The following is a 70,692-nucleotide window of genomic DNA, read 5'->3' on the forward strand; positions in this document are numbered from 1 at the left end:
AGCATGCCGCCGCTGCTTTTAGCCTCCGGCGTGCTTCTTCCGGATGCCTTCGCGGCGGCTGCGCGTTGCGGTTGGCGGATTCAAGTCCGTTCCGGTGGACCTCGCCTGTGCGATGCGATCTCCGATGAGACTATACTAGCGTCGTGGTTGCCGTTAGGCACTGCGGTCTCCGTCACCCCGCGCACCACGCCCGCCAACGACTAGGTCTTGTTTAGTCCTCTTTTTTCCTAACTTTGTTACTATGCAAAAATAAGATTTCCCATTATATCAAACTTACGGTATGTGCATGGAGTACTAAATGTAGACGAAATTAAAAACTAATTACACAATTTTGTTGTACTTGACGAGACAAATCTTTTGAACCTAATTAGTCAATATTTGGACAATAATTTACAAATACAAACAAAATATTACAATTGCGCATTTATGGCGGCGATTCATCGTCATATGACCCGCTGCGGGAGAAAAAAAATGAGAGACATGACGAGGATGGTGTACTATCGAAGAAGCGTAGAGACGCAAAGCGAATAGCTCTGAGCCTGCCACCGACACCCGATCAACCAATGCACGGGAAATGAACGGTTTGGATTAGCCGGTGACGTGGCTTAATGAGGGCGCGAGAAATACCTGAGAACCTGACCAGCTTTCGTATTATAGAGATGTCCCCTCTCGTCATGGTGTGTACATGACCAGCAACAAGTCAATTGTGAATTGTCAAATCTTCGTAGAGGGGCCACGCCATGACGACATGCCGAACTTCCAGCATCTATTTGTAATTTCTTTCTCCCTCCGTCTCTGTCAGCTTGGAATGATTCAACCACACGCCCCTATATAACGGGTTCCACGCTACCACTACTTCACCACCAAGCCAAAGCACGTACTACACATATCAGTCCTCTTAATAACCAGCTAAAGCATACCTGTACTCATCTCATCGTCGAGATCATTAAGCAAAATGGCGGCTAATCTCAAGTGGCCTCCTGTTCTGGCCCTTCTCCTCGTTGCCGGAATGGCTGGCATCGCCAGTGCTGGCAATATCGCCGTGTACTGGGGCCAGAACGGCGGCGAGGGCTCCCTGGCCGACACCTGCAACTCCGGAAACTACGCCTACGTCATGATCGCGTTCCTAAGCACCTTCGGCAATGGACAAACCCCCGTCCTTAACCTCGCCGGACACTGTGACCCCAGCTCCCCCGGCAGCTGCACCTTCCTCAGCTCCGAAATCCAGACGTGCAAGTCACAGGGCATCAAGGTGCTCCTCTCCCTCGGCGGCGGCGGCGGCAACTACGGCCTGTCCTCCACCGACGACGCCAACAGCGTGGCCAACTACCTGTGGGACTACTACCTGGGCGGCAGCGGCTCTCCCCGCCCGCTGGGCGACGCCGCGCTGGACGGCATCGACTTCGACATCGAGAACGGCAACTCGGCGCACTACGACGACCTGGCGAACGCGCTCAAGGCTAAGGGTAGTGTGATGCTGACGGCGGCGCCGCAGTGCCCCTACCCGGACGCGTCGCTGGGGCCGGCGCTGCAGACGGGGCAGTTCGACAACGTGTGGATCCAGTTCTACAACAACCCCGGGTGCTCGTACGCCAACGGAGACGACACCAACCTGGTGAACGCGTGGAGGACGTGGACAAGCAGCGTCACGGCCGGGAGCTTCTACCTTGGCCTGCCGGCATCCACCGACGCCGCGGGCAGCGGGTACATCGCGCCCGGCGACCTGACGGGGAAGGTGATCCCCGACATCCAGAGCATCGGCAGCTATGGCGGGATCATGCTGTGGAGCCGCTTCTACGACGTGCAGAACAACTACAGCGGCCAGGTGAAGGGCAGCGTCTGAGCAGATGCACGAAGCTTCGAGCTACTGCAGACGAACGTGTTACAGTGGTTATCCGTTATAAGCTATAACATCGGAATAAAAACAATAATAAGAGCGGATCATCAGATGACAGATGGAAGCTGCTATACACACCGCATAGTCTAGTAATGAACTGGCTAGTATGTAAGAGTAGTAGAGTTTGTGTTATACCGGATGAATAAAAGTTGAATGGCAATATGTTATATTACAAAATGACCACATGCATTTCTCGCATCATTGAAATGCATGTCTTGCATCATTGAAATGCATGTCGCTATATAACGGAGCGACGACGACGCGGTACAGCTAGAGCTGGTAGGGCCCGAACGTGCACTAGCTAGTATCAGTGCGATCATGCAGTAGAAAAATTCCCATTGCAACATAGGTCCTACGTACGTTGCGTGCAACATCCAAGAAGTATAAGCTCGGAACGCATGAAAAAAAGATCCTACCACAGTAATGTACGCGAACATTTCACGCAACATTTTAGCTGAATTTTCCACCGCAACAACTCATTCCAACAAGTCATTGCAACATCCAATCTGGCTAACTCTCTCTCTCTCTCTCTCTGCTTAACTTCATCTCCCTGAAAAAGCCACTGCACAAAGCTGGCAACCACCCAAAAGCGATGGATCACAACGTCTACAAGCACCAACTGCCATAGCTTTTAGCGCGGCGCCCCTGCTGCCACTCGTGAGTGCTGCGTGCACGCCGCGTACACGCCCAGCACGCTGCTCCTGCTGCCCTGCGTCGCGCATCGCGGTAAGAAGCCGGCCGGCCGCGCGCCGGCCGCGCGCGCTCTCGCCTTACCGCTGCCGACGGCTGCAGCGATGTGCCGCACGGCCGCGCCCTGCTGCCGACCTGCCGTGCGCTTGTGCGCCCGTGCCACTCTCTGCATGCTGTTGCCTGGCGTCGCTCGCCCGCCCCGCTGCGCGGCCGCCGGCCGGAAGGACAATAACTAGCCAGATCGGCACGCGATGCGTGCCTGTTAAAAAATTCAAAATAACGGTACAGTATCTTTGTACTATGCTCAACATCACATTAATGTATTGAATCAAATGAAAAAAATAAATAAAATAGAATTCAAAATTGAATACATGTTCCCAACAGTGATGCACCAAGAAATTGTCGATTTTTGGCCACTTTAGTATATTCAGCCTAATAATTAGAGTGAAATGCACCGGCGGCCCTCGAACTTGTCACGCTGTGCCAAATAGGTACATCAACTCTGAAAACGTATTTTTGGGTCCCCAAACTTGCTAATCGTGTCAACTAGGTCCAAATCCTAGCAATTTATATTAAAACGTTGATTACACTATAATTAGCCCCCCCTCTCTCTCCATATCTCCTCCCTCTCGTCCTCCTCGACGCTCTCCCCAAGCTCGACGCCGCCGTGCGCGCGGAGGTCTCCTACGGCGGTGGGAGCGGCACGGTCTCCTATGCTGGCATGGCGGGGGAGGAGGATGAGGTAGATGGTGTCGGGGGAGGAGGTCGGGTGGCGGCGAGCCGGTGCCGGAGCCACCCACTGCTCCTGATGCCACGACGGCGGAAGCAGAAGTGCCACTGCCGGCGGCCGACGATGCTGCAGCTACGGCTTCTGCGGATGAACCACCGAAGGCGGAGGAGCCGGTGGGCGCATCTCCAGCGCGCTCCTAAGCGCCAGCGAACCGGCAGCCGCGCCCCTCCTCAGCCCGCTGTGGGGCTTGATAGCCCGTCAGCCTTGCCACAACCTCCGGCCACCGTGGCTCGCCAGTGGTAGCGGCCTCCCAGCTCGCCCGCGCCGCCCCCCGCTCAGCGCCCACGCAGGCCGTCGGCTGCCGCCCCTCACCTTGCTCCGCTGCTCTGTGACCGCATCGGCCGCCGCCCTCCACCTTTCCCTGCGTCGGTGGCTCACTCCGTGTTGCCTCCCAGGCCCCAGCTCACTCGTGCCCGTGGCCTCACGCTAGCGGGGGCGTCCGCCTCACCCCGGGCCGCGGCCAAGCTCCACTCGCGGCGAAAGTCGCCAGGGACGAGCTACGCCGGCCGCCCGGGAAGAGCATCAGCAGGAGCCAGGGGAGGAGGCCGGGCGGCGGCACTGGCCAGGAAGTGGGAGGAGGCAGGCGAAGGTGCCGGGGAGAAAAAAAAAAGAAGAAGATAAAGGTGAGGTAAAAAAAAGAGAGAGGATGACAGGTAGGCCCCGCAGCTGACAGGTGGGGGTTTAAGTTAGGTAATGAGATTTGGACGTCGCGTGAACCGATTAGCAAGTTTGGGGATCAAAAATGCGTTTTCAGAGTTGATGTATCTATTTAGCACAACGTGACAAGTTCAAGGGCCGCCGGTGCATTTCACTCTAATAATTATTAGTAGTAGGTTTGCCAAGTTAGCACGCTATGCCGTGTGTCCGTTCGTGGAAAGTATGTGGCAGGAAAAAGTATATAAATTTGATGTTTGAAGAACTGTATAAAGCTTCAATAGATAATAGTATTCATTATGGATATAAGAACTCCTCAGAATTTTACTTCTTTTTCTTATGTAAGTACCGTGCATGTACATTATCTGTCTTTATTCTTATCCGGTGCCACAGTTGGCCTTGGCCTTGGCCCTTGGGGAGCGCGGAGGCACCTCAGGCACGCCGCACGCCTGCCTGCTGCTAGAGAGCAGTGCTGTCTGTCTGTGAGAGGCTACGATGTCTGGATGGCTCTGGATTCTGGAAGGCCGCAACCTGCATCAGCGGCGACGTAGGGCGGGTGCGTGTGAGAGAGCAAGCGAGAGGAGAGGTTCCGGAGTTTTTTCTCTTTTTTTAACGATTGAAGTCATGGGACCCGCGAACAGTACCATGGTGCCGGAGAGATCCCAGGCAAGTATAGGTAGTAGATATCCGGTGCACTGGGACCTGCCTCGTTTAGGACTGGGTGCGGCTGGCCGGCTGCGCAAAAAGGAGATCGATGGCGAGTGGTCGCAGCCTCGCAGGTCGCCAGGCCCGTACCAAAATTTTGGAGGCCTGGTGCGAAATACAAAATGAGATCCTATATTAAAAAATATGAATAACCAAAACATATTTAGATTTCATATTTCATTATATAACTCCATATGTTTTGCAATACTAAAAACTAGCATAAGCATTTCATGCTAAATGAGTAAAGAGTGAATCTTATCGACGTTCCTCTGTTGGCTCTGGGCTGTGGGCTTTGGAACATGGAAGAAGCGCATGTGGGCTTTGGAACATGGAAGAAGAACGTGGAAAGAGGTCAGCCAGCACTTAGGTGGTGATTAACTGCTCATTAGGCGGCCCTTCAATCTAGCAGGCCCGGCGCTGTCGCGCCGTTTGCACCGTATAATGTACGGGCCTGCAGGTCGGTCGACTCGAAGTCGAAGATGAGACTCCACGAGGGCGGCGCGCGGGACTCCTAACCATAGGTCCACGACGCATGATTACGACGGCACACACTCGCCGTCGCAAGTCAGATCGATCAGATCAGATAGGCCGAAACCCCGTCCAATAGTCCATGTGCCGTGCGTGCAAAACCGTCACGCACGTCCTTGTGTCACCTCATCACCACTGAGGTTTGCTCGTCGTAGTCGAGGATTGCTACCCGAGGGACCTCTCCTCCCTGGGTCGTCCATTTACGGAGGAGGAAATTTGGGAGGTTATTAAGGAACTCCCCCTTAACAAATCTCCGAAATCAGATGGCTCCACCGGTCGACTTGGTCGATTATCTCCCTGGGATTAGATGGCTCCACCGGTCGACTTGGTCGATTATCAAGGGTGACATCATTAGAGCTTTGGATGCTCTCTCTTCGATGAGAGCATAAGCTTCCATCATCTAAATGATGCCCTACTAACTCTGCTGCCGAAGAAATCTGAACCTACCACACTAGGTGACTACCGTCCAATCAGCCTAATTCACAGCTTCGGGAAGAATTTCTCCAAAGCGTTGGCTAACCGTTTTAATTGCCCCTCTCTTGCAATCGTTGATATCCCCGAATCAAAGCGCTTTCATTAAAGGTTGATAGATTCAAGATAACTTCCGCTACGTCCTAGGGACGGTGAAGGCGCTGGCGTCCAAAAAGATCCCAAGAGTCATGCTTAAAATTGACCTAGCAAAAGCCTTTGACTCGGTCGTGGAGCTACTATCGGCAATAAGTTGCTCGAGAACTTGGACTAACTGGATTTCGACGCTCCTTTCAACCGCAAGCACCAAAGCTCTCCTGAATGGAGTGATGGGTAAAAGGATATGTCATGGTCGCGGGCTCAGGCAGGGCAATCCTCTATCGCCGATGCTTTTCGTCCTAGTCATGGAATGCTGCAATGCCATGATCAACACGGCGGAGAACAGAGATATGTTTGAGCCTTTGGGAGGGTCGGCGATCAAACACCGGATTTCCCTCTATGCAGATGATGTGGTTGTTTTTTGTCACCAGAGGATTTGACTTTGATTAAGGAGACCCTGTCATTTTTTCACAAGGTGATGGGGCTGGCAGCAAACTATTCCAAAAGCCAAGCTTTCCCAATACATTGTTCGACTGATCACACTGACCTTATTAAAGCCATCCTGCGATGTACAATGTCTGAATTCCCATGTACATACCTGGGTCCCCTCTCCATCTGCAAACTCCTAAAGGATGCCATGCAACCACTGGTCAACAAGGTCGCTAGGAGACTCCCGACATGGAAAGGAGGATGCTTAACAGGAGTGGTCGTCTAATTCTCGCTAAGTCCACCCTTAGCGCTATTCCGGTCCACATCTCAATGGCCATAAAGGCCGCGCCTTGGGCGGTCAAAGCAATCGATACACTGGGGGCTTCCTTTGGTGTGGGACGAAAGTGGCCTCAGGTGGAAAATGTGTGGTTGCCTAGATTAACGCCTAAAGATCTAGGTGGCCTCAGCATCCCAAACCTGCAATTGATGGGAATGGTCCCGCGGATGCGTTGGATGTGGCTCGCCCGCACGGATCTAGCTAGAACTTGGTCAGGGTTCAAATTTCCTTATTGGATGCAATCATAGAGTTTCTTCAATATGTCGGTCTCTGTTGTGGTGGGTGACAGTCGCACCGCCTTATTCTGGTCGGACGACAAATGGATCAATGGATGTTCCATTCGGTCGTTGGCGCCCAACATATGGGCAGCGGTATCGGCTCGAGTTAGGAACTCACGCACGGTGAGGGATGGCCTCCTGCACAGACCCTGGGTCCGCGATATCTCCCAAGCACGGATAGTGCAGGTCGTAGTGCAATACATTAGAGCCTGGGACCTAATCCGAGATTGGGTATTAAATACAATCCCAAACTAGTTCATCTGGAAGTGGTCGGGCTCGAGTTAGTTCTCCTCGGCCTCTGCCTATTGTGCACTCTTCCTAGGTCGGTCGTCGTTGCTGGGTGCTAAGCAGTTTTGGAAGGTGCAGACGCTAGGCAAATGCCGCTTTTTTGGTTGGGTTGGTCCTTAATGGTCGTTGTTGGACCTCCAATCAACTATAGCGCCATGGTTTAAGGGACAGGGATGACTGTGCACTATATGCGCAGGAAGTGGAAACCCTTGACCACCTGTTGACCGATTGTGTGCATAGTCGCGGGACTTGGTTCCGCGTCCTCAGGCACGTTGGTCTGGTCGGTCTGACGTCGCAAATGGAGTCCCTACTAGCTGAATGGTGGATACAAGCACGGAAGGCGGCCGCAAAGATTCGGCGGAAGGGTTTTGACTCCCTTGTATGGTTGGACGCTTGTTGCTTTGGAAGGAATGAAACCGCAGGGTACACGAGCGCTCGACACTGCAGCTGGTGGCTTTGGCACCAGTGATCATGGAGGAGGCGAGGCTTTGGGCTCAGGTGAGTTTTGTTGGCCTCCAACACGTTTTGAGTCCTAGGTTGCTCTAGGTTTCGAGTTCCGGTGGTTGTTAGCCGTTTTGTTTTTGTTGGTAGTTTCATTTCCTTTTGCCTTTGCTATGTTTTTTATCCAGATTGTTTACCTCTGTATAACACTTTCTCTCTTCTTAATGAAAAACATGCTATGCACGTCTTAAAAAAAGATTGCTACCCGCAAATTAAACGAAGATGACCGGACAATAGACTCTACCATCCCCCCTCGGAGACGGTGTTGCAGGCAGACTGGCGCAGGCCCGCCCTTTTTTGCCCCATGGGCAATGGCTGCAAGCACTGGGACTACGGCCTGTCGTGGTAACGCAAGTCACCTATCGTTTAGATATGTATTCGGACTAAACGGTCAATTAAACAGGTTAAACAGCTATTAAACGTGCTAAACGGATGATGAAACGGACACGGGTAGCACTATGTAGCGTGTAAACGGGCTAAACAACCGTGTACGTGAACAATGCTTCGGAGAATTCTTTTCTACATTTTTCACAAAAATTAGTCTCTCAATTTTAAAAAATATATAATAGTCATGTGTCGCCAACCAATGGACGACTTCTGAAAATGCATCATAAGCTAGGCAACATTCTTTTTTTTAAAAAAAAATCATACATTCAGCGAGTAGTTTTCAGCCGACAAGTTGGGATGCACTTCTTCAGCTTTATAGGTGACTAAAAGTCGACCAACAATAGACATGTTGCGCTATAAATATAGCCTAGACGATGCACGTTCTTTGAAAAGTTTCCATTCATGAGTCACACATTGCTATTTTATATTTTTTAAATCAGCGAGTAGTTCTTAAAAAAAGGACTTCAGGATGTACTCGCTGAAGCTACTTAACGGGCTAGCTTGGTTATCCTACAAGTCAGCCCAGATTTCGCAATAAAAGAAGCCCGTAACTTCTTCAAGCAAGACGTATAAAGCAGTAGGCGAGCGGATTCGATCGAAGTGTGGGAGATCCACAAAGAATGCATTTCAATTTGCAAATATGTCGAGTTGTAGGTTCAGGTTATGCACTTATGCTGCCTACAATAATTCAGTCTTTTTAGATGATAAAATGCCCATGTTCACAACGAAGCCCTTCACATAGACACACAGGACAAACTGTATTACAACGAGAAGCCTACGGTGTTCCCAAGCTACAGTTAGAACCGGATGAACAAAAGGATTGGCCATACGCCATTTTACATGAAAATAAAAACAGAGAAGTACACAACAAATGACAAAAGAATCACAGGACCAGCTCTCAGTACATACCCTACACACAAGCTAACCAAGCTAATGGAAAACTAGCAATACCTGCGTGGTATTATTATAATCAGGCCTTCAACTTTGCCACAAGACATCAATTTCTTGGTTGATGTCCGTGACAATCAGAATACTGCAATGCGCTCAGCATCAAACCTTCCTGACCTGAATGTTGTGTGTTGATTGTGATCTCCAGATGGGCTGTTTGCCACTTTGAACCAGTGCAACCTCCTCGCCGTCCCTAACCATACCATGTTTCTGTAAACAAGGCATCATATTAGGAGGTCTATCTTTGATCCTTGGTGAAATAAATTCATAAATTGTATAAAAATGGGCGGGAAGCAGATCTTAAAGGCGCAATTCCTTTATTATGTGGATAGATGAATTCTACCAACAGCTGTGCAGGCGCAATTCGTAATGTCTCATTCTGCTACCAACAGCTGTTCAGGTCAGACTGCCTTATTATGTGGATAGCTGAATTCTACCTTAATTTACCTCAGCAACATTACTTTGGTGCAGCATTGCACCACACAATAAGGATGTGAAATCAATGCATCAGATATTCCAGCCCCAAAAACTTTGGTTAGAAATAGTCAATGGTACACTGACAGCAACTACATTCAAGCCATCGTTGCTATTCTCATTCTGCCAATTGTTGTTAACAAGATATAGGGCTGCTGTTCTCAGCACACCCGTTCTTTTGGTTGTTTGTATATTCTTAAAGGTTTTCTGTAACTCTAGTCGCTGGGGAAAGGGTTGCACTTGCTGCTTCAAACATATTTACTCCCATTTTGTTTATGAATTATAGGACTGGCTGGCCTCTCAGTCTGTGAATGGTAATGCCTCAGATTTGGCCATGTTGTACATCAAGATGCGAATGTCATGACACGCACTGTTTAGTGTTTGCCCAAGTTGCAGCTGTAGGTAAACCTACTTTACAGTTTTAACAATGTTAAGTTCCTGTGAGATTGTTCTCGATGTTAAGATGCGGTATGGATACTGTTACTAACATAATGATCTGATAATGAATTGGTATCATGAGGATATCAAATTAAAGTTGTTATTAATATATAATAAAAATAATCAACCAGGTGACCAAAAATAACTACAAAAGATGTATGAGTCATTACCAGCAAATAGGACAAAGCATCACCAAATGTCTTCTCAGCATCATCAGAAAATTCCATTTGAACTGGACATACACCTTGGTACAAAGCCAATCGTTGTCTAACTCTCTCCCTGTAAATAGACCAGCAACAAAAATTATTTGATAAGATATGTGAGGATTGTAAATAAAAAAATAAACAAAAGGCGAAAACATAAACCAAAAACAAACTCATCTCAGACAATCTGTTTCAGATCAGTTGCCCCTGTGCAACAGGAGTATATCACTTTTTTCCAAGGAAATGCTAATGGTGGATAGTTTACCATTAAAACTATAGATTTCTTGCAGCAATTTCATAAGAAACTCTATGTCCAGCAACAACCAAATGTCCCCTTTCCTAAATATGTATCAGCATAACACACAGCCTGATGAAGCGTTTTGGGTGTCAACTCTTCACACTTAGTATTCAACCAATTGTAGAGGGGCTACACATAGCTGGGTTCCAGGCTTCCAGGACTACTTGATAATAAATCACAAAGCCCAACATCTAGGGTTCATTTTCGATAGGCTAAGAATCCATAGTCTTGAGATGTCCTCAGGACACTATTTTGGTTATCTAGAATTCATATCTTGCATGTGAACCACAAAATCACATATATGATTCAAAGGAAATGGGTACTTGGTTTCATCCGTCATCATTAAAACAACACTAGTACATGCCCACACTTTCAATGGCCATGATTGTTCCAAAGGTTATTAACAAATTATTGGGTCGGACAAGGCAGCCTAATTGGTTCGTATTCCAAAATTATGATAGATTACAAGAAAACAGAAACGTATTGTTCAATTTTCATTGTGCTCAAATAGTTAGCAGCATCTCTTCAATAGGCCATCGTCAGTATGATTATATAAAATATGCCCTTGGAGACATTACAGGATATATAAATAGGACAGTAGCAGATTTTGTATTGTAGGCTGCATCCCTATGAACAAAAGTAGAAAACTTACTGATCTGTAAAGGCAAAAATAGTGCCAGAGGGACGATAGTGACTAAGCAGGATAGCCATAAATCCTGTCCTGGTGAAAACCACTATTGATGTTCGGAGAGTATTTGACATCATTGTTGCATGGTACGCGAACATTTCACTCATGTGGTTCTACAGAACGACAAGTGGTTAGAAAATGGAAGTGGCTAATCAGCGTGATGGAGAAAGACTGAAGTTGTCGAACCTTGAAAACCTGACCAAGGTCAGCAGGTGTTTCTCCACCAGGAATAGTTGCTTCAGTTCTCAGGGCAACTGTGTGCATGACCTTAACAGCTTTCAAGGGAAATCTGTCAAAATCCATAAGCTTAGTGTCATATCTACTCTTATATTCATTATAAATTAGGGGACGAAAATATATAAGACTTGCAAATTATACAAACCAAGGAGGAGAGACCAGAGCTTCCAAACCAAAAATAGAGATACCCTTATCTATATAAATCTATTTGTTTGCAACAATATTGTTCAGGGAGCTATTGTACCTAAGTTATTTCTTTGAATAACCAAGATGCCATCAAACCAGGCAGTCCATTGTAAGTTCAATTGAATTATCCCAAATGCCTAAAACATCAAAGGAAACTGAAAGAATCTATGACATTAAAGAGTTCAGATTTGATATGCTGGGAACACAAATTAAACAGTATATTCCATATTCCATAGAAGCAAACAGAAGGGGCAAGCAATTCAGTCTGCAACAGTATGTTTTTTCACTTTTTGTATTAATTCGCACTCTCAGTTATGATAGTATCTAGAACATTTGAAGAATGCAATCGCCAGATAACATGATGTAGCAGCGCAAAAGTATTGGTAAAACAGCTAATTGTTCATGGAACAAAAAAAAGGTAATTATGCACTAGTAACATTAGGTGAGATATGTTTGTTCATATAGTTAGCTAATTAGACCAGTAGAAAATATCTTGTTATGAACAAAAAGCAAAACACACATACTTTCCATGTGCAGTTTCTCCAGAAAGCATAACTGCATCAGCACCCTCTCGAACAGCGATAGCAATGTCTGAAACTTCTGCCCGGGTCGGAGTTGGATGAACAATCATACTTTCCAGCATATTAGTAGCAACAATTACAGCCTTTCCCATGCTCCTGCACATTCTAATAATTTCTTCCTGCAAGAAGGAACATGGCATTTGAGGAAGATACAAATTTCTGTCATCTTTTTAGGATAAAAAGGAGATAAATTTCACTCATGAGCAAGCATTGGTATGGCAGCTTTCAAATGGGACTGTAACATATAGGCTACATTACCATGTATAAACAAGCTATACAAAGTAATCCAAACAACTGGATAGGCATATCTGTGTGCACTTTAGCATTGCAGTGCTATAGTTTATAAGAGACATGATCGAGTGACATCATACCTGCAACAGTGGGACCTCCTCAATAGGTAGTTCAGCTCCCAGGTCACCCCTCGCAACCATAGCCTATACAGTTCAATATTAAATTAGTTAGTTCCTTCGAAATGTCAAGTGAGAGCTTCCAGTGGTGAAATCAATAGGGCATGCCCTTAAAACTAAAATCAGAACGAGGAAAATAGATCAGAGAAATATTCATGATTTCTCATACAAGTCAAGACCATTCATACAAAGATAAATCTTTTGATGGCATTTCACTAAACCCATGCATAATTATGACCAGTTCCTACCCCATCAGATGCTGAGATGATTGAATGTAGGTTAGGAATGGAGTCTGCACTTTCGATTTTCACAGTTACATGTATGTCAGCATTGCGGCCTGAAAATAGAATAAAATGAACTCAATGAATTATGGAACAAGTGCATGATATGATTGTTTGTAAAGTAGGATTGATAATTACTTCTTAGATAATCCTTCAGCTCGTGGACAACTTGAGCATCTTTCACAAAAGAAACAGCATAGTAATCAACCTGATTATCCACACCAAATTTAATGTCATCCCAGTCCTTGTCTGCACATTTGAAATAGGTGTATGAAACAAGAGCACATACATTAGATGCATTACACAAAGGAAAAAATGCTGACTATTACCAGTTATTGATGGCAAGGTTGCACTCTTTCCGCGAACGTTCAGGTGGCGCCTAGATTTCAATTCACCTCCGTCAAAAACTTCACATTTCACAGAATCTTCAGTTTTTGACTTGACCAGAAATGACATCATTCCTCCTAAAAATTTAAAACAACAATTCAATAAGAACATGAAGCACAATCACTGAAAACCAAAGATGCATTAGATAAGAGTCAAAACTGAACAGGTATCTGACACCAATATAATTGAAGGGTTATACAGTTATGTGGAACTAAGCCAGAAGAAAGTTAATGTTTGTGAATTTCATCTCAGAAAATTTGGAGCAGTACTGAATTAGTGATGTACACCAATACTCTGACAATTTCTTATGTAAAGATTACAGTCGAGCATGTCTTGAACCCTGGTCTGAACATTCAAAAAAATTTGATGAATAATTTGTGCTAGTTCAGATCCAAATGCTCTAGCAAAGACCCACATCATGTGTAAGTGGAGAAACTAAAGAATATCATTATGATGAGCAAAACTAGGAAAAGTTTTATTGCAATTATGGACAGCAGTTGACAAGCAAGCCAAAAAAAAATAGTACTGGAACTATTTTAGATAAAAGTGATTTTTTTGGGGTTTTCAGATTTCACAGACGATGTGTGCAATCATGTGACACTTGGCCAAAAGAAAAGAAGAAAAGAGAGACAAAACATAGAATATTAGATAAGGAATATAATATCATCATACCATCTACAAGGAGCATGTCACCCACTTCAACATCGTTAACAAAGTCGTCATAGTTAACACTGACACATGTATCAGTCCCAACTCCCCTTTTAATTGTAAAAGTGAACTCTTGGCCACTTTCCAGAAAAATCGGTTGAGGCAAATCTCCACTCCGAACTTCTGGTCCCTGATTTGTAAATCAAGATGAATCAAATGCAGAAGAAATGTTTAATCCTATTCATCACTAATATAGAGAATCAACTACTAGCAGCCTAGCAGGAGGATCTAAGACTACTAGTAATAAGAACTAAAAATACTGCAGGAAAGTGACTTCTTTTTCTGCCCTTTATTGAAACCAAAAGAAAGCAGCTTCCAAGGATAGGAACTACCTATCTTTTTTACATTTAGTGTAGATGCCCTGAAAGAAGTAATACCAACCTTCGTGTCTAGCATGATAGCAATCACATTATCTGTATGTGACGCATTATATTCCTTCACCAGATCAATAACTTTCTGGTGTGACGCATGGTCTCCATGTGACATATTAAGCCGGGCAACATTCATGCCAGTCTCAGCGAGTTTCCATATCATCTCTCTAGTGTTGGTTGAGGGACCGATGGTGCACACAATCTTTGTCTTGCGCCTCACATTTGGTTTAGACCACACACCATTTGCTGCAGTTGCAAGTTGCTGGATAGCCTTAAGATGCTGGAAGTTTGCTTCTTCCTGCCAAAATAAAGATATTATTAGTAATGAGGTTTCAAATTTCAAATCAAAAGGTGCCATTCCAAGGATACATTAGCACAAGTCTATGCGGTTCCCTTCTTGGTGGAAGCGGGTTCCGCAACAAATTTGACAGTGCCTGGTGCCATTTTGGCAAACAGGAAAACAAAAAACTACGTCCAGGCAACCAGCAAGCAATAGGTTGCAACAAATCAAAAAGGTAAATGTGCACATTTGCAGGGTTGCACCATAATTTAGACTTGTGTTCGTGTTACTCAATAAAACAAGCGGAACAAAACAGCTTCAGTATCACGTCCTAGGAATGCATGGAACATGGAATAGCGAGGAAAATACTCGCCAAAGTCTAATTGATTTCATGTGCAAATATATATATTGATAAAAAGCGATAACGACATCCCCCGGACGATTCCGCCCTCCGAATTTCGCCGCGACAAGGGCGAAAGCGACCTCGAATCCAATTTCACCATCAGGAACAGCCAATTTTCACGCCCAATCGGCTCGACAGCAACTTGAGACATCAAAATCCCATCCCCATCCCAAATCCACCCAGGTACGCGCGACCCCCTAGCCCAGTCCCCCCACCACCAGCGCGGCGCAACTGCACAGCCAGTACGAGGAGGAGGAGGTGACGCGCTACCTTGACGGCCGCGTCGTCGTCGGGCGACACCGGCAGCACCTCGGGCTCGGTGCGCGGGGCGCGGCTTATGACGGATACCACCTGCGACTCGCGGCGGCCCCTCGCGGCCACGGCGCCGCCGCTCCACCTCTCCCTGGAGGCGCACGCCCCGAGCTGCAGCCTCGGGGACGGCCGGAGCCCGTCCGCCCCAGATCCGCCGCCCAGGGGCCTGGCCGCTGCCGCCGCCGCGGTGCCCGACGCTGCCACCACCTGCGCCGCCATCCTCGAGCTCGGCGAGAGATTTGGGATTGGACGAAGTGGTAGGGAGGAGGCCGGATGGGGGTGGTGCCGTGCGCGCCGCGCGGTGGAGGGGTGGTGGGTTTAAGGTAGGACGAGGGTGGCTGGCTGGATTGCTGTGGATGCGGCGGCTTTGTTTGTATCGAACGCGGGTGGGGAAGAGGAGCGGGACCCGCGCGGCAGCCACGGCTGAGCTGGCGGCGTCACTCGGCCGTGCTCCGCGCCCGCTGCCTCCTCGGCGTGGCGCGCGCCTCATCCACGAACAGTGCTCTTACCTTGGAGTCTCCGCCGTGGCTTTTGGCTTGGGATTCGGAACATGCGGCGTGGTTCTGTTGGGTCCGGTCACGAGGCGGGGGCGTGACCTCGGAAGCGCCAGCGCGAGGCAGCTTGCGAACAAGAAACGTCCGATGGTTTGGCACGAGCGAGCCAGCGAGGCATGGGGCCTGGTTGCCTGGAGAGTGCTCGCACCAGCCAGCCAGCCTCCTTAGAGCGAGGTCCAGGAGTATGGTGTTTGGATGGTGTTTGGTTGCCTATTCGTATGAGTTAGGTTCTTCCGAGAATCTGTTTGGTTGCTCGTATAAGGACAGGTTGTATGAGATGAAAATATATAAATAATCATCGTAATGACATTTATTACGGGAAAACTATTATCTTATAGCTCTTAGTTTATCTTATTACTCCTTAATATTAATCGAAATATATTAATATCATTTAATATGTGCTTAATAATGCATTAATACCGTCATTAGATGGCTAATTACCCGCACCACGTGAGCCTAGCCCGGCAGAAACGGTCAATTTCTGCGTATCTCCAGAACCTGGCTGCGGGGGAATCTTGAACGCGTGGAGCCTGACCGAGCAGATGCGTAAACCAAACAAACGGAAAATCTTGCACCGGTAGAGCTGGCTGGACTGATGCAGGCAACCAAACGCCCCATGGTAAACGTGAGGATGTGTTTGCCAAAAAAAAAACCTATGAGGATGTGTTTGTTTAGTCTGCGTCGATGCGACAGGTTAATGCAAATATTAACCCGCCCCATCGTTCGTTCGCGGTGATGCTAGCGAAAGGGAAATCGAGATTATTTTGTTGGCGACGACGGTGATGCCGTGATGGCGATGTGGCCGCAGTACGTCGTCGACACGGCGCGAAGAGTCAGTTTCAGGAACCACGTGGTGTGCTAGCATGCAGCTTGGGTAAAAACATGTGGAATGACCTCCCGCTCTCTCCGGTTTCTGGCTGCGTCTAATAACACGTTTCCGCAAGTAGCGGGGACGATGGAGTCAACTAACGATCGCTGATGTAGTGATGTACGTAACAGCGTTTCTGATGCAAAGGTTCCGGAATGGTATAGGCACCGCATGGACGCGCGGCGCGCTGGGTGTTTTATTCTTCGCCGAAGGTAGCTTGTGTGTACGTAGCAGCGCTGGTACCAGCTTCGTTTCTTCCGTCGTGCGAGAACAGAAACAAGGCGTGGTCCGAAGAAGACTAGAATGTTGTTCAACTGCATCACCGACCCAAGAGGAGTCTTTTACCCTGTTCAAAGTTCTACCTTCTACGCTGCCACCTTGCGTGCGTCCCATCATCATGAGGGTTACTGCACAGTCTGCACCTCATGGGTTAGCTATGTTTTTTTTTAGGAAATACTGGGTTAGCTATGTGTAGTAATAAGGTAATAGTTTTTTTTTAAAAAAAATATTAAGGTAATAGTTCGGCGAGCACGATCATTCACCACCACATGCATCGGTTGGATGGTTGAGATGTCGTGACTAGACATGATTTCAGGTTGTTGTCCATCAGCATCGAAAGTATTGCAGGCATTTATGTCGTGTAAATCGATGGGTGCTGTCGCTTTTTTTGGTTGTCATGACAGAGTGTTCTCTCATTTCGCAGGATGCGCGTGTACAAGCAAAGGACTGAAGGAGCACTTCACTTGAGTTTGTCAGTTTACTGGGCTTTGCCGTACGTTCAGTTCAGCCCACCCAAGTAGGCCCAGTTAGTCCAACGGAATCGTGAATGACGAGCTTTTGTTGGTTGTTGCGTAAGGGCCTGACTACAACACGTTAAAGTTTAACACCCATCAAAGTTTAACACCCATCACATCAGATATCTGAATGCTAATTAGAAGTATTAAATATAGACTAATTATAAAACTAATTGTATAGATGGAGTGTAATTCACGAGACGAATCTATTAAGCTTAATTAGTCTTTGACAATGTGGTGCTACAGTAACCATTTGCTAATGATGGATTAATTAGGCTTAATAGATTCATCTTGCGAATTAGCATAAGGTTCTGCAATTAATTTTATAATTAGCTCATGTTTAGTTCTCCTAATTATCATCCGAATATCCAATGTAATATTGTTAAAGTTTAACACCTCGTATTCAAACACCATGTAAACGCTACAATACTAACGAGTGATGAGCTCCCCTGTCTCATCACCCGCTTGGCTACTGTCTCTTGGCCCTTGTTTACTTCACCCCCAACTCCCACCTTTGACACTATGCAAAAAGAAGATTCCCCGTCACATCAAACTTGCAGTACATGCATAGAGTACTAAATGAAGACGAAATTAAAAAACTAATTGCACAGTTTTGTTGTACTTTGCGAGACGAATCTTTTGAGCCTAATTAGTCAATGTTTGGACAATAATTTACAAATACAAACGAAACGCTACAGTATTGCTACATGAATTTGGGTTGCTCAAAGTTAGGCAACTCAACAAGGCCGATGTCGATGACGCCAATCTTACTTCGCCAGCCACGCCACACTTTCACCCTGTTGGCGTGCGCCCCTATCTCCACACTGGCCCACAGATTGTCTCGCCGCGCTACGCTATCTTCGTCGGGCCGGCCTGGCCTGCCGCCACACTGACCCCTATCAGCCTCCCCTCCAAATTAACCATGGGCACGTTGACATGAAGAAGATGAACTGCAGCACAACGCGAGATCACCTATAGTAATATCACGTTCCTTTTGCGACGCCGTGACTCCCAGTCCCGCATGCGATCGATCTGAAGACCCTGGTACGGTCCAGCAGGCCTACGTGGAAGAAAATTAGGTGCGCACCGGATGTAAACCGCATCCGGTGCACACCCGTGCGCTCGCGTGACGTGTGGACGCCAATTCAAATCCGACGGGAGCGCTCGCGATACTCGTCCAGCGGCTCTCGCTCGCTCCGGGAACCGCGTGCGCCAGCGGCTCGCTCGCTCGCTCGGCTGTATGGCTCGCGAATCGCACGGCTGCATGGATGCGTTTTCTCTGCCTGGAAGGAATTAACGCCAGCTAATCGCGCAGCAGTCGCGCGTGTCCTCCTCCTCGGTGCTGCCGCTGTCAGTCCAGCTCAGCCGTCGTCTTCTTCGTCAGGTGGTAGTATCATTTCGACATGAGCTTGGCTCTCAAGGATGAATTGGCGCGGTAATTGGAATCAAATTAATCCATTGATTAGTAATTAACAGCAGTGTGCTAATGGAGTACGGAGGACTACTAGAGTAATTAGCTAGTCAACACAGGCTTTGCATCTGGCTACCCCAGCTGGATGGTTAGTCCGGGCCTTGGCTATGCATCGATCAACAACAAAATGCTTTGCTTGATTTGATTTGGTTTGTTTTGGGGGGCTCGCTGAATGGGCGAGGAGCCGAGGATGACATCAGAACACTTCTGATTCAGCGAGCGAGCCGTGCGATTAGCTGGCGTTAATTCCTTCCAGGCGGAGAAAACGCATCCATGCAGCCGAGCGAGCGAGCGAGCCGCTGGCGCACGCGGTTCCCGGAGCGAGCGAGCCGCTGGACGAGTATCGTGAGTGCTTCCGTCGGATTGGAATTGGCGTCCACGCGTCACGCGAGCGCACGGGTGTGCACCGGATGGGGTTTGCATCCGGTGTGCACCTAATTTTCTTCCTACTAACGGGGGCTGTACCCGCCCCTACCTACAACTAATGACCCACCCCACCTCATATATTTAACTAGTCTACCCACCCTGCCCTGCCCCACCGAGCACGGGTGCAATGGGTTGCAGCTGCCTGGTGCCCTTTTACTTGCAGCACCTACACTAGCACTGTTAAGAAACTTTGCGATTTTCATATCTCACCTTGTTACATCTCAGGACTCGGAATATGCAGAAGATACATACAACTAGTGCAAGTGCACATTGCGAACATGTGAATATAAGAGAACACATGTACAAAGATGATCCCATCAGTTTAACATGCATGGAAGACGCATGACAGTACGACATGACATGGCACACGCATAAGTAAATATCCAAATTAAACTCAATGTCTAGTGTACATAAACAAAAATATTTATAATCCAAGTTCCCCAATTTTGCTGTTGGAACATTTGCAGAGACAGAGGCAAAGTTTCTTCAATCAGCGATGTAAAAAAATAAAAGGAAAAGATTCAGTACGGAACACAATGTGCTGTATGATAGTTTCATATTGGATTGTTCGTGAAACAGAAAACAATAGCATACTGCTAACTAAGCAACTCCACACAGGACATTGTTTGTGCCATTTGAGCTTCTTCGAACTCCCCCTTCTGGAATGCACACAATGATAGATAGAAACATAATTATGTCAGGTGGCTGCAGATGCAAAGGCAAACACAGAAAAATCTAGCATATTATTTAGAAAAACTCACAACAATGACATGCAGACAGATATATGCAAGATGCAGAAAATATTGTCAACTCTTTTGGATTACTGGAGATGTATAACATGTGTACCAGGTCAGTGCACTACTGCAGTAAATATTCAGAGGTGAATGAAATGTTGCAAAAAAATTCAGAGATGGAACTGAAACACCATGTCAGTGAACTGAAACTACTAGCCAGGATCACTGCACTTGTATTTCCGGACAGCATCCTAGTAGCGGTTCATGTAAGACAAGACAAATATTTCTTTAGACAGCCAAATCCTCCTTATCCGAACACAAAAACAAATGCCAAGCGACAGTCTTGTAGATTGGTAGTCCTGTACACATCTTTTCCGAAAACAAAAACAAATGCCATCGACATCCAAAAATAATAGACATGATCAGCCAAATCCTCCTTTTCCGAACACAAAAACAAATGCCAAACGACAATCTTGTAGATTGGTAGTCCTGCGCACATCTTTTCCGAAAACAAAGACAAATGCCATCGACATCCAAAAATAATAGACATGACCATTAACTGAGAAACTTCACAAGAATATAGGCCTGCTAATGGGGGCTTAACAGGCACTTTTTTAAGCTGCAGAAGCTGATCCTAGCTACATGATTAGTTCATCAGACTATACAGATTAGTTCAGAAATTAACCAGCGATGATCCTAGCTACATGATTAGTTTATCAGACTTTCAGTCAACATAACACCCGATGATAGAATATCATATTAGTTGAGTACCTTTAGGATCCATTTGAGCTTCTCAAAGTTCCTAACTTGCTCCTGGACTACACAGATAAGGATAATTATGTCAGGTTGTGCTATTCTGTTTCTATACTAATCCTATTTATACAAACCAATAATTTAGAGAGAACACGCCGATTTACTGCTGTAAACTACTGACTATTTGACAATGTATATCCATAATCTTTCATTGAGACTAACACTAACAGTAACAACAACCTAAACCTTTTGAGAAGTGTAAATCAGATGAGCAGATACACATATTTTGCAAGATTGTCGGATGCACAGTATCCAATTTTCTTCATTAACTTGCATTTGACCATTCGTAGTGAATTGGAAACAGAACATATACACATATATTTTGCATTCCGTTGGAGAGAGACAGATCGTAGTGAATTGTAGAGAAAAGGGAAGGAGGCGCACCTTGACTTCTCGAAGGGACCTGGTGCCGGTGTGGTTCCTGGGACGGGATCTGTTGGTGCAACCTTGATTGTTGCCGGTGTGGTTCCGAGAGAAAAAGGAACATGCTGGGTTGGAGGCCGACGAATCCGGCGTCAGCGCGGTACTCGGCGACTTGGCCGGCGGCGCTCAGTATGGAGGCCTCCCCCATAGATCTAGCAAGAAGGGGAAGGGAGTGAGCCGTTGAGGAGAACAGGAAGGGGTGATGCGGAGGAGGAGATGGAGAGGGAAGATGGGAGAGAAATACCTCGATCCGTGGCCGTCGGACGAGGATCTTGCACGGGAGGGGCGGCGGTGTCACCTTCTACTTGCGGGCGCAAGGACGCGCCGACGCGAGGTGCCCCGTGCCCCATGAGCCGCTGCGCGAGGTCAACAAAATCCGTACTAACCCGCTCCCGACCCGCAAATGCAGCAGACCCACCCTGCCCCGACCCACTGGCCTCTAAACCCACAACTACCCATGCAAACGAACCCCACGCAACAACCCGATCTGAAATCCCCATTTGTCCCCGCCCCACTAGCAGGCCTACTGTCTAGCTAGTCGAGATATGGTACTGGACTCTGGAGAGACTTTTGCCTTTGGCAATCAGGTCAGAATTATGGCGCCCAAACATAACCAAACTGTTAAGCCCATAATGTCGCACGGTCGCCGGGTGGCCGCTTGGTAGAGTCGCATCGCACGCACGGTCGGCTGCTAGCTGCCGTTTCCGATCCGCTGCCTGGTGGAGAGCAGCACGGGCGCACGGCTGCAAACTGCACGCTCGCCGACGTCCAAGTTGCCCGAGAGTGCTCGACTGCTCGCCTTGCCAGCTGGTGCTCGTCGTGATCGGCAGGCCAGCAGTAGCTCACGGAGTCACTGTATTCGTCCGCGCCGGAGTACATGAGGGCCCAAGAGATGACGTGCTTGTGACGAGTCAGCGTCGTTAAACAAAACACCACCATGCCATTTTTAACCGAGACTGACGACAACACGTGACGTACGTTTATTCTGCTACTCCACATAATAGTAGCAACGACGAGTGGCATGTTAACTGATAACCGTTCTACACCGAGCTAAGAACGGCTACCGCCTACACATACGGACGCTCCACGTAACAAGGGTCTAGAACAACGATCTCGCGCCAGCTCCAGGCGTCATCAGACGTCGTCGGACCAGGTGACGGGCACCTCGCCGACGTTGGTATCGAGCCCGAGCGCCTTCCACACGGCGGGCGACGTGACGACGACGTTGCACCCGCACCCGCGCCGGGAGTCGCACTCGTCCACCACCTCGGCCTCCACGGCGCGCCTCGTGCGCGCGCTCGCGAAGCGGATCCGCCTATGGCATCGCCGCCCGCCCGCGTACCACCCCGTGGAGAGCGCCGCCAGCATGTCGCGGTCGCTGTGGTAGCGCCCGTCGCACGCCGCGGGCAAGCCGCCGTCCTCGTCCTGCTGGAACTGGAAGCCGCTCACCGTCATCGCCGCCGGGGTGCCGCCGCGCTCCGGCACGGCCGGCGACGAGCAGTTGCTGGGGTGGTGGTGGGGGTGCCCCTTCTCGTGGCGCATGCCCGGCACCGACAACGCGACGTCGGCGCCTCGTCGTTGTCACCAGAGCCGCACGGCGGGTCCGGCTTGTCGGCGTGGTGCCGGGCCGCGGCGCACGACGCGAGCATATGCAGGGAGCGCGGCCAGTACCGGAGCAAGCTTTGTGCTCGCCATTGCTGAGCTCTCGTGCTCGCTCGCTTATCGCTCAAAGATAGCTAGCCGGCCTAGCGCAACACTTGCCGTGGCCCGTAGGGGGCTTGGGTTGCTGGCGGGCTGGTACGAGATGTGCTCGCTTAAATATGTGCGTGCTGCAGGCGAAGCAACGGATATATAAATACTCCTACTTGCACAGTTACACGCGTGCTCGCTAGTCGCTAGCTTGGCTTAGCCTTGTGTAGGCGTGTGTGCTTTGTTGACGAACAAAGATACGAAATTCCATTTCAGGAGATAAGTACGACGTCGTTTCGTGAGCCCAGTTTTGCATAGTTATTAAGATTGAGAATTAGGTAACTGTGCCAGTGGAGTATCGTAGGGATGAAACTCCTCTCACATATGATGAAATTCTCCTCATAAATAACCTTGCCAAGTCAGCAAAATTGCTGATGTAGTATAAAATTTATTGTCCATAAAACTCTTCATAAAACTTCATTGAGACTGGCCTTATGCTCGATGCACCACACGGGATTAATGTCTCTTTTGGAGGCAGAAACAAATTACGTTTGTAAAAACGATGTTCTTGAATTTCATGGTGTCGCTAATCTTACAGCGGTAATAACTGAGATGAATTGGCGGCCCATACGAGTGGAACAAATGGCAGAGTTTGTCATCCTGTATATGGGACTGGTACAGAATGTTCAACTCACTAACCAGGAGGACAAAATCAAATAGAGGTGGACTGCTAATGGATCATACACCTCTAAGATCAGCTTACCAAGCACAGCTAAGGGGAACTTACAGTACCTTTGAATGCAAAGCCATTTGGCAAGCTCATGCTGAGGCCAAGCATAAGTTTTTTGCGTGGTTGTTGATACAAAGCAAGCTTTTAACAGCTGATTAGATGGTGGCTAGAAATTGAGAATGTGAAACGGAATGCCCATTATGTGATCAAGCAATAGAAGCAACAGTGCATCTGTGCCTCCAATGCACCTACGCTAAAGAGGTATGGATGCTAGTATCTAACTGGACGGGGGAATAATCAGCATACCGGAAGATGAAGATGTAGAAGTGGAACAATGGTGGCAGCGATCACTTGCGGCATTCAACAGGAAGCAAGGCCGATCGGTAGCAGCGTACCTCATCCTCACTGCATGGAACATATAGAAGGAGCGCAACCGGCGAATATTTGAAGGAAAATCTCTACGACCAATGCAAGTATTCGACATGATACAAGATGATCACTAGTAGAGAACTGACTCTCGATGCGTCCCGTTTTTGTTGGCGCTAGAAATCGGCCGACCGAATCCCCAGCGCCTTAACACACGACCCGGGAGAATCTGCTTAACTCCTGTTCGGGTGATTGCCCTGGTGCGGTTCGCGCGGCGTGCCAGCCAATCTGACCTATTGATTGGCAAGGAAGAGAACGTGTCAGATCCAGAAGTCGCGATCGGCTAAATTTCCGATCTCGAGAGAGCTTATCAGCGAATCGGCCGATTTGCCGTAATAAAGAAATCGGCTATGAAGCAGCCGATTACCAGGCAGCGTGAATGAGAACTATTGGAATAATCAGTACAACGCTACAGTAGCAACACTAGGAACAGATCTAGTCGGCTATGCGTAAAATAAGTAAATTAAACGGCAAAATATGAGAAAAGCCGAAATTGCCGATTCCTAGCTGGATAACTGGTGATAGAACTAGAAAAACAGGTAAAACCTACAATTCTAGTAAATATCGATAACTAGTGAATAAATCTAAATGAAACAACAGCGATGCGCCCGAAGTTAAAGCTTAGAATTTACTCGGTAAACGGAACTTACAAGATCGGCCGGAGGTCAAGTTGATGCAGCCCCGCCAACCCGTACGAACTCGTGAAAAATAAGAAAGTATTTGGCGAAGTTGCCTGCTTGAAAGTAAGTACGAGGAAATAGTAGTTTGTTGTATTGAGTTGTTGATAATTACAGATCTACAAAAGTGGCTATTTATAGCCCCGTACAGACGACTTCTTATCTGACTAGAACTCTATCCCTAATTCAAATGGAAACGAATATTTACAAGTACGACTCGTACTAGGTCGGTTATTATACGCTTCATGGGCTGATTCCCTTTTCATCTTTATAATCCTTTCCAAGCCCATACCGGTCCAATTATTCCAACCTCCCAATCGGCCGATTTCCTCATCGGCAAGGGGTAACCGATCGGGAACCGGGTGCGTCCGATCCAAACCCCAGGGGTCAAGTGAGGCGGAATTCTAAAGATCTATCGGCCGATCCTGGACTGTAGCATCAACCAACCGATCTTTAACTGTAGCGCCACTCGGCCGATTTCCAACTGTCACCCCTGTATCCTGCTGTATCTTCCCATTTCTTCTTTCCCTGACGCCAATTTTACTCGTGTCGAAATCTGGCGTCAACACATGCCCCCCAGTTTCGGAGTAAAACATAGTCTTTACTTCGAAATTCTTTTCAACTTCCTTTCCGAAACAACCGCAATGAAAATATCCTTCCGTTTCGCGGTCTTCAACCTGATGATTGCAATCTTTTCGAAACGGGCGCCCACGACAACCACTACTCCCGAAAAACTCGAAACGCCGGCGTGGTAAAAATTCCATTTTTACCCTTCCTCAGGCCCCCTTTAAATATCAGCACATCCCGCACTTCCTTTCGAGCTCACGTCCTTCTTCCTCAGCGCACGAGCCTTCTTCTTTCCCCAGCACTTTTCCTTAGTTCCACAGTATTCCGGCATCGTCTTCCTGTCACCTTTCTTCCTCCCCTCCAATGGCGGCACCTTCAGGCACCTCACCCGCGCGCGATGCTCCAGAAATAGCGCCTCCGGCGGAGGTAGCGACAGTGGTGGCCCCGTCGTCGGAAGAAGGAGCTCCATTAGCGAAAGTCGAAGCTTCTTCCGAGATCCCAATGGCGATCCCAATGGCGGCCTCATCCTCCGCAGCTGCACCGGCGATCCCGCCGACTACAAGGAACTTCATCCCCGAGGTCATCACCGAATCTTTCCTTTATCGGTAATACATTTACTTTAGATCTATTTCTTACTTTCGCACCCCCTTTCCTTTCTTAGGCGGTTAGACATCGCATCACCATTCATCTTACGGGAAATCCCGGCCTTGTTTGCCTCGGACCCATGGGGAACCCAGATCCAACTGAGCTAATCAATTTGGAAACCCATAGGATCACTTCAAACAATCCACCATGAACCTGGATCACTGGTTGGGCACCTTTAGGTCTTGGCCAAATGAAACCCCCGGTTGGAGGGAATGGTACCAGCGAATAGCCGCACCCAAGAGGGTCCAATGGGACGAACTCAAAATCGGCCAATGCATCAACCTATCGTTGTCCCAAATGGAGAGAAATGAACCATTAGTGATGGCAGCCTCTTACTTTTGGTCTGATGCCCTCAATGCATTCTTGTTCGGACATGGACCTATGACCCCCACACTGGCCGATGTGGTTCTGCTGACTGGCCTGGACATTTCCTCCCCGGACACCCCTTTCCGCCTTTTAACCGCAACATCGCATCGACTGGACATGAGGGGAAACGGCGGGTGGAAAGGCTTTATTAGATGCAACAAAAGGGCCGGATCTGTTGAGAACAGAGAGCACACAACCTTCCTAATGATGTGGTTGGAGAAACACTTCTTTTGCGGGAGAGCAGCTGGCCCATCAACCAACACCCAAGCTTTAGCCAAAGCATTATTAGTAGGGACTCCTGTCCCTCTTGGAAAACACTTGCTAGGAGCGGCATACCACATGCTTCACCAAATTAGCATCAAACTATCCAAAGGGGAGCCGATTGGAAATCCAGGCGGACCCTGGTGGTTCATTAACTTGTGGCTGAACCTGTATATGAGCAAGATTTCTGAGCAGAGGGTGGAACACATGACGTTCCCCAGCATCGAATCGGTAGAGGATCCCACTGTCCGACGCCGATGCACATCTTTCGGCGAAGCGGCATCGGCCTTCCCCGGTTGTCTGTACTCTGCTACCAAAGTGGCCGAGTACTTCCGGTTTTTTACAACGGTTTTAATGAAGATGCAACCGTCTGGTTTCCTTATCGGCGAGATGACCCCATCTTTGAGCTCCCTTCTTGCTTTGACTCAACTACCGGCCGATTCGACAAAGACCTTGCAGATGATTTAATCAAACCGGGAATCCTGCCGGCCAACTTCTTCTCAGGGAAAGATGCTCCTACGTATGAGTTGTACAATCCCTCTGCTGCAGCACGTCAATTCGGCATGGGTCAGCTGCCGATTCAAGCGTACTTCGCCGGACGAGCTAAGTTCAGAGATGAGCTCACAAAAGGTCTTGATTATAGTCGGCTGCGGGATCGGGTCCCAGACTCCAGCACCATTGACCTGAAGGACTGGATAGTAGCTCCCTTCGCTGTCCAACCATTCAAGCTCTGGTGGGCCGAATGGAAACAATACCTGTTCTGCAACTCTGCGTCGACATACTGCAATCTCCTGGATCCGACCAACATCGACCCGAACGCCGAGGTATTTTTTCCTAATCAATTTTCACTCCTTTACCAACGCGGTTGAATACGTATACTAACATTTTGCTATTGCTTCAGTCTGAGAACCGTGTTCCCCCAACACGCAGCCGGAGTGGTCGGCCGATAGAAGACCATCATCCATACACCATCTTTCCCCTTATCGGCTTCGACGCCCCTTCCGTGGATGTAATCGCCGGCTGATCGAAGCAGGCACAGAAGAAAGTTACCAAGAAGACCAGTCGCCGAGTTCGAGCTTGTATAGAATCGGCTGACCCCCCTGCGATCATATCGGCAGAAACTTCGGCCGCACTGCCTCTTCAAGCTGCCAGAGCAGTAGATACTCAAGTTGTCTCACAAGCTGGGGCAGCCGCTGCATCATTACTGTTGGAGGCTATGCAGGTAAACTCATTACCCAACCCTTCCGATTGATGTCCCTGCACTGACTCTTCTTATCTTAGACTGCACAGATCACTTCCATGGACCCACCACAATCAGCAGCAACCCAATCGGTTATCGACGCACCTTCGCTTCCATCCGCCGAGGTATAACACTCTTTGACCGATTTTCCTAGTATTTGGATAATGTTCTCATTCAATCCTTTGACACAGGTCACTGGTGCGTTGAACGCCCCTCTTAACCAACCAACGGTCATCTCCCTGGAAGCTGGTCCAAGCACAGCACCAATCATCATAGAGTCTTCTTCTTCTGATGAACCAATGGCACCAGCCCCTGAATCGAGGATAACGGCTCCCCAAATGCAGCTTGAGGAAATCCGATTCAAGGAGGTAAGAGACTTTTCACCCTTACTTAGCCGATTTGCTACCACCATCGGCTGATTTGTTTTTCTTCTTGACTTATTATTTCCAGGAACAGGATACCCCCAACAACAGTCTCTTCTCATTTGCGGTCGCACTCTCTGATGACGAGGAAGTCGCCTCTCGCCAAGTCACTTTGAGCTCCATCCCTGATGACGTCCGCACCAAACTCACCAGCATCCGATCCCTTCTTCAAGAAGACATCGGCCGATTAGTAGAAGACACCTCGCCGATTCGACAGCTCTTTGGTGACGTCAGCGGGCGGGTACCAGAAGAAGCGGAGGAAGCCTTGGCGCCGGCCGCGTATATCGAGTCGATGAGGATCCCGGTTTTCAGGGCCCTGCGTCACATGGCCGATCGCGCCAAGTTGGCCAAGACTCGTGAAGAGGAAGATGCGTACAAGCGTCAGGCCCAAGAGGTGCACCAACGAATTCATTTTGTGGAGGACTCTCGCCCAGGGATTGTCGGCACGATAGATCGCCTCAAACGCCGGAGGGCAGAGCTTGCCAAGGAGATGGAACAGGTGACCAAAGCAATAGATGCCGAAGAGAAGAGGCTCCAAGAACTCCCTTCCATCATCGCCGATCTAAAACAGGAGAGGCAGCATTTGGCCCACGAAGCACTAAAACTCCACCGCAATGTGTCAGAGGTCCCCGGATCGGCGGATGATGACCAACGGGTCTTGGACTCTGCCGATTAGATCCGGCGTCGAGCGATTGCGGCTATCGATGCCCTTCTGGGTAACCTGTAAAAGTACTGACCATTTTGTACGAACTTTTAATGGCTGCTTTGACCGTCCTTCGTGACGCCTCTTTTATTTATTGCCTTTCTCACTTCCGACGGGACGCGTCTTACCAAATACCTACGCCTCCTTTTCTTATAAATGCCGGCCTAGACCCCCGTTCCGAGAGTACCAGTTTAGCTCGGCTTTATTTTCCCAACCTGCTCTCGTCGGCGCGATCTTCAGTCATGTCTTCATCGTCTTCTTCCTCTTCCTCTGTTAACCAGGTGAAAGTTTTGCCCTGACCCTCCTTCTCAGTTTAGCTTTTCTGAAGGAAATCACTTTTTTGATCGTCATTTCCTTCAGCCACGGCGCCTTAGCCCCGAACTCGAACGCGCCATCGAACTCATGCACTCCGATGAACCGTTGTCGCAAGAGGACAAGGACTTAATCTGGGCTCATCGTGACGAACTCCAAGAGCATGTTCCTGCCGACATCCGACGGATCTGGGATTCTCTGGACGGCAACGTCTGCCGGCGACCTCAAGCCGACAGAAGCCATCTGCTTCCCTGACAAGTTGTCCTTGAAGATGCAGCAGCAGGAACATCGCACCCGTCAATGGATCGGAGCCACCCTCTCCCTCGTCAGGTTGAAGCGGAAGTTGCGATGAAAGAGATAGAAGAAGAATATATCCGTCTTATGATAGCACTCGGTCGGGCTGAGAGAGAGCGTAAGAAAAAGAGTAGTTAATTAGTTTTTGTTCTAAGGGCGACTTGTACCTTGTCGGCCATGTAACCCACCATCCGTACCGAATGAATACATCGGCCGATTGGGACGATTACATGTTTTCTCTAGACGAACCTTTTGTATCGGCTGTGTGCTGTTTATCATGGTTGATTTTCTTTTATGCTCCGACCCATATACTAGGGTAGTACCTTTTCAAGTACCTTCCATTCAGAGCCCTAGTAAACTCCTCTCCTTCGGTTGTTTCCAGAATATAAGCGTTTCCTGGAGCACATCTTCCGATTTTATACGGCCCTTCCCACGTAGGGGACCACTTTCCGAATTTAGGATCTTTCGTCCCAATCGGCAACACTAACTTCCAAACCAGGTCCCCTGGAGAGAATTGTTTGACTTTGACCTTCTTATCATACCACCTAGCCACTTTCTTCTTGTTTTCCTCAATGCTTATCAAAGCTCTCAATCGTTGGCCGGCCAAGTCATCAAGTTCCCTTTTCATGAGTGATGAGTAGTCATCGGCCGTTAACTGGTCTTGGAGTGAAATGCGTCTCGACCCCACCCTTGATTCCCACGGTAGTACTGCATCGTGACCGTACACCAACTGATAAGGGGATAACTTGGTAGCCCCATAGCAAGCCATCCTGTATGCCCATAGAGCCTCAGTCAAACATAGATGCCACTTTTTCGGCTGCTCCTCTATCTTGCTCTTGATTAACTTTATTATTCCCTTGTTGGAGGATTCGGCCTGGCCGTTAGCCTGGGCATAATATGGAGAGGAGTTTAACAATTTGATCCCCATATCGGCCGTGAACTCCTCGAATTCTTCTGATGTGAACATTGTCCCCTGATCGGTTATGATAGTCTAGGGAATGCCGAATCGGTAGACGATATGATCCCTTACGAAGTCGACCATGGTAGCCGATGTCACGACTCTTAACGGAATTGCTTCCACCCATTTGGTAAAGTAATCAGTGGCCATCAGAATAAATTTGTGCCCTTTGCTTGATGGAGGATAAATTTGGCCGATAAGGTCTATTCCCCATCCTCTGAACGGCCATTGTTTGATAATGGGATTCATGGCCGACGCGGGCGCACGTTGAACATTCCCGAATTTCTGACAATCCTGGCATCCCTTATAATATTTGAAGCAATCTTCGAGGATCGTTGGTCAGTAATACCCATTATTCGTGATCATCCACTTCATCTTATGGGCCGACTGGTGGGCTCCACACACCCCCTCATGGATTTCTCCCATCAGAGTCTTAGCCTCTTCTGTTCCCAGACACTTGAGTAGGACGCCGTCAATTGTTCGGTAGAACAAGTCGTCTTCCAGCAGTACGTATTTGGTAGCATGGAAACGCACCCGCCGATCCACTTTCTTGGACGGATCTTTCAGGTAGTCGGCAATTTCTTTTCGCTAGTCATCGGCCGCGAGTTCCAGAGCCATAGCGCGTAAAATTGGCCGATATCCAGATGCGTGCTAGGCGAGTTTGTTGGCATCCTCGTTGTGATTCCTTGGGATGTGTTCGATTACTGCCGATTTGAATTCTTTTAAGAGCTGCAGGCAATCTTCGTAATAAATTCTCAATACGTCGTCCTTGCATTCGGACTTCCCTGTTAATTGATCCACAATAAGCATGGAATCCCCGAAGACTTCGACAGAATCGGCCTTGACTTCTCTTAGTAATTGTAATCCCTTCAATACAGCTCGGTACTCTGCTTGATTGTTAGTGGCGGTGGCTTCTATCGGCAGAGAAAAGTCATAATTTACCCCCCGAGGCGATATGAGGACGATGCCGATTCCTGATCCAACCCCACATGATGATCCATCGAAGTATAAAGTCCAAGGTACCGGTTCCACGAAGGTAGCCTCTGGTCCGCAGTGTTGGGCGACGAAATCGGCCATGACCTGTCCCTTGACGGCTTTCGCCGATTCATACCGAAGGTCAAACTCTGACAAAGCTAAGATCCATTTGCCGATTCGCCCTTTCAAAATTGGCAACGACAGCATGTATTTTACCACGTCGTCTTTGCATACGACCACACATTCCGTCGATAGCAAATAGTGCCTGAGTTTGGTACATGAGAAGTAAAGACATAGGCACAACCTTTCCACTGGAGGATACCTTGTTTCAGCGTCCAGAAGTCTTCTACTAACATAATAAATTACTCGTTCCTTTCCTTCGAACTCTTGGACTAGTGCCGACCCAATAGCCTTTTCTTCAGCTGATAAATATAATTTAAATGGCTTACCAGTTTGAGGAGGGACCAATACCGGTGGTGAGACCAAGTACTGCTTGATATCTTCCAGTGCCTTACGTTGCTCTTCCCCCCATATAAACTCCTGGTCGGGCTTCAACTTTAATAGTGGTGTAAAAGCTTGGATTCGCCCAGATAGATTAGATATGAATCTTCTGATGAAATTCACCTTGCCAATTAGAGATTGCAACTCAGTTTTATTCTGTGGGGCCACGACTTTGTTGATGGCCGCTATGGTCTTCCGATTGATTTCTATTCCCCGCTCATGCACCATGAATCCTAAGAACTATCCGGTGGACACGCCGAAGGCACATTTATTCGGGTTCATCTTCAGCCCATGTTTCTTAGTGCATTCCAGCACTTTTCGCAAATCGGCCAGATGCTCTTCGTGTCCTTTGGACTTGACTACGACGTCGTCGATGTAGATTTCTACCAGTATGCCGATGAGTTTGTGAAATATGTAGTTCATGGCTCTCTGATACGTGGCGCCGGCGTTTTTTAAGCCAAAAGTCATTACCACCCACTCGAATAAACCAAGGTGGCCTGGGCATCTGAAGGCCGTTTTGGGTATGTCTTCTTCGGCCATAAGTATTTGATTGTACCCAGCGTTTCCGTCCATGAAGCTAATAATCTTGTGTCCCGCGGCAGCGTCTATCAGCACATCGGTCGTTGGCATGGGGTATCCGTCCATTGGCGTGGCCTGATTAAGATTCCTGAAATCAACGCACACGCGTAGGTTTCCGTTCTTCTTGTATACTGGTACAATGTTGGAGATCCACTCGGCATAACGGCATTGCCGAATAAATCTTGCTTCGATTAGCCGAGTTATTTCGGCTTTTATGTCTGGTAGAATTTTAGGATTGCACCGCCGTGCAGGCTGTTGATACGGCCGATATCCTGGTTTTATGGGTAGCCGATGTTCAACAATAGATCGATCTAATCCGGGCATCTCATGATACTCCCAAGCAAAACAATCCTTAAATTCTCTTAACAAACTTGTCAGTTTACATTTGTATTCTGGGTCTAAATTTGCACTAATATAAGTCGGCCTTGGTTTGGTGCCATCGCCTAAGTCTATCATCTCCAACGAATCGGCCGACGTGAACCCGTGCCCTAGCTTCCCATCTTCTCGGGCGAACTGATCCATTTAATCTGAGTCTTCGGAGCCGACTGCTCGGATCGGTTGTAGGCCAAAATCGGACACCTTCAAGAAGTCAGTATCCCATATTCTACCAGATATGCACTTGACGGTTTTGCAGCTCCACTGCTGCGTGTCGGCTGCCGCAATGCTGTATGCGGAGTCGGCGTTGACCACCTCGATGTTGTCGCCGACCCATTGTACAAGACATTGATGCATTGTCGACGGGATGCAGCAATTTGCGTGTATCCAGTCTCGGCCGAGTAGCATGTTGTAGGATCCCTTGCCATTAATAATAAAGAAGGTAGTGGGAAGGGTCTTACTGCCGATGGTGAGGTCGACGCAGAGGGCGCCGCGAGCGGGGGCATACGTTGCCCTCGAAGTCCTTGAGCATCATGTCTGTCTTGGTCAAGTCATCATCGCTTTTCCCAAGCTTCCGGAGCACGGCATATGGCATGATGTTGACTGCAGCTCCTCCGTCTACCATTTAATCTGGTGAGGGGTCGGCCGTTGACATGCCCTTTAAGGAACAACGCTTTTAGGTGTTGCCGTTTGTCATCTTCGGGCTTCTCGAATGTGGCTGTCATTGGCTCCAAAGCCAATTGTGCCATCTGTTCTTCTATCACCGATATATCCTGTCGGTCGGCAGGAGTCATAAATTCCATCGGCAGTATGAAAACCATGCCGATGTCGGCTGCCGATTCATCGCCTGCCGATTCGTCGCCTCCTCTGTCGTTTCTTTTGGGGCGCCATACCTAAGACCTGCCTTCCCTCTTGTCCGTCGTGTACTGTTGTTCTTCCTCCTGCTATTCCCACTGGCGGAGACGCTGGATTCTTTGTTTTTGAGACTTGGTCAATCCATCGGGACACCACCTGGGGTTCACTGGTTTGGTTCGCGGCCTGGCGCGTTCCCATTCCGGTTCGTGTCCTAAAGGGTTCTCGTCTGACACTCTAGCATCGGCCACCTCTTCAAGCGGACTGTGAATGCTGGCCCTATTTTCCGACCGGTCATGTCGATCAAATCTGCCCCCCGGCCTATCATGGCGCTTGCCTTCCGACCGGTCATATCGGTCACTTCTGCCCCCCAGCCGATCACGCACGGGAGGGCACCGGTCGTCTTGGTCGCGCCAGTTCCTATGGATCGGCTCTGGTCTCCCATCTCTGGAGCGAGACCTATGCAACGGCCGATTGTTACGATACAGACCGTTGCACTCTGGACAATTATCGGCCGACGGTAACCTGAGGTTGCTTTCCCAACAGTGGATGAAGAACGGGCATCTCCAGTGATCTTCATGTCGCCGCATCGCTTCTTCCCGGGATCTTGAGCGCTCATGTTGCCGCTGATATTTGTGGAGCAGGAATTGGGAAGTGATGCGTGGCTCACCTGATCCGCCGTCGTCGTCTTCCATCCGTCGCTTCCCCTTGATGTCTTCAGGCGCCGCTTGATTTCTGGGATCCACGGCACCACTCTTTTTAGCCGATTCGGACGTAAGCACCCTTGTTTGGAGCGGATTCTTTCCCGTGTCAACCATGTTGGTGGGGAAGGGGTGCTGATCGATCTTCATCGGCTTGGCTGGTTTTGTTGATACTTCAAATTTAAGTCTGCCCTGCTCAATAGCCGTTTGTATCTGTTGCGGAAGATTTTGCACTCGTTAGTGTCATGGGAGGTAGTGTTGTGCCATTTGCAATATTTCATCTTCTTCAGCTGTTCGGTAGAAGGTATCGTATGGTATGGCGAGAGCTTAATCTGTCCTTCCTGGAGTAGGAGGTCGAAGATTTTATCGGCCTTCGACGTGTCAAAGCCGAACGTTTCTGGCTCCTTCTTGCCGAACGGGCATGATATCGGCTTTTTTCCCTTAACCCATTCCGCAAGACCGACCTCTGCATCTTCTTCGGCTTCAACCTCTTCTAAGTATGCCACCTTCTTCTGGAAGTTCCTCTGTGGAACGAAAGAACGTACCTCCTGTCCAGACAATCGGTGGACGATTTGTCTTAAGCTCTCAAACTCCTGTGAGGCGTATTTTTCTTTGATGTGAGGTAGGAGACCTTGAAAGGCTATATCAGCCAGCTGTGCGTCGTTTTGAGCCAAAGAATAGCATTTGTTCCTGATTTCCCGAAACCTCTGTACATATGAGGATATCGGCTCGTCGCTTCTCTGCTTGAGGCTGGTCAAATCGGACAGCTTCATCTCATGTACCCCGGCGTAGAAGTATTTATAAAACTGCCTCTCCAAATCGGCCCATGTAATAATCGAGTTGGGCGGTAATGTCGTGAACCACTGGAAGGCCGACCCAGACAAGGACGATGAGAATAGCCGCACCCATAGAGCGTCTTGCGTCGCTGCCTCTCCGCATTGGATGATGAATCTGTTCACGTGTTCTACGGTTGAAGTGTCATCCATCCCCGAGAACTTGGTGAAGTCAGGAACTTTATACCGATGGGGAAACGGCAGTAGGTCGTACGTAGACGCGTACGGTGTCCTGTAAGTGTAAGTCTGTACCTTCGGCTTCAAGCTGAATTGTTCCTGAATCACTTCTGCTATACGTGCCGACCAGTCCGGCTGTTGCTGGTAAACTGTTGGCTGAGGGACTGGCACGTGCTGGTATATCGGAGGCGGGATGGCTTGATGCTGAGTAAAAGTATGTGGCATCTGATGTGTTATAGCCGGCTGTGTATTCAGGGTCGGCTGTTTGAATGAGCCACTCGTTTCATCGTATAGTACGAGCTCTGCTGCTTTGCTCATCTCTGGTGCGATAGGCTGGTACGGCGGCACAGTTGGTCGAGTGGTTGCCTGGAAAGACGCCTGGAATTGGGGACTTCCCTGACTGGCTGATTGATCCTGAACGGCCGTAGCTGATGGTGCCCCCCAAGGCGCTGGATTAACCGGAGGGAACTGCACAGAGGACAGCTGAACGGGGTGTAGCTGGAGGTGTTGTGTGCCATTATACCTCATAGGAATTGATGATGAGGAAGCGCCTGAACCCCCAACTGGAAATTGGATCGGCTGAGAAGCCGAATTCAGATAACCCTTGTTTGGTGGAATCGGCGGAGCATATGCCGGTCCCTTGTACCCTTGAGATACCCCGCTAGCCAAGGAGCTGATGACGGCATTGTACACCGTATTTGCAAGCACCGGGGATTGATCAATGAAGGCTTGATAAACGGACTGCTGGACCATCTCGGACATCTTGTTCGAGTCCTCGGTGATTGTGATCTGGCGGGGAGTTGGAAACGGAGACTTTTTGATAGTCTCCCCGCTTCGGGTGCGACTGAAGGACTGCAGGCAAGCCTTCCGGTAGTATGCAGTCTGCTTCTCTAGTTCTTCCTTCTGGTCGTCCCTGAGATCTACCTCTGCCACTTCGATGATGTTATCTTCGGAGACTTCAGCAGCTTTCGACATGGTGGCGGTTGTATTGGTCCCACCAGGCGTGCCAAAAGTGTGTTGGCGCTAGAAATTGGCCGACCGAATCCCTAGCGTCTTAACACACGACCCGGGAGAATCTGCTTAACTCCTGTTCGGGTGATTGCCCTGGTGCGGTTCGCGCGGCGTGCCAGCCAATCTGACCTGTTGATTGGCAAGGAAGAGGACGTGTCAGATCCAGAAGTCGCGATCGGCTAAATTTTCGATCTCGAGAGAGCTTATCAGCGAATCGGCCGATTTGCCGTAATAAAGAAATCGGCTATGAAGCAGCCGATTACCAGGCAGCGTGAATGAGAACTATTGGAATAATCAGTACAACACTACAGTAGCAACACTAGGAACAGATCTAGTCGGCTATGCGTAAAATAAGTAAATTAAATGGAAAAATATGAGAAAAGCCGAAATTGCCGATTCCTAGCTGGATAACTGGTGATAGAACTAGAAAAACAGGTAAAACCTACAATTCTAGTAAATATCGATAACTAGTGAATAAATCTAAACGAAACGACAGCGATGCGCCCGAAGTTAAAGCTTAGAATTTACTCGGTAAACGGAATTTACAAGATCGGCCGGAGGTCAAGTTGATGCAGCCCCGCCAACCCGTACGAACTCGTGAAAAATAAGAAAGTATTTGGCGAAGTCGCCTGCTTGAAAGTAAGTACGAGGAAATAGTAGTTTGTTGTATTGAGTTGTTGATAATTACAGATCTACAAAAGTGGCTATTTATAGCCCCGTACAGATGACTTCTTATCTGACTAGAACTCTATCCCTAATTCAAATGGAAAACGAATATTTACAAGTACGACTCGTACTAGGTCGGTTATTATACGCTTCATGGGCTGATTCCCTCTTCATCTTTATAATCCTTTCCAAGCCCATACCGGCCCAATTATTCCAACCTCCCAATCGGCCGATTTCCTCATCGGCAAGGGGTAACCGATCGAGAACCGGGTGCGTCCGATCCAAACCCCAGGGGTCAAGTGAGGCGGAATTCTAAAGATCTATCGGCCGATCCTGGACTAACCGATCTTTAACTATAGCGCCACTCGGCCGATTTCCAACTGTCACCCCTGTATCCTGCTGTATCTTCCCATTTCTTCTTTCCCTGACGCCAATTTTACTCGTGTCGAAATCTGGCGTCAACAGTTTTAATCCCGGTTTAAAGTAGGCCCGGTACAAAAGGGGGTGCGCGGTGCTTTACTCCCGGTTGGTATTTGCAACCGGAACTAAAAGTCACCTTTTGTCCCGGTTCAAAAATCAGCCACCCGTGGGGGACCCTTAGTCCCGGGTGAAAAAATCAGCTACCCGTGGGAACCCTTTTGTCCCGGGTGGTAAGAATAACCGGACTAAAGGTCACCCTTTTAATCTCGGTTGGTGTTACCACCTGGGACTAAAGCTTACAACACTGCCTTTTATCCCGGTTGGAAACACCAATCGGAATAAAAGGGTCCCTCATGGGTGGCTGAAAAAGAAATAAGACCCTCGGACCCTGTTATCCCGGTTGGGCAAGGAAAGAAACGTGTCAGATCCCAGAGGTTGCGATCGGCTAAGGTTCCGATCTCGAGAAAGCTTATCAGCGAATCGGCCGATTTGCTGTAATAAAGAAATCGGCTATAATACAGCCGATTACCAGGCAACGTTGATAAAGAAAACTACTAGAGCAATCTAAACAACGCTACAGTAGCAATACTGGAAATAGATCTAAATCGGCTATGTGAAAAGTGGTAGATTAAGTAACAAGATATAAGAAAGCCAAAAGTTCTAATTCCAAGCTGGATAACTGGTGATAAAACTAGAACAACAGGTAAAACCTAGAATTCTAGTGAATATCGATAACTGGTGAATAAATCTAAACGAAACAACAGTGATGCGTCCGAAGTTAAAGCTTAGATATTACTCGATAAGCGGAACTTACAGAATCGACCGGAGATCAAGTTGCTGCAGCCCCGCCAACCCGTACGAACTCGTGAAAAGAAGAAATGTATTGGCGAAGTCGCCTGCTTGAAAGTAAGTACGAGGAAATAGTAGGTTGTTGTATTGATTTGATGATGATTACAGATCTATGAAGGCGGCTATTTATAGCCTGTTGCAACCAATCTCTTAACCGACTAGGACTCTATCTCTAATTTTAAATGAAAATGAATATTTACAAGTACGACTCGCATCGGAGTTGACTGCTACGTTCCGTGGGCCGACCCCTTTCAATCCTCGCGATCTATTCTGAGCCCATATCGGCCCAACTACTCCAGCCTCTCAATCGGCTGATTTCCATCAACCCTTTTCGCCGAAACACTGCAGCGCCAATCGGCCGATCCTCAACTGTAGCATTAATCAGCTGATTCCCAATCGTGACTTCCGTGTTTCGCCGCATCACCTGATTCCTTCTCTTCTCGACGCCGATTTCATATGTGTCAAAATCTGGCGTCAACACATGCCCCCCAGTTTTGGAATAAAACATAATCTTTACTTCGAAATTCCTTTCAACTTCTCTTCCGAAACAAACGCATTGAAACTATCCTTCCGTTTCGCGGTCCTCAGCCTGATGATTGCAATCTTTTCGAAACGGGCGCCCACAACAACCACTCCCGAAAAAATCGAAATGCCGGCACGGTAAAAATCCCGCTTTAACCCCTTCTCAGACCACCCTTAGATACCAGCACGTCCCGTACTTCTTTTCACGAGCTCACGTCTTCCTTCTTTGGCATACTGATCTTCTTCTTCCTCCGGCGTCTTCCTTAGCCTCCAATCTTTCTCTCCGGCATCTTCTTTCATCCACATCCCATCCTACTTTTCCAATGGCGGCACCCTCAGGCACCTCACCAACATCCGAAGCCCCAGAGATGGCTCCATCAGTAGCAGCCCCAGCGGCAATGGCGGCGGCTCCATCGGCGGGAGCGGGAGCTCCATCGGCGGAAGTTGGAGCTTCGACTGAAGTCCCATCAATGGCTTCAGCACCCGTAGCTCCGCCGGCGATCCCGCCAACCACGATGAGCTTCATCCCGGAGGTTGTTACCGAAACTTCTCTGTTTTTTTTAATGTCAATGTATTTACCTTAGATCCGTCCTTACTTCTGCCCCCTTTTTCCTTTTTTAGGCGGTTAGGCACGAGATTACCATTCGCCTCACCGAAACTCCCGGCCTTATCTATCTTGGTCCCATGGGAAACCCAGATCCAACCAACCTAATCAATTTGGAAACCCATAGGATCCCTTTCAAGCAATCAACCATGGACCTGGATCACTGGTCAGGTACCTTTAGATCATGGCCGAATGAAACCCCCGGCTGGAGGGAATGGTACCAACGGATAGCCATCTCAAAAAGAGTCCAATGGGACGAGCACAAAATCGGCCAGTGCATCGATTTATCTTTGTCCCAAATGGAAAGGAACGAGCCCTTAGTAATAGCAGCCTCCTACTTTTGGTCCAATACCCTTAACGCATTCCTCTTCGGACACGGACCTATGACCCCCACCCTGGCCGATGTGGTCATGTTGACCGGCCTTGATATTTCCTCCCCTGATACCCCTTTTCGTTACCTGGCCAAAACGTCTCATCGGCTGGATACGAAAGGAATCGGCGGATAGAAAGGATTCATCAGGTGCAACAGAAGAGCCGGGACAGTCCAAGAAAGAGAGCATGCAGCCTTCTTGATGATGTGGCTAGAGAAACACCTTTTTTGCGGGAGGGCAGCTGGTCCATCTACTAACACACAGGCTGTGGCCGAAGTGCTATCGATAGGGGCCTCTGTTCCTCTTGGAAAGCATCTACTAGGATCGGTTTACCATATGCTACACCAGGTCGGTGTCAAACTATCCAAAGGAGAGCCGATCGGAAACCCTGGTGGTTCATCAACTTGTGGCTTAATCTGTACATGAGCAAGATCTCTCAGCAGCGAGTGGAGTATATGATGTTCCCCAATATCGAATCGACAGAGAACCCCACTGCACGGCGCCGGTGCACTTCCTTTGGTGAAGCAGCATCGGCCTTCTCTGGTTGCTCATATTCTGCTACCAAGGTGGCTGAATACTTCAGATGCTTCTACAATGGCTTCAGTGAAGACGCAACCAGCTGGTTTCCTTATCAAAGGGAGGAACCACTCTTCGAGCTCCCTTCCTGTTTTGACTCGGCCACCAGCAAATTCGATGAAGACATTACAGACGAGTTGATCAAGCCGGGAATCCTGCCGGCGAATTTCTTTTCGGGGAAGGACACCCCCACTTATGAGTTCTATAACCCCTCTGTTGCAGCACGGCAATTTGGCTTAGGTCAACTGCCGATTTATGCATACTTCGCCGGTCGAGCAAAATTCAGAGACGAGCTCACCAAGGGTCTTGACTACAGTCGGCTGTATGATCGGATCCTAGATTCCAGCAGCATAGATCTGACCGATTGGATAGTGGCCCCTTTCGCCGTTTAGCAGTTCAAGCTATGGTGGGCCGAATGGAAACAGTACCTGTGCTGTGCTTCTGCGGCAATATATTGCAATCTTCTGGATCCCAACAACATCGACCCGAATGCCGAGGTATCGCTCTCCTTTCAGCCGATTTTCAACTCCCCCTTTTTTTTACACCGACTCTTATTGTTTTTTCAGTTTGAGAGCCTTGCTCCCCCAAAACGCAGTCGGAGTGGCCGGCTGATAGAGGATCGTTATCCATACACAGAATTCCCCCTCATCGGCTATCACGCCCCCTCCGTCGATGACATAGCTGGCCGGGCGAAGCAAGCGCAGAAGAAGGTTATCAAGAAGACAAGTCGCCGAGTGTGCGCCCGCACAGAATCGGCCGATCCACCCGCGATTGCATCGGCGGAAATCTTGGCTGCGCTGACCCTTCCGGTTGCTGAAGAAGTTGACCTCCAAGGCGCTACAGAGGCCGGAGCAGCCGCCACGTCATTATTGGTGGAAGCTATATAGGTAAACTCACCATCCGATTTTCCTGGTCGTCATTTCAATACTGACCTTTCTCATATTAGGCCGCACAGAACGCCCCAGTAAATCCTCAGCCATCGGTGGCACCCCAAGCAGATGTTGAAATGCCAGTGCCCCCTCCGTTGAGGTACATGATCTCCCAACTCATTTCCTTAATATTTGAATGATGATCTCACCAACTTTGATGTAGGTCACCGGCAGGTTAACTACGCTACCCTACCAGCCATATGTCAAAGAAACCCCTCAAGAAGCCGGCCCGAGCAGAACGCCGATTGCTGTCGAGTCCTCTTCTTCCGATGAGCCAATGGCGCCAGTCCTCGAGTCGAGAGTGGTGGTCCCGCAAACGCAGATGAAAGAAATCCGCTTTAAAGAAGTAAGAAATCACCCAATCCTTATCGGCCGATTTGCTACCACCATCGGCTGACTTATTTTCTTTTTATTTATCATTTTGTAGGAACAGGATACTCCCAATAATAGCCTCTTCTCCTTTGCGGTCGCGCTCTCTGATGACGAGAAAGTTGCTTCTCGTCAAGTTACTTTGAGCTCCGTCCCTGATGACGTCCGTGCTAAGCTCGAAAGTATACGGTCCCTTCTTCAAGAGGACATCGGCCAATTTGTGGAGGATGCTTCGCCGATTCGGCAGCTCTTCGGTGACATCAGCGGGCGGGTCCCAGAGGAAGCAGAAGAAGCCTTGGCGCCGGCCGCTTATATTGAGTCGATGCGGATCCCGGTCTTCAGGGCTCTGCGTCACATGGCCGATCGTGCCAAGCTGGCCAAGACTCGTGAGGAAGAGGATTCGTACAAGCATCGGGCCCAGGAGGTACATCATCGGATTCATTTCCTCGAGAATTCCCGACCCGGACTCGTCGGCATGATAGATCGCCTCAAGCGCCGAAGAGCGGAACTTGCCAAGGAGATAGAGCAGGTAACCAAAGAAATAGCTATTGAAGAGAAGAAGCTTTAAGAACTCCCCTCTGTTATCACCGATTTAAAGCAGGAGAGGCAGCATCTGGCCCACGAGGCTCTTAGACTCCATCGCCACATGTCAGAAGTTCCAGGGTCGGCAGAGGATGACCAACGAGTCTAAGGGCGACTTGTACTGCGTCGATCGTGTAATTCATCGTCCGTACCGAATGACAAATCGACCGATTTGAACGATTATTTTTCTCCTTTAGGCGATTTCTTCTCCCGTATCGGCTGTGTGATCATTCATGGAGCAATCTTTCTGCCCTGTCATGCCCTGCGATCGATTCTTATGCTCCGACCCATATACTGGGGTAATACCTTTTCAAGTACCTCCCGTTTAAGGCCCTAGTAAATTCTTCTCCTTCGATCGTTTCCAGAATGTAAGCGTTTCCCGGGGCACATCGGCCGATTCTATATGGCCCTTCCCAAGTGGGAGACCATTTACCGAACTTAGGATCTTTTGATCCAATCGGCAAATACTAACTTCCATACCAAATCCCCTTGGGAGAACTGCTTGACTTTGACCTTCTTGTCGTACCATCTGGCTACTTTCTTTTTGTTTTCCTCGATACTGATCAAGGCTCTCAAACGTTGACCTGCCAAGTCATCGAGTTTCCTTTTCATGAGCGAGGAGTAATCATCGGCCGTCAGCTGATCTTGAAGCAACGTGTGTCTTGACCCTGTTCTCAACTCCCATGGCAATACCGCCTCATGACCGTATACCAATTGATAAGGAGACACCTTGGTAGCCCCGTGGCAGGCCATCCTGTACGCCCATAGAGCTTCGGTTAGACATAAGTGCCATTTTTTGGGTTGTTCTTCGATCTTCCTCTTGATCAACTTAATTATTCCTTTATTGGAAGATTCGGCCTGGCCGTTAGCCTGAGCATAGTACGGGGAGGAATTTAGCAGCTTGATCCCCATATCGGCCGTGAACTCCTCGAACTCTCCCGACGTGAACATTGTCCCTTGATCAGTTGTGATAGTCTGAGGGATGCCGAAATGGTAGACAATATGGTCTCTCACGAAGTCGACCATGGCGACCGATGTTACGGCCTTTAATGGAATCGCCTCCATCCATTTGGTGAAATAGTCTATAGCTACCAGAATGAATTTATGTCCTTTACTTGACAGAGGATAAATTTGTCCGATGAGGTCTATTCCTCAACCTCTGAACGGCCACGGCTTGATAATTGGATTCATAGCCGATGCGGGCGCGCGTTGCACATTCCTATATTTCTGACAATCTTGGCATCCTTTATAATACTTGAAACAGTCCTCAAGGATTGTCGGCCAGTAATATCCATTATTTCTAATCATCCACTTCATCTTATGCGCCGATTGGTGGGCTCCACACACCCCTTCGTGGATTTCTCCCATCAGGGTCTTTGCCTCCTCCGTCCCTAGACATTTGAGTAGAACACCATCAATCGTCTGGTAGAACAAGTCATTTTCCAGTAGCACATATTTGGTAGCCTGAAATCGTATTCGCCGATCCACTTTCTTAGACGGGTCTTTTAAATAATCGGCGATCTCTTTTCGCCAGTCGTCGGCCGCGAGCTCCAGAACCATGGTGCCCTGAATCGGCCGATACCCGGACGCGTGCTGGGCAAGCCTGTTGGCCTCTTTATTATAATCCCTGGGGATATGCTCAATAACCGCGGATTTGAATTCCTTCAGAAGCTGGAGGCAATCTTCGTAATAAATCCTTAATATGTCATCCTTGCACTCGGATCTTCCTGTCAATTGGTCCACGATGAGCATGGAATCTCCAAAAATCTTGACGGCGTCAGCCTTAATCTCTCTCAGCAATTGTAATTCTTTTAACACGGCTCGGTACTCTGCCTGGTTATTGGTGGCGGATGCTTCTATTGGCAGAGAGAAATCATACCTTGCCCCCCGAGGCGATATGAGAACGATGCCGATTCCTGATCCGGCCCATATGACGAACCATCAAAATATAAGGTCCACGGTACTGGTTCCCCAACGGTGATTTCTGGTCCGCAGTGCTGGGCGACAAAATCAGCCATAACCTGACCCTTGATGGCTTTTGCCGATTCGTATCGTAGATCGAACTCTGATAAAGCCAAGATCCATTTTTCGATCCGTCTTTTCAAAATCGGCAATGACAGCATGTATTTTACTACGTCGTCTTTGCATACAACTACACATTCTGCCGATAATAAGTAGTGTCTGAGTTTGGTGCATGAGAAGTAAAGGCATAGGCATAGCCGCTCTACCGGGGGATATCTTGTTTCGGCGTCCAGAAGTCTTCTGCTAATATAATATATTACCCATTCCTTTCCTTCAAACTCCTGGACTAGAGCCGACCTGATAGCTCGCTCATCGGCTGATAAATACAGCTTGAATGGCTTACCAGTTTGAGGTAGGACCAATACTGGTGGCGAGACCAAGTACTGCTTGATGTCTTCTAGTGCCTTGCGTTGCTCTTCTCCCCATACGAACTCTTGGTTGGGTTTTAATGTCAATAACGGTGTGAAGACCTGGATACGTCCGGATAGATTGGATATGATTCTTCTGATGAAATTGACCTTGCCGATCAAGGATTGTAATTCAGTTTTATTCTGTGGAGCCACGACTTTATTGATGGCCGCTATGGTCTTCCGGTTGATCTCTATCCCACACTCGTGAACCATGAATCCCAAGAATTGTCCGGCGGATATGCCGAAAGCACACTTGTTCGGGTTCATCTTCAACCCATGCTTTCTCGTGCATTCCAATACCTACCGCAAATCGGTCAGATGTTCCTGGTGTCCTTTTGATTTAACCACGACGTCGTCGATGTAAATTTCCACCAGAATGCCGATAAGTTTGTGAAATATGTAATTCATGGCTCGTTGATACGTAGCGCCGGCGTTCTTCAAACCGAAAGTCGTTACCACCCACTCGAACAAACCGAGGTGACTCGGGCACCTGAAAACTGTTTTTGATATGTCCTCCTCGGCCATTAGTATTTGATTATATCCGGCGTTTCCATCCATGAAACTAATGACTTTGTGACCCGCGGCGGCATCTATTAGTACATCGGCCGTCGGCATTGGGTATCCGTCCATCGGCGTGGCCTGATTCAGGTTCCTGAAATCGATGCACACGTGCAGCTTCCCGTTCTTCTTGTACACGGGCACAATGTTGGAGATCCACTTGGCATAACAACATTGCCGAATAAATTTTTCTTCAATTAGTCTCATGATTTCGGCCTTTATATCGGGTAGGATTTTAGGATTACATCGCCGTGCTGGTTGCTGGTATGGCCGATATCCCGGCTTTATGGGCAACCGGTGTTCAACAATGGATCGGTCTAATCCGGGCATTTCATGGTATTCCCAAGCAAAGCAATCTTTAAACTCTTTCAATAAATCTGTCAATTTACATTTGTATTCCGGATCCAAATTAGCACTAATGTACGTCGGCCTTGGCTTGGTGCCATCGCCTAAGTCTATCATCTCTAATGAATCGGCCGACGTGAACCCGTGCCCTAGCTTCCCGGACGAACTGATCCATTTAATCTGAATCTTCAGAGCCGACTGCTCGAATCGACTGTAGACCAAAATCGGACACCTTCAGGAAATCAGTGTCCCACATCCTCCCGGATATGCATTTGATATTCTCGTAGCTCCATCGCTGTGTATCGGCCGCTACGACGCTGTATGCGGAATCGGCGGTGACCACTTCAATGTTGTCGCCGACCCATTGCACGAGGCATTGGTGCATTGTGGACGGGATGCAACAATTTGCATGTATCCAGTCTCGGCCGAGTAGCATGTTGTAGGACCCTTTGCCATTAATAATAAAGAAAGTAGTGGGAAGAGTCTTACTGCCGATGGTGAGGTCAACGCAGAGCGCGCCGCGGGCAGGAGACACGTTGCCTTCGAAGTCTTTGAGCATCATGTCCGTCTTGGTCAGATTGTCATCACTTTTTCCTAGCTTCCGGAACATGGCGTACGGCATGATGTTGACAGCAGCTCCTCCGTCTACTAGTAATCTGGTGATGGGTCGGCCGTTCACATGTCCCTTGAGGAATAATGCCTTGAGGTGTTGCTGTTTGTCGTCCTCAGGTTTCTCGAATGTGGCTGTCATTGGCTCCAAAGCCAATTGCGCCATCTGTTCTTCTATCGCCGACATGTTATGTCGGTCGGCAGGAGTCATGAACTCCATCGGCAGAATGAAAACCATGCTGATATCGGCTGCCGATTCTTGGTTGTCATCGTCTTCCCTGTTGTTTCTTTTGGGGCGCCAAATCCGAGGCCTATCGTTTTTCTTGTCCATCATCTGTTGTTGCTCTTCCTCCTGTTGTTCCCATTGGCAGAGACGTTGGATTCTTCATTTTTCAGATTTAGTCAATCCGTCAGGGCACCACCTGGGGTTTACAGGTTTAGTCGAAGGTTTGGTGCGTTCCCATTCTGGTTCGCACCCCAAGGGGTTCTCGTCTGATACCCGAGCATCGGCCATCTCCTCTAGCCGATCGTGAGCGCTGACTCTGTCTTCTGGTTGGTTGTACCGATTGGTCCTACCTTCTGGTTGGTCGCGCCGATCGAATCTGCCCCCCGGCCTATCGTTTCGCTCACGCCTGTCTTCCGACCGGTCATATCGGTCACTTCTGCCCCCCAGCTGATCACGCACTGAAGGGCGCCGATCCTCTTGCTCGCGCCAGTTTCTGCTGATCGGCTCTGATCTTCCATCTCTGGAGCAAGACCTTCTGAACGGCCGATTGTTGCGATATGGGCCGTTGCACTCAGAGCAATTATTGGCTGACGGCAACCTCAGGTTACTCTCCCAGCAGTTGATGAAGAACGGGCATCGCCAGTGATTTTCATGTTGTCGCATCATCTCTTCCCAGAATCTTGAACTTTCCTGTTGCCGTTGATACTTGTTGAGCAGAAATTGGGAGGTGATGGGCCTGCGTGGTTCTCCCGATCCCTCGCCTTCACCCTCCATCCGTCGTTTCCCCTTGATGTCTTAGGGCGCTGCTTGATTCCTGGGGTCTACGGCTCCGCTCTTTTTAGCCGATTCAGACGTTAGCACCTTGGTCTGGAGTGAGTTCCTTCCTGTATCAACCATGTTGGTGGGGAAGGGATACTGATCGATCTTCATCGGCTTTACTGGCTCTGTCGGGACTTCGAATTTGAGCCTGCCCTGCTCGATGACCGATTGAATTTGCTGTAGGAAGATTTTGCATTCGTTCGTATCGTGGGAGGTGGCATTATGCCACTTGCAATATTTCATCTTCTTCAGCTGCTCGGCCGACGGGATCGTATGGTATTGTGAGAGCTTGATTTGTCCCTCCTGAAGGAGGAGATCGAAGATTTTATCGGCCTTTGATGTGTCGAAACCGAATGCTTCCGGTTCCTTTTTCCCGAACGGACATGATATCGGCTTTTCCCCTTTAACCCACTCTGCCAGGCCGATTTCTGTTTCTTCTTCGGACTCAGCCCCTTCCAAGTATGCCACCTTTTTCTAAAAATTCCTCCGTGGATCAAAGGGACGTACTTCCTGACCAGATAATCGATGCACGATTTGGCTCAGGCTCTTGAACTCCTGTGAAGCATATTTCTCTTTGATGTGGGGCGGGAGACCCTGGAAGGCTATATCGGCCAATTGTGCGTCGGTTAGGACTAGGGTGTAGCATTTGTTCCTGATCTCCCTGAACCTTTGCACGTATGTGGATACCGGCTCATGACTCCTCTGTCTGAGGCTGGTTAAGTCTGAAAGCTTCATCTCGTGTACCCCCGCGTAGAAATATTTGTGGAACTGCTTCTCCAAGTCGGCCCATGTAATTATGGAGTTGGGTGGCAGTGTAGTAAACCATTGGAAGGCCGACCCGGACAGGGATGACGAGAAGAGGCGTACCCATAGAGCATCTTGTGCAGCTGCCTCCCCACGTTGGATGATGAATCTGTTCACGTGTTCCACAGTTGAGGTATCATCGAGCCCCGAAAACTTGGTGAAATCGGGAACCTTGTACCGATGGGGAAACGGCAGTAAGTCATAAGTAGGCGGGTATGGTGTTCTGTACGTGTAGGTTTGATCCTTCGGCTTTACACCGAATTGTTCTTGAATCACCTCCGCTATGCGTGCCGTCCAGTCTGGTTGTTGTTGATGAACTATCAGCTGGGAAACCGACACGTGTTGGTAGATCGGCGGCGGGATGACCGGGTGGTGGATGAAAGCGTGCAGCGCCTGTTGCGACGTGGCCGGCTGCGTAGTCAGCGTCGGTTGTCTCAGTGAACCGACCGTTTCGTCATATAGCACGATCAGCGCAACGCCCCGAAGCGCTTCTGTTGCTTCTGCCCCACTGCCCATCTCCGGCGCGACTGGCTGATACTGTGGCATCATCGGCCGCACGGCCGATTGGAAAGGTGCCTGGATCGGAGAGCTTCCATGGCCGGCCGATTGATCCTGGACGGCCGTCGCCGATGGTGCCCCCCAAGGCACTGAATTTAGAGAGGACAATTGCACGGAGGATAATTGAATGGATTGGGGCGGTGCATGCGGCTGGAGATACAGTGCGCCATTATGCCCCAGATGCATTGACGATGAAGGGGCGCTGGAACCTCCAGTCTGAGCTTGGATCGGCTGAGGAGCCGAGTAGGGTATACTTGGAGAACTCCTGGCCGGGGCTGTGATAGGTGGAGCGTATGCCGGCCCCTGGTATCCTTGGGACACGCCGTTGGCCAAGGAGCTGATGACGGCATTGTATACCGTATTAGAGATCACCGGGGATTGATCAATGAAAGCTTGGTAGGCGGATTGTTGAACCATCTCGAACATCTTGCCCGAGTCCTCGGTGATTGTGATCTGGCGGGGAGTTGGAAAAGGAGCTTTCCTGACAGCTTCCCCGCTCCTGGTACGACTGAAGGATTGTAAGCATGTCTTACGGTAGTATGCTATATGCTTCTCCAACTCTTCCTTCTGGTCGTCCTTGAGGTCTGCCTCCGTTACCTCGATGACATTGTCTTCCGAGATTTCAGCAGCTTTCGACATGGTGGCGGTTGTATTGGTCCCACCAGGCGTGCCAAAAGTGTGTTTGCGCTAGAAATCAGCCGATTGAGTCTCTAGTGTCGGACACACGACCCGGGAGAATCTGCTTAACTCCTGTTCGGGTGATCGCCCTGGTGCGGTTCGCGCGGCGTGCCAGCCAATCTGACCTGTTGATTGGCAAGGAAAGAAACGTGTTAGATCCCAGAGGTTGCGATCGGCTAAGGTTCCGATCTCGAGAAAGCTTATCAGCGAATCAGCCGATTTGCTGTAATAAAGAAATCGGCTATAATACAGCCGATTACCAGGCAACGTTGATAAAGAAAACTACTAGAGCAATCTAAACAACGCTACAGTAGCAATACTGGGAATAGATCTAAATCGGCTATGTGAAAAGTGGTAAATTAAGTAACAAGATATAAGAAAGTTGAAAGTTCTAATTCCAAGCTGGATAACTGGTGATAAAACTAGAACAACAGGTAAAACCTAGAATTCTAGTGAATATCGATAACTGGTGAATAAATCTAAACGAAACAACAGTGATGCGCCCGAAGTTAAAGCTTAGATATTACTCGATAAGCGGAACTTACAGAATCGACCGGAGATCAAGTTGATGCAGCCCCGCCAACCCGTACGAACTCGTGAAAAGAAGAAAAGTATTGACGAAGTCGCCTGCTCAAAAGTAAAGTGCGAGGAAATAGTAGGTTGTTGTATTGATTTGATGATGATTACAGATCTATGAAGGCGGCTATTTATAGCATGTTACAACCAATCTCTTAACCGACTAGGACTCTATCTCTAATTTTAAATGAAAATGAATATTTACAAGTACGACTCGCATCGGAGTTGACTGCTACGTTCCATGGGCCGACCCCTTTCAATCCTCGCGATCTATTCTGAGCCCATATCGGCCTAACTACTCCAGCCTCTCAATCGGCCGATTTCCATCAACCCTCTTTGCCAAAATACTGCAGCGCCAATCGACTGATCCTCAACTGTAGCATTAATCGGCCGATTCCGAATTGTGACCCCCGTGTTTCGCTGCATCACCTGATTCCTTCTCTTCTTGACGCCGATTTCATATGTGTCAAAATCTGGCATCAACAGGACCCTTTTATCCCGGTTTGTAATACCAACCGGGATAAAAGGGGGTCTTTCCAACAGGGATAAAAGGGTCCCTCACGAATTAGTATAAAAGGATTGGATCCCCTATATAGTCAAATGTGGTGTGTAGGTGGGATGGTAAGGAAGCTACACGCGAGGCTTGAGGTCGTGGATTTGAATCCCACGAACCGCGCACGCGCATATTTTGCGTGAAAATCGCGTGACTTGTGACTTGCGCGTGTGGGGAGGCCTCCCTGGGACCCCCCCTAGGAATTTATTTATTTTTCAAATTTTTTTGCAAAACCATTTATCCCGGTTGGTATTACTAACTGGGATAAAAGGGGGCTGTACCACGCCTGGCGTGGCAGCCCATTTAGTCCCGGTTGGTGTTACCACCCTTTAGTCCCGGTTGAGGAACCCGGGATAGAAGACACCCCCTCTTGTCTCGATTGCTTTATCCCGGATGCTTTTTCGAGAGATTTGCACCCTTCCAACCGGGACTAATACTCAGTTTTCTACCAGTGGATGTAAAGTTGTGCTAGAGAGCGTGCCGGAACCTGTGTTGGAGTAGTATATCTTAGTTTACTAATGAGTAAGCTTAGAAAGCTATTTATCCTATGTAATATCGAACCATTTGTAACCATGAACTTCTATTTCCTTAAATGAATCAGCAATCTCCTACTTTATTTAAAAAAATATGGCAGAGCCGACGCTGCATTGTTACTTGGTTAGTTTGTTAAATAATAACATATGCTCCTGTAGAATGTTCAGGAATGTTGGTCAAGGTCCAGCCATTAGGCCATAGCCACAAGAGAAAACTAAGATTTTGATTCAAAGAACAATACTGGTCAGTTTGTTGGCAACTCCGGAAGGAAAAAGAAATACGTACAGATTGCTTCAAAGACCCGCCAGAAGATCAGAACTGACATGCAACTTCGCAAACTACTCGGCAAGTTGCTGTATGTATATGCGGCTGATCCCTTGCCTTGAGGCTTGAGGGTGTTGCCTGTTGTGTCGTCGTCAGTGCCTTGTTCTGACTTCCGAGAGAGCAAACTAGTGTATAGGAGAGGTTGTTGGCGCTGCGCTCGTTGCAGAGACTAGGACTAGGAGCGGAGAAGGCGCGAAGCTGCGTGTCGCCATCGGCCGACCCCGACGATTTTTCGAACCTCTTCTGCCCATCGATTTTCACCAGCTTGGACCCCGGTAAAAATTCACGTAGACCCCGGTGGACCGGCCCTGGAAATTCTATCCATCTTCTGGAAGATTTAAATCAATATATCTTCCATAGCTTGAGATCAGTATAAATCTTGATAAACATGTCGGATTGATCTGCACCGGGGGAGCAATATGTGGAGGAAGGCGCGTACCGCTGCATGGTGAAGCAAGTATAGGATACGTGTCGCCATGGGAGAGGTGACAGCGGATGGGATGTCAAACGAGTTTCAAATTTCAAATGATTTTATCTCATAAACCATTAATCCAATTTGAAATCCGTTTAAACCAAAATATTCTTTGGAATCAACACAATGAGCTCCAATATGTTATTTTAATTTTTTATTTTAATGTTTCAACATTAATGTACTACTTCAACAATTTTTAATAACTACTCAAGAAAAATGTTGGTGAATGTTAAAGAAAATGTTAGTACATTAAAAAAAAGTTAAATAAAAACTGGTGTTGTCTAAGTTCCCAAATGACACTGGTAGTGCTATTTTTTCCTAGGGTTCGAACTAGCTTTCCACCGAAGCCAAGCAGTGGCACTTTTGCCGGCGGTAGCAGGTGAGGATCAATTTTCATTTATCTAAATGTACTTGCAAAAATGATATCCGCTGAGCTTCCGTTATCAACTAGGACCTTTCCAATTTTCCATCCTGCCACGATAGCCTCGATCACCATCGCACCATTATGAGAGGCGGTTTTTAGTTTAAAGTCTTCTTCTGTGAAGGAGATGGGCATGTGTGCCCATTGTGGCTTGGCTGGTGGCCCATCGGGTATGATGGAATTTACTTATCTGAAGTAATTTTATCTTTATCTTTTGTTCTCAAACTCTAGAGAGGATCCACCTGCTATTGGCATGATCATGCCGTAGGTGGGCAAGGCGTTTGAATTGGTTTCTGGGTTTTCAAGTTGCGACGATGCTCCCGATATTGGCATTATCATGTCGTAGGTGGGTAGGGCTTTGGGGTTGTTGTTTTGAGTATTGTTAGGCTCGGTTTTAGGTATTTGATTAGGTAGGTTTGGTGAAGATAGTGGTATCTCATGTAGAGGCTGGGAAGGTGCGAAGCTAGCAGTTTGCAAGGCTTGCTGATATTGAGGTTGATACTGTGGCGAGGGTTGCCACATCATGGTGGGTTGGTAGTTGAATGAATGATTGGCAAAATAGTTTGTGAGGCTAGTGTTTGGGTTCGTATGTGGGTAAGCTTGGAAATATGGCTGTTGTGGCCAAAAAGAGGTATGGTGGATGGTTTTAGGTGCTGCGGCCGCTCTTTTTTCTTCAGCTATTCTTTCGAAGGTCTTTTTTGTTTCTGGGCAAATGTCGGTCGCATGATCTAGTTGCTTGCCGTGAAAAGTGCAATAGAACATTCGAGGTTGACTATTTTGATTGTGCGGCCTCGGAGGTCCCCTGCCTCGGCCTCTCCCTCTTCCAGCGCGACCACCTCTCTGCCCATTGCCACAGTTTGTTTGCTGTTGTTATTGGGGCTGTCTACTATGATCTTGATTTTGTTGTTGTGAGGATTGAGCACCCTCGATTAGTAGCACGTGTTGAGGTGGGTATGGCTACTGGTGTTGTTCGAAATTGTATTTCGAGACTTGCCAATTTTGATCTTTTTAAACTTACCTTTGGCAGTTTCTTTCCATCACTCTTTTTCTGTGATCCTCATCTGACCTACAGTACTTTTCCAGCTCGGCGAACAAAGCTTCTATGGTTTTTGTCTTTTCTCTTGTTAGATGCGAAGCTGTTGGGCTTGGTGTTAGCCCTCTGATGCAGGTTGCTATGGCTACACTTTCATCCACATCCGGAGTTTGTGACTTCAATTGCACAAATCTTTTGACATAATTAGCCAGTGGCTCTTTGTCTTTTTGGATGCAATGAAACAAGTTGCTTGGGTCTGATGTTGCTCGATGGAAGCCTTGGCAGTTTTGTATTAGCTTTGTCTTGAGGTCTATCCAGTTGTAAATTGGCTATGGTGGAAGTAGCGAGTACCAGTTCAGCGTTGCTTCTTCACAGGCTATGATTAGGGACTTGGCTAAAACCACATCATCTCTTCTGGCAGATGCTACTGCAGTTTCGTAGCTCATGAGGAACTGATGATGGTCATTTTCTCATTGAATTTTAGCAGCATGACTGCCTTGTAGATTGTAGGCCATGCAACTGTTTGCAAGCCCAAGGATAATGGAGAATTTTGATCAACTATTATGTAAGCGCTTATCATCATTGGGACATTGTGCCCATGAGATTGGGATTTGCATGTGAGATAGGTGTGTCGTTCATGACATGTTGCTATCTCGAAGGTGGTGGTTGTGGTGGCGTGTTTTGCAAGTATTGCAATTCGTCCAACTCTTCTAGCAATTCCGCTAGCTATTTTTTTGCTTGATTTAGTTTTGCTATTTTGCTGGCTGCTAGCCGTTGTGTTTCCAATTCTTGAGAAAATCTTTCCTTTTCTTTTTTGAGGGTTTCGAACTGCTTTAATACCAAGGCCAATTCTTTTTCTGCTGCCCCAAGTAGATCGTTTCTTATGCTTGTTTCTGGTTGTGCTTGGTTTGTTGTCTCCACCTCAGCTCTTTTTTTTTCTCACTTCTTGTTCGTAAGCTAGCCTCAACTCTTTTTAATTTCTCTAGGGTGTATGTGTCGTCTTGATTAATAGGGACAAGTCCTCTCTCTTGCTCTCTTTCACCCTCGGTGATTTCCTGCGGTGTGGTCTTCTTATTCTTTGGTTGTGGCATCGTGGGTTGTTTTGTGGCTGAGAATACGATGGGCGCCCTGTTGGTCTCAAAGAAATTTGATACCAAATAGATTTGTGAATGGAAAGAGATAACACTTGAAAGTTCTGAAAAACAATGGGTCTCCCTTTACAACGGGGTAAGGAGCCCCTTTTATAGTGACCCATGAGCCACTTTATATCCCAAAAATATCCTTCCTCAACCACTACATTCCTAGGATATGCTGTACATAAAAGACATTGGGGGTAACGTGTACAAATTGAATTTCTCCACGTAGTCACATTTCTCACGCCTCCGTGTAGTCACGTTTCCCACACCTTCATCCCTCCAACCTCGGAACTTCACCTTCACGCCAGACCAAGCCTCCAGCCTCGTGCCTTCACCCTCGGCCTGAGATAGATGTCCAACCTTGTTACGCCTGGTTCGTTATGCCGCTCCAAGAACATATAACCTCGCGACGTCTTCCTTTAGGTTCCGTTCCTGAGTAAATAGTAAAAAGTGAAAACTCGGTGTTCGAGACTGACTTCGAACACTCGATGGTTAGATCAATTGGAGTTTAGTCATTAGCTAATAGTTGCCAGCTTGAGTTCCCAAAGTAACAAAGAAGATGTGAGGTTAACTGAGTTTTGTTCCTCGGTCCAGAACTTGCGAGGTTAGAGAGTTTTTACCTACAAACGACGCTCGAGGGTGTTTAGTTTTTGGGCAATCCCCAACAGCTTGCTAATTGGAGAGAGAGATAGGGGAGACCGGAGATGAGTATAACATTGTAATTTGTCATACCAGCTGTTTTGATGCTAGTTCTACTGCCATTTGCATTGAGAAATGTGCAAAACTGAAATTTAGCAGGTGTAAATGTGCCATTTCCTCCTCTTCAATCTCCATAGGCAGTTAGGCACGGTCTTCTTGGCCCTGGGCCCTGGCGCCCTCCTACCCCAGTTCTGATGTGGCACTCGTCTTGTTGCAAGAGAGAGAGAGAGAGATGGGCGAGATGAAGGTGCGCACCGTGATGTTCCAGGGCGACGCGATCACGACCACGGTGATGTGCTCCAACGAGACCATGGAGGACTGGCTCGACGAGGTCCTTTTTGTCCACCGTCGCCGCCCGCTCAAGCTCGTCGTCGAGCTAGACGTGGAGTGGAGGCACTACTGGAAAATGCGGCTTTAGTCCCGGTCGGATAGGGCCATATATCCCAATAATCCAACTGGGACTAAATTTTTGAGACAAAAGTGAGTCCTTTAGTCCCAGGTCTAAAGACCCCATTTAGTCCCGGGACTAAAAAGGTTAAAAAAATAAAAAAAATGAGCCGCCGACAGCGGCTGGCCAGCCGCCCACCTCCCGCCTCGGCTCCGCCCCCGTCCGCTGCCAGCTGCCTCCGCCCGCATCGGCTCCGTCGCTGCCCGCCTCCACCCACGCCCGCCAGCGCCCGCTCGGCCGCCCACCCGCTCGCTTGGCCGCCCGCCGCCGGACCACACCAGCTCGCGCCGGCTGCCTCTGGTTGGCCGACACCGCTCCCTTGTGTGCCACTGCCCTGCCCTCGCTCTGCTGCCGCTCCTCACTGCTAGTGAGGGGCGAGCAGAGGGGAAAGGGAAGGGGCAGCAAAGAGGGAGGAGGCGGGAGAGGAAGGTAGAAAAGAGAGTGAGGGGAGGGGGCGGGGGCAGCACAGAGAGGAGAGAGGAGGAGAGGGAGGAAAGGAGGTGCTGGTGAACGAGAAAGCAGGGAGAGGAGTGCTGCGCGAGGACAAGGAAGGAAGGGTGTGAGGAAAAGATAATGTGGAGAGAGGGGGGACCGCGTGGGAAGGACGTTTTGTCTCAGTTGGAGCCCATTTTGGTTGTGGCTTCCCATTTTGCTTTTAGCATCACTTACTTCGAATTTCATGGAGAAAAAAAAGTCATACTTGCAAGTTGCAAGGTTCGAGAGCATCTCCAAATATGCTCCGCATGCATACACTGGCCCCGAATCAGAAAGGTCCACGCTCGTTATTTTCTAGCACGGGACTAATAGATGATGTGCCCCTCTAACATTAAGATTTATTAAGGATTATTTATATGGGCTTAAACTTTAAGATTTATTAAGGATTATTTATATGGGCAAGCCATATATCTAACAGGTCTTGCAATTAGTCTGATGCAGCGGTGAGATGCTTTTGTGTTAGCTGAGATATGGGCATATGACACTGCGAGTTGTGATGAACTATGGAAACTGTGTGTACTGTGAAGTGTTTAGCTGCATTGGCCAGTCCATAAAATCTAATGATCAGTGTCATGATTTTTAAGTAAGTGTAGACTTTATTTTCAAATAAAAAATAAAGTTTTCTTAACTACTTTTTGAAACTAACAATCCTAGATATAGAAGAACACAATTTTCATATGTTCTACAAGTTGTGTTTGTTTAAATATATTTTTAACTTTTTGACTAAAATATACGTTCCACGGGTCACCACATATTTCGGGAGATATCATGGCAACTCCCAAATTTTAGTGATAAGGAAGTCGTTGGTTGGTTGTTTCGTCGAAAATTTAATAGATCACAGTGTAGTTGTGCTAGCCAAATTAAAAAATAGCTAGTACTTTTATAATATCATATTTAAAAATGTTCACTTTCTTTTTTAAGTAGCTATGACGATATTTTTATTAAAAAATCTTTTATCTAGAACCATCATTAAAAGAAAAAAATCTTTATATTATTTTTATATTATCTTGAAAGAAGTATATATCTATTTAATTTCAATTCTAAAAATATTCTTTACAAGGTAAAGTTTTAGAGGTGAAAACCAGCATATTACATTAATGTAATACTTTAGAAAAAAATAAAAGACTAAATATTTCGATCAGATTTGGACCGCTCGTATTCGCTGCACGCCCCGCCCTTGTTGCCATCCAGTGGTGCCGCCTCCGCCATGCACTGCTTGTGCTTGTTGCGGCGCCCCGTGCACAACGTCCCGCCGTTGCTTCCTATGCTCGTTGCGAGCACTCATCCTCACCTCGTCCACCACTATGGCCTATCGATGTCGTGTATCTCCACTGCACGCTGCTAGTGCTTGCCACAACGATTCTCCAGCTACTGACTTTGGTGAGCAAGAAGAAATAAAAAAACTAGCATTTCAAAAATATTGATCCTTACTTTGGAAAATGTTGATTCTATTCTACTTATATAGTCTATGAAAAATGTTGATTGTACTACTTTCTACAAAATATTGATATATGTTTTGAAAAATGTTCCTTATGTTATTTTCAAATGTTAGTTTGATTTTAAAGTTGCTAAATTTGTTACATTGAAATATTAATTTATTTTAGATTTCTAGGTTAATGGACTTTAAAATTACGGAGTCTTCCCCTCTCTCCCACGAAAACGATCGACCTGGTTTGGACCGTGCGACGGCGTTTGCTGCGGTTTTCTTCCTCCCTGCGACCCATCTCCTCCCTTCGCTCCCCCAGCGCCCGCCGCTCTCCACGCAGTCGGTCCGTGCGCCGCCCTCCACGCTCCCCTGCCCAGCTGCAGCTCGAGTCCGGCTGGTGCGGCAGCACCCTCCCTTCCCACGACTTCTCTGTTCTCTCTCTCGGCCTCGGTCTTCCTTTCCTAGCGGCGACGACAAGGCGAGTTGCGCTGCCCGTTGTTCGTCGAGCGACAGGCGCTTCGCCGGAGACGAACATCCGACAGGGGTATGCCTGCCTATCCCCCTCCCTTCCCATCCTGCTGCGCAAAATCAAACACCCAAACCCCTAACATATGGTATTTGTATTGGGATCTGATCACGATTTTACCTATTGAATTTGATCTTTTTGCAACAGTTATTGGGTGTACATGTGTACACCCATGTCTATACAGGGTCCGGCCCTGCGGTGAGCAGCAGCCGGCCGATCTCGTAGGAGACGAACGCGTCGATGCAGGCGTACTGGACCTGCTCCATAGACAGGCGGCGCTCGTCCCACTTGCTCATCGTCAGCCGCTTGGGCTTGTCGATGTGCACGCCCATCACCTCGCGCGTCAGGGCCTTGAGCCCCGCGTTCCTGAACTCCGGCCGGGAGAGCACCTCCGCCGCGACGTGCCTCAGCTCCACCGCGTTGGCGACGACGAGGCCGCAGTCCTCGGACAGGCGCCTGACGTCGCCGTCGACGGCCACGCCGAGGAAGCGGTGGTCCGGGCAGGCGAGGAAGTCCTTCAGGGCGCCGGGGACGTGGTTGGCGTGGAAGATCTGGAAGACGAGGCCGCGCCGGCCCACGCAGAGCTGCAGGACGGCCATCTGGTTCTTGGGGCGGCCGTTCTCCGTGGGGACGACGCGCCACTCGGTGTCGATGCCGACGAGGAGCTGCCGGCCGTGCTTGCCGACGACCTCGCGGAGGAAGGACTCGACGGCGTCGCCGGAGTTGGTGACGGTGGTGCGAATCGTGGTGCCGTCGTCCATGACGACGTCGGTGTCGTACGTGCCCTTCATCATCGCGGGAGGAGCGCTTTCGATGATGTCTCTGCAACAAGGGAGGCCGGATGGATCTGCTTCTTGAGAGCTGCGGGATGAGTCCATGATGGTGGCTCTGTACATGCGCTTCTTCGATATGTAAAGGGCAAATGATCGGCTCCGATTCGATCGAGTGACCGAGTCCGAGCATCGAGAAGGATTGAGCGGTGCGATCGGATTGTACGCCTGTCAGCTCTCCAAGTCCGACTAGAGTTTGGGACCTGCGGAAGGGCTAACTGCTCTGACTTCTTGCTAGCCGTTTGATTATGGCGATCTGGATTGGTCCATGATAGGGTGGGGCGAACAGGCTCCCGCCCGCCACGTTGCCAAGTCAATGCCACGTCACCAAAAACCACTCTGGATTTGAGTTTAGGTTCGACAAGTGAATGAACAATTTCAAAATTGAGTTTTGCAAAGGTGGTTTCATAGTTGTAGTCAAAAGGTAAAAAATCGGACTTAACCTATAATTGATGGAATGATGATTGTAAAATGAGTTTTTCTCTTTCTTTGCTCCAAATTAATTTCAGTGCTAATTTTGTGGTGCTAACTACTCCATCAATTCTAAAATGTAAGATCTTAATTACATTTGCAGAAGAACAAATATCTTATATTTTAAAATGGATGGAGGTAGTATCTCATACCTGTTTTTAAGGTCCACGTGATTCCTCCTAAAAAGAAGAACTTGGATAAAATATTTGTGTTTTTGTTCAACTGTTTGTGTGTTACTGTTCCGTGAGTAAGCAAAGTCTTGTATGACACGTATGCCTCAGACAACATGCATAGAATTGTCGCACCGAGTCTTACCGACGGTGTATATAAAGGATCGCTGTAACTTTGCTTTGTTCCGTTATATGCAGGGCACGGCTGTTGTTGATATTCGTACTGACCCACGCGTTGATGAAAACACATTAGTTTCACTAGACGAAAATTTTTGATCACTAACTTTATTCTAACCCTTTTAGTATTCATCTTTTTAATTAATTACTGTTCGTTTTAGTATTTCATCTTTTTACAGACATTTATATAAATACATAAATAAATATACATGGCACTTTTAAAGTATACGATGAATCTAGTGCTACCCATTTTACTTTATGTAACTAATTAATTGGACAAATATTTCTGATCGAAATTTGAGAAAACATCAAGAATGACAAACACCTTAAAACGAACGGAGTAATTTGTTTTATCATTGTACCTAAATTCAATCGTTGACGTTTCTTTTTTCAGTTTTCTTTTCTTTTTACTCGAAACAATCTTCATACCTAACTTTTCTCGCCCCCAGCCATTTCATTCGCGTGGGATTACAATGATCAATGGATAAATGAAATACTATTTTATTTACGCATTGGGTGCCGAAACAAGCTTTGCAGCTAAGATGGAGCGTGCAGCAATAGGGAATCTTTCTCTAACATCTCATAGCACCCTCTTAGACACGTAGTATGTTGGAGCTGCTCTAATTGCATTGCCTCCACCATCAGACCAACTTTGTTCCTCGGCCACTTTCAAATCCCCAACACTTACTAATCCAAGAAGTCCAGGATCACGCTACAGATGAAAAAGATTATGGATGTACCTTGTTTGGAATAGAGAATGCAAGGAGTTAGAGAGGAGGGCACGAACTAAAGATAGCTGTTCGATTGCTTCTAGAACCTGCCCACCTGGATTAAAGTTAGGTGCTCATATTTTTGGAATTGTTATAAAAATAAATGGCACTATTTTTTTAGTGACAGGTTATGCGTGCATGTATTTGGAGAGGTGGGTGTGATTGTGTGTATGTGAGTGCTATAATGTGCTTTGAAAAAAGTTAGGGAGGCGAGTGAGGAATATAAAAAAATCAGGGGTGAAATATCCGGCTGGGATTTAGCTTTGGCACGTTTATATTTGCTTGAAATTTGGCGATAAAACCCCAATTTAATAATGGTGGCGGACATATGCGCTACCGATTGCCGTAACATAATCGCAGAGAGACGGCTAAGTCACGTTGCCATGCACATCTGACCGGAAAAGGCTGAACTTTGTACTGTTGATGAATTGGCAACGAAATCATCATATCGACCTTACACCTATAAATCATTTTAAATTCCTTCAAACAAATGTAAACATGCGAGATTCATGAAGTGCACGTGCAATAGACACTGTCAGTGAAACAGTAATCCTTAACTCAATGCTGTAACAGCTGAATCTAGGTAGCGAAACAACAGGGGACGCTCGAAAAACGCATCTTTAAAACTTCCTACGGCAACTCGAATGACATATACGGCGGGATCGTTGCACCGGTCGCCGCATCTCCCGCGTGCTGACCGGTGAGCAGCAGCCGGCCAACCTCGTATGACACAAACGCGTCGATGCAGGCGTATCGGACCTGCTCCATCGACAGGGGCTGGTTCCACTTGCTCATTGTCACATCCCTGTCCTTGTCGATGTGCACGCCCATCACCTCGCGTGCCAGGGTCTTGAGCCCCGCGTTCCTGAGCTCCGGCCGGGAGAGCACCTCCGCCGCGACGTACCTCAGGTCCACCGCGTTGGCGACCACGAGCTTGTTGCAGTCGCAGTACAGCCGCTCGACGTCGTTGTCGACCGCGACGCCGACGAAGCTGAGGTCCGGGCAGGCGAGGAAGGCCCGCAGGGCGGCCGGTATGTAGTCGGCGTGGACGATCTGGAAAAGGAGGCAGCGATAGCCGACGCAGAGCTGCAGGACGGCCATCCGGTTCGTGCGGCGCCCGTCCCTGCGGATGACCCGCCACTCGGTGTCGAGGCCGACGATGAGGCGCTGGCCGTACTTGTAAACCTCTTTGAGGAAGCGCTTGACGGCGTCACCGGAGTTGGTGACGGTGGTGCGGATCGTGGTGCCGTCGTCCATGACGACGTCGGTGTCGTACGCGTACGTGCTCCTCATCGCGGGGAGGAGGGGCTTGCGGCTTGTGCGTCTGTCTCTCAACAAACTCGGCTGGATGGATCGGGTTGAGAGATGATGACGATTTCACGATGGTTCTGCTCGTGGCCGCTGCTTCCGATATAAAGGGCGGCTGGGAGTGGGGGAGTCCGAGTCGGAGCAGGGCCGCGGCGGTGAGATCAGACTGTAAATCTGCAGCAACCCTGAGCTCCAAGTCCGAGCAGGTTTCGGGACCTGCTTGGTGGTTAACCTTTCCTAATCGAGGTCTGATTGGCCGACGAGAGGCTAATACCCGGCGAGGCCGCGGAGCAACTAAAACCGCGGCAGGTTCTTCGTCGGCAATCAACATGATTATCAACCAATCGATCTCATACAATAAATGAATAAACACTGAATTTTTATAATTCCACATCTCCCACTCCTGCATATATCACGCTCGCAAATACCAACGATCAACTGTTGTAATATCTCTCTCATATCTTCTTCCCCAAACCGCTCCTTCCTCCCTCTATTCGGATGCTGCTTCCTTCCTCCTCCCCACTCCGCTCTACCTCCCTTCCAGCTCCAGCGGGCTCTGCCACCTCCACCACGGCCCACGAGCCGCTCCCGCCTCTCGGCTCCGGCAGCCTTCGCCCACCGCACCTTTCTTCTTCCCCCTCTCTCGAGCTCTCCCGATGGCTCCGGCGGCCTTTGCCAATTCCGCCACCACCGACGCTAATCTTTTTGAGCTTGATGCGCCCACCGCTTCAACCACAAATTGTGACCTAATCCGCGCGCATTCAAAACCCCACCAAAACCCACTCTGAGGAAGCACATGCCCTAGTTCGAATCGTCATCAAAATCAAAGGGCGCAGACTGCAGAAAGGGAGTTCGAACCACTAACCTCGACTCTTTGCCGCTCGACGATCAGCCAGACCTCGTGCCGACCATCACCTCGCCGTCCGCTTCGCCAGAGAGAGGGGGCGGAGCCAGCAAGAGACACACGAAGAAGTGGGAGAGGCGGAGGGGCCGAGAGAGTTCCATCCCCTTTTAATTGGAATCGGACTCCTTTCTATCACTGGCAAATAGGTGACTAGCCAAATAGGTCCCACTCGTCAGACCTTCCATCTCATCAAGTCAGGTCCACCTCAGCAACCAGCGTGGCAAAACCGCCCAGGAAAACCACCAGATGGGGTTAAATGCACGGGTTAGGATTGATTAGGGGGTGCAGTACCCGGTTTAGTTGTAGGGGGGTTAAGTGTTCCAACCTCCCCCATACTTAGGGGGGGTATGTATACTTCTCCCATTTAGTTCCGATCTTTCATGTTCAGGCAAATCATGTGTTGGAAAGCTGTGTGAGTGATTTTCGCAGCAATTTTTGATCGGACCAAGTCACATACGGCAGCATATCTAACATAGTTTAGTTGCTGTTAGTAATCTTGTTTTGTCGCTAATAATCTAACATAGTTTAGTTACTGTTATTAATCTTGTTTTCTTGAGTCCTTTTATAATGAAAGGAAAATAAGAATCCACAAACTTGCTTCAGTCATCCTTATATTTTGGAAATGCAGATATGTACCCCTAAATTTGCTTCCGAGTATAATTTATATGTTCCTATACTCCCAAACGGCCAAATAATTATGCACAATTTCACCGGCGGTTTCATTAAATTAACTTTATAAACTGCAACTAAAATTGGTCTAATAATTTTTACAATGGGAAGAATTGTCGTGTTTATATCTAGTCCATCACATATGTTTACACGGATAATATATGAATAGGTTAGATGGCTTGACACTTCAACAATCCTCACAGCAAAGTGTGTTTTAATATTTGAACAATCTGAAATTTTGATGATTTTGCATTAGGAACAAACCTGAATCCTCACTGACTCACTGTATCCCTAGTGTCTACCCCTAGGACTTATGTGTTGGGTGGTATATATGTTGCAAACGCTCGGTACAATACATGATGTTCACTATTCCACTAGTCTAACTTCAAACTTTTTCTTCTGTCCTATCCCATAAATCATTAGCTGTTAGAATTTCAGACTTTGGGCACCGAAGAAACAAAATATTGCAGTGTTTTTTGGATTTAGTTGGTCCTCCACCCCTCCGCTGCATGCTTACCTGCGATTAAAGCTACACGCGGAACTATGTGATGACTTACGTCATCCGACGACTCAAACCAAATAGTAGCATAGGCTCGGATGCAGGTTCTTCGGATCATTCCGGACACGACCCATCCGGCAATCCAAAATAGCATGTTAGCCTATCATTTGGTTTGGTTTGGAGGGGTAGGGGTGTTGGATTGGACATGAGTTGCTACAGCAGGATGGGTTGGTGTGGGTTTGGTTTGGTTTGGTCTGGATTTGAGATCATTAGCATCGTCGTAATCAACACAAACTTTTGCTTGCTCTAAAGCAAACAACAAACAAGGAACGAACACACATCGTAGCAATTAAATCACGCACCATCTCAGCAACCATCTTTTTTTAAACAATCAGTAGCTACTGATTGTATTAAAAAGCAGATGAAACCTGGACTGTACAACCTCCTAAAACCATGGCTTATACATATAACAATAACCATGTCTCAATGCACATGGACAAACTTTTTTCTGATGCAAACTAGAAGAAAATAACCTCCAAGAACTAGCTGGAATTTGCGGTCGTTGCGCCATGCGCGACGGCCAGGACACCTCGCGGCTCGGTCAGTAATCGCCCTCGAGCAGCTTCACGAGACACACCTGAAGATCTGCTCGTAGCGTTGCAGCTTGCGGGCGACCTCGGAAGAGACGAAGGCGTCGATGCAGGCATAGCCGATCTGCTCGTCGCTGAGGCGGCGCGCGTCCCAGCGGCTCATGGTCACCCTCCGCGGCTTCACGAGGTCGGCGCCCACGATGGCGCGCAGCCCAGCCTGGCGCAGGTCCGGGCGGTCCATGTACTCCGCCACGCGGCCCCGCAGGTCCACCGCGTTGGCCACTCCAGGCCGTGGTCGTCTCTGAGCCGCTACGCGTCCGCCTCCACGCCGACGCCGAAGAAGCGGATCGTGCGGTCGCCGAGGAACCTACCCAGGCCGACGGGCAAGTAGTCGGCGTGGAGGAGCTGGAAGATGAGGCAGCGGCGGTCGACGCAGAGCTGCAGTGTGGCGGTGGGGTTCTGCGGGCCGCGGAAGTTGGGGCGCCACTCGATGTCGAGCCCCACGACGACGTCGTAGCGGATGCCGCCAGGGCGGTGCACTGAGAGGACCTCCGAGATCCAGCGCTCAACGGCCCTGCCGGAGGACGTGACGGTAGTGGTGATGACGTCTTGCCCGAAGGTCACGGCCTTCACCTCGGTCTCGGCCATTGGATCCCTCGTCCTCGTCCGTCTGGTTGCTGCGGCGACCTTCGGCGCTAGCGTTACTTTGGAGTTGGAAACACGATTCCGGACCAGCGGCCGGTGTGGATAAACGGAGGAGCGTGGCGTCAAAAGACGTGAAACCGGACTCTGCTTGCATGTAAATTTCCATGCATACAACTTTCTTTCCTATTCTATTCGCTACATACAGGCACGCCTCTTTCTCCTTTCATGTTTTATCTCCAAGTCTCCAACAAAAATTTTGCTTTCTGGTTTATATATCCTTTGTCGCATGGAAAAAGAGGCTGCATAAAGAAAGTTACAGGTGCGATCAGGGGGCACAAAATTTGCAGGAAGGGTAGATATGAGTCTTTTCCTTTCCTTTTGGCCTTCGTTCATCATTTTGAACACAATTTCTTTTGTAAGAAAGACTGAAAAACAAACAATGGAAATTTTACTGTCTGTTTCCAAAGTTGACCCACTGTCGAAATGATAATGAGCTATATGAAGAGTTAATCTTCTTTTGTTCTTTTAATAACTTCTCTCTTTTGATTGAGTTCCGATCTTTCAGCTTCAAGCAAATCATGTGTTGGATAGCTACATGAGTGATTTTCGCAGCAATTTTTGATTGGATCAAGTCGCATAACATCGTTTAGTTGCTGTTATTAATCTTGTTTTGTCGCATATCTAACTTAGTTTAGTTACTGTTATTAATCTTGTTTTCTTGAGTCATTCTATGAAAGGAACAGAAGAATCCACAAAGCACAAGCGTTGCACCTGAACATCTCGTGTATTTTATATTTACTAATGCGGTCAACGTGTACGGACGCGAGCTCCCATATTGGTCTGCTTTAACATTTGTGCACCAATTAGCCTTCCTCCTCCCGGAGACACCTTGCTGCTCTTCTTCTTCCCGACTAGACTTATCCCTTTGGTTTGGCTTTCCGGGTGTCGTAAGGCCAGAAGTCAAACCAAAGGGGTAGGGATACTCCTTGGCTTCCAGAGGAAGCTGCTTTCGTGTAGTTCATTTTTCATAGCAGGGGAGAAGGTGCTTTCTGGAGCTTTGACTTTTATAAGTTGGAAGAAATTACCCACCGCCACTGGTTACGTTGTACTAGTTCGCTTCTTTTTTTTTCCCGTCTCCCTCACCCGCCGGCTCTCCCCTGCCTGGCACCGCTCCTCCTCTCCCGGTGACGGTGCCCCTCCTCCTCTCCCGGCGGCGGCACCCCCTCTGGCGGACGCGATCGCGGTCGCGGTCGGCAGTGTCTAGGGAGGGCTCGCGGTCGAAGGGCTGGTCGTTGTCGACGCAGCGGTGCTCAAGCTCGCGCCACATCTGGAGGAGCGAGGGCGGCGTGGTGGGTTGCGGGCGCAGTGGCGGCGAGGCAGGCGAGGAGAGGAGGAAGGAGGAGGGGTCGAGGGATGGAGACAGGGTGGAGGTGCGCGAGGGCGAGGAGCTCGGCCTCGCGATTGCGGTGCTCGACCTCGCGCTCCATGGAAGAGAGCACCTCCTCGGCCTGGCGCGCAGCGGAGGACTCCGCCTTGTCGGGCTCATGGCCGGCGCCCCCTCCCCTGGCGACGGAGCAGGAGGAGGAGGATGAAGGGGCCGACGAAAAGCAGCCACGAAAAGCTCAACTTCAGCGTGTCCTGCTCGAGAGCGTCTTTCAAGGGATTGGATGCGGGCGCGAGCTCTTCCAGCCGCGACCGCCGGGAAGGCCTCGCCGGCAGCCACCGGAGCCACGTGCGGCTCCCCTCCTCCCTTCTCCTATCGATTTGTGCACCGGGAGGAAGAAGAAGATACTGACGAGTGGGGTCCACTTGTCAGTGAGAGAGGAAGAGAGTTTAGTGGGGTGGACTATGAATGACACGTGGATCCGCTCGTAAGTGTTTCCAAAAAGCCATCGATGTTTCACCAAACGGCTTTTAGCTTTCTCACAGCCCACAACCTACAACAGTATTTTCCACAGCCCACAGCTCACAGCTACTTTTGCAAAAACCACAGCTCAACCAAACACACCCTTATCTGTTAAGTCCTTTTGTGTTTGGGGCTGAGGGGCTCCTTCCCTCCTCTTCTTGGGCTTTATGTATTTACAATGGTTAATGGCCAAGCTGATCGAGTTCAGCCAGCCTAAGGGCACGCCCAAGATGGGTTGGGGATGGAAAAGAGGGAGAGAAAAAGAGAATGGAGGAGAGGTGAATATCTCCGGGAGCTCAGACTTTAGTCATCGCGTTGGTGGCTAGAAATTCTGAAATATTTATTTTTTTAATCTTTGGAACATTTTTTTCGTTCTAGACTTTTTTCTTAGAACATTTTGATTTGTTTTAAAAAACATTTTTTATTTTTTATTTGGAATAACTTTTCATGACCTTTTTTATTTATTACGAAACAAAATCTAGTTTTGACCGAAATATTTTCTCAGATTTTTTTTCTGCTTGTGCTCATCTTTATTATAGGCCTACTTAGCCTGATCTATTTTGGTGGGCTTTAGTGGGCTAACCTATTTTAAGTATGTTACACATATGATCCCTAAAAAATAAAAGAGTTGGATCGAATCCGGCGGGTGGTCTGTGAGGTTTCACCACTCTCTGTCCTCTGCTCTCCACCCACGGCTGCTCCTACCACTTGCCTCTGCATCTGCTTGCATGTTGCCACGTCAAGGCAGGATGGTCGATGGTTGTCCTCGCCCGCTCTACTCTAGATCCGTCAATTTGGAGGCAGCAACACGTGGGACTAAGGATGTAGTTGGATATCTAACAAATAGTTCTAGATTGATCACTTTGTTTCATTTCACTTTTGTTGTTCTAAGATCCAAACTATTCGTATGAGTTTTAGGTCGACTGAATGATCCAAATGATATAGTGAAATAAAAGCTTGGATATATATAGCTAGCCCGGATGGAATGAGTGAAATCAAAAGCAAGAAGCGATGGCGAACACCAAGAGAGGAGAGACATGCATGAGGAAGAATATGAGACTGGTATAATTATCGGGTAATATCTTAGTGGTTGGAAACTTAGCTAAGTGGTGCAAGACAAAGATTTTTAAGCAGAAGTTGTAAAACTGTAAAAGCCTTGCTACTTGAGTTTTAAATGCTGAGACGTGTGGTATGGATGGTAAATCTTGGATTGGCGAGCCCGGCATCTGTTCTTTGTAGGCCTCGACAATGTGATGCAATCAACTTTGTAGCTATATTCAATAGAAAAAATGCACAACTTTTGTTCCATAGCCATTTTCCTAGAAATTTACTACTTTTGCTTCTGTCCTTCAATTCGGTCTAGATTTATAAATTGAAGCATTGTATATCATCATGATGCATACTTTTACATACAATTTGCTTGCATCTGCTACGAATCATGCAAGATGCTGTGCTGAAAGGTTACCCTTCTAGCTTCCACTGGTTAATTCAGTACAAAGGTGGTTCTCAAGTCTCAACGCATTGATCGAGGCGTGTAGGTCTGTACGACTCCACTAATCAAAGGTTTTACATCATTGTAATTTGTAATTTTAAAAAGTGTGGCAATAGACAAATATAGACAAAGTGTGCCTTTTGTTCTAGTGGCCAAATGCTAAAGCATTACTTATCTGTATGAAGTATGAACGCAACAAGAAAGTCCTTCGATCATGATGGATCTGCAAGGCTGCAATCATGGCGCACTGGTGATGAACAAGTGGTACCTACCACTGGTGGAGCAGAGCAATCGATGTAATAACTCAAGTAGTCCGGCTAGGTCAAGGGTAAAACCAGGTCGGTGCAGAGAAAGTCGACTGGAACTCGGACGGGAAGCCCTCGATCCCACGCATGATCTCGCGGCCCGAGTACCAACCGACGTCGCTGCACGGGAAGTTGCCTCCGCACGAGAGCGCCAAGGAGATGTCGAAGCCCGTGTCGTCCAAGAAGTAGATGCCCTCCTGGAAGCCGCCGAACTGGGACGCCTCGAGCGCCCTGGAGCAGCCTCGCGCGAGGAAGATCACGCGCCCGTCCAGGCCGCCGTCGAGCTCCACCCAGGACGCCGCGTGGCCGCCACTGGGCAGATCCTGCACCTCCAGCTCCAGGAACTCAAACCCACGCGCCGCGGCCGCGCCGCCGCCGTGCTGGGTGGAGGGGAAGTGGCGCACGACCATCAGCAGCTTCCCGCGGGACTCCACCAGGTAGCGGCTCACGGAAGACGGGCTCGGCGCCGGTGCGTTGGGTCGCCGCTGCATCCGGTAGGACCTCCGGGCCATCGTGAGGGCGAGCGCGCCGGGGGCGCCTTCCTGCACGAACACCGTGACCGCCTCGTCGCTGGTGACGGCGTGGAACCCCCGCACGACTTCGCCGTCGTGGTAGAGGATGTCCTGGAGCCCGTGCACGGGCTCCGAGGCCACCCAATGGCGGTCCATCGTGGGCCGGACGAAGGCGAGGTTGGACACGCCGCAGACGAGCGCGGCGGCGACGCAGGCCCGCGAGGTGGGCGGCGCCGAGAGCGCCACCGCGCGGACGACGAGGCAGGTCGTGATGCCGTGCCTGGGGACCCTCATCCTGTCGGGCAGGGGTGCCCACGCGCGGGAGAAGACGTTGACTAGCGCGTACGCGCGCCAGCCGTTGGCGGCGACGGCGAGCCAGCCGCTGGGGTGGGAGCCGCAGAGGCGCGCGCCGTGGGCGCCGTAGGGCAGCGAGAGGCGGCGGCGCGCGGAGCCCGCGAGGGGGCTGACGAAGCAGGGCGCGCCGGCGGACGGGAGGAGGAGGAGCCACGGGAGCTGCGGCGGCGGCGTGCCAGCCGAGGCGCGGGCCCGGGCGGCGGAGCGCCAGGAGCGGCAGACGGCTGCGAAGTAGACGCGGTCGGCGAGGCAGCGCAGGTCGAGGAAGACCACGCCCAGGAGCTCCGACGGCAGCTCCGACCACGACGCCGCCATCGGCGCGCGGAGTGACGACGCGGAGGACGGGAAGACTGAGACCGGAAAGACGCTGCAGTGCAAGAAGCAGAGGGGAATGCGCAGTGCTCAGTGGAATTCTTTGTACTTGAGGGGTTGAACGGCCTTTATGCTGACTGGGTCGATTGCTCGCAGGTTTCTGCCAAGGCCACTGATTTGTGGGACGCGGATGCGTGGAAGCTTCGGCGTGTAAGAACCGATGAGTAGGGGGGCGTTTGGTTGTCGTTGTGCTGTCACATCAAATCAAATGGATTTAGATACTAATTAGAAGTATTAAACATATATTATTTATAAAATCTATTACACAAATCGAGGCTAAACGACGATACGAATCTATTAAGTCTAATTAGTTCATGATTTGATAATGTGCTGCTACAGTAATCATTTGCTAATGATGGATTAATTAAGCTTAATAGATTCATCCCGTTGTTTAGGCTCCATCTGTGCAATTAGTTTTATAATTAACTTATATTTAGTACTTCTAATTAGCCTCCGAATATTTGATGTGACACGGACTACACTTAGCTCAGGAACCAACCAACCCCTAAACAGCACGATCGACTGGAT

The 70,692-nt window shown here is 48.6% G+C and overlaps 5 protein-coding genes, 1 long non-coding RNA gene and 1 pseudogene across 6 annotated transcripts; 1 reads left to right on the forward strand and 6 right to left on the reverse strand.

Moving 5' to 3' along the window:
• Window positions 1–850: 850 nt before the first annotated feature.
• LOC117854950 (acidic endochitinase) lies at window positions 851–2,080 on the forward strand. The gene has a single exon (XM_034737213.2). The coding sequence runs from the start codon at window positions 956–958 to the stop codon at window positions 1,841–1,843; it is 888 nt and encodes a 295-aa protein (XP_034593104.1). The 5' UTR covers window positions 851–955; the 3' UTR covers window positions 1,844–2,080.
• A 6,646-nt stretch (window positions 2,081–8,726) lies between these two features.
• LOC117857585 (plastidial pyruvate kinase 2) lies at window positions 8,727–15,596 on the reverse strand. Its single transcript, XM_034740332.2, has 12 exons — window positions 15,212–15,596; window positions 14,269–14,556; window positions 13,852–14,017; window positions 13,122–13,256; window positions 12,931–13,041; window positions 12,760–12,848; window positions 12,476–12,538; window positions 12,048–12,223; window positions 11,287–11,389; window positions 11,065–11,213; window positions 10,082–10,190; window positions 8,727–9,209 (listed from the first exon to the last, which is right to left on the reverse strand). The coding sequence occupies exons 1-12, from the start codon at window positions 15,470–15,472 to the stop codon at window positions 9,102–9,104; spliced, it is 1,758 nt and encodes a 585-aa protein (XP_034596223.1). The 5' UTR covers window positions 15,473–15,596; the 3' UTR covers window positions 8,727–9,101.
• Window positions 15,597–19,738: 4,142 nt separating this feature from the next.
• On the reverse strand, window positions 19,739–21,744 carry LOC117854814 (uncharacterized). Its single transcript, XR_004640383.2, has 4 exons — window positions 21,581–21,744; window positions 21,298–21,488; window positions 20,872–20,918; window positions 19,739–20,025 (listed from the first exon to the last, which is right to left on the reverse strand). It is a non-coding gene; the product is annotated as an uncharacterized lncRNA (long non-coding RNA).
• A 608-nt stretch (window positions 21,745–22,352) lies between these two features.
• LOC117856428 (putative ripening-related protein 6) lies at window positions 22,353–22,878 on the reverse strand. The gene has a single exon (XM_034738798.2). It carries the CDS (start codon window positions 22,876–22,878, stop codon window positions 22,471–22,473), a length of 408 nt encoding a protein of 135 aa, XP_034594689.1. The 3' UTR covers window positions 22,353–22,470.
• A 35,488-nt stretch (window positions 22,879–58,366) lies between these two features.
• LOC117856429 (uncharacterized) lies at window positions 58,367–63,018 on the reverse strand. The gene is made up of 2 exons (XM_034738800.2): window positions 61,243–63,018; window positions 58,367–59,012 (listed from the first exon to the last, which is right to left on the reverse strand). Exons 1-2 carry the CDS (start codon window positions 61,899–61,901, stop codon window positions 58,367–58,369), a joined length of 1,305 nt encoding a protein of 434 aa, XP_034594691.2. The 5' UTR covers window positions 61,902–63,018.
• Window positions 63,019–64,448: 1,430 nt separating this feature from the next.
• On the reverse strand, window positions 64,449–65,487 carry LOC117854551 (3'-5' exonuclease-like; annotated as a pseudogene).
• A 3,057-nt stretch (window positions 65,488–68,544) lies between these two features.
• LOC117856430 (uncharacterized) lies at window positions 68,545–70,258 on the reverse strand. The gene has a single exon (XM_034738801.2). The coding sequence runs from the start codon at window positions 70,105–70,107 to the stop codon at window positions 68,944–68,946; it is 1,164 nt and encodes a 387-aa protein (XP_034594692.1). The 5' UTR covers window positions 70,108–70,258; the 3' UTR covers window positions 68,545–68,943.
• Between the last annotated feature and the right edge of the window lie 434 nt (window positions 70,259–70,692).

The sequence above is a fragment of the Setaria viridis genome, chromosome 5, assembly GCF_005286985.2.
Source record: "Setaria viridis chromosome 5, Setaria_viridis_v4.0, whole genome shotgun sequence".
In the NCBI taxonomy this organism is placed as follows: domain Eukaryota; kingdom Viridiplantae; phylum Streptophyta; class Magnoliopsida; order Poales; family Poaceae; genus Setaria; species Setaria viridis.

Excerpts from the sequence above, each read along its gene's own strand:
- LOC117854950 (XM_034737213.2), top strand. The coding sequence starts at position 956 with ATGGCGGCTAATCTCAAGTGGCCTCCTGTTCTGGCCCTTCTCCTCGTT.
- LOC117856430 (XM_034738801.2), bottom strand. The coding sequence starts at position 70,107 with ATGGCGGCGTCGTGGTCGGAGCTGCCGTCGGAGCTCCTGGGCGTGGTC.
- LOC117856429 (XM_034738800.2), bottom strand. The coding sequence starts at position 61,901 with ATGAGGAGCACGTACGCGTACGACACCGACGTCGTCATGGACGACGGC. Across the intron at positions 59,013-61,242 it reads TATATGTCATTCGAGTTGCC|AGACATCATCGAAAGCGCTC; the intron begins GTAGGAAGTTTT and ends CCCTTGTTGCAG.
- LOC117857585 (XM_034740332.2), bottom strand. The coding sequence starts at position 15,472 with ATGGCGGCGCAGGTGGTGGCAGCGTCGGGCACCGCGGCGGCGGCAGCG. Across the intron at positions 11,390-12,047 it reads GGAGAAACTGCACATGGAAA|ATTTCCCTTGAAAGCTGTTA; the intron begins GTATGTGTGTTT and ends GGATTTTGACAG. Across the intron at positions 11,214-11,286 it reads ACCTTGGTCAGGTTTTCAAG|AACCACATGAGTGAAATGTT; the intron begins GTTCGACAACTT and ends GTCGTTCTGTAG.
- LOC117856428 (XM_034738798.2), bottom strand. The coding sequence starts at position 22,878 with ATGCGCCACGAGAAGGGGCACCCCCACCACCACCCCAGCAACTGCTCG.